The sequence below is a fragment of the Coffea arabica genome, chromosome 4c (assembly GCF_036785885.1).
Source record: "Coffea arabica cultivar ET-39 chromosome 4c, Coffea Arabica ET-39 HiFi, whole genome shotgun sequence".
NCBI lineage: Eukaryota > Viridiplantae > Streptophyta > Magnoliopsida > Gentianales > Rubiaceae > Coffea > Coffea arabica.
This window is the reverse complement of record NC_092316.1, coordinates 10,930,087-10,995,631: the sequence shown is the minus strand read 5'-3', so window position 1 is coordinate 10,995,631 and position 65,545 is coordinate 10,930,087. Positions and strand designations below refer to the sequence as shown.

The 65,545-nt window shown below is 36.4% G+C and overlaps 3 protein-coding genes, 2 long non-coding RNA genes and 2 pseudogenes across 5 annotated transcripts; 3 read left to right on the top strand and 4 right to left on the bottom strand.

Annotated features, from left to right (window-relative positions):
- Nucleotides 1–2,288: 2,288 nt before the first annotated feature.
- On the top strand, nucleotides 2,289–3,216 carry LOC140004672 (B3 domain-containing protein At1g05920-like). Its single transcript, XM_072044804.1, has 2 exons — nucleotides 2,289–2,373; nucleotides 2,720–3,216. Exons 1-2 carry the CDS (start codon nucleotides 2,289–2,291, stop codon nucleotides 3,214–3,216), a joined length of 582 nt encoding a protein of 193 aa, XP_071900905.1.
- An 8,823-nt stretch (nucleotides 3,217–12,039) lies between these two features.
- Nucleotides 12,040–12,630, top strand: LOC140004671 (cytochrome P450 81Q32-like; annotated as a pseudogene).
- A 12,271-nt stretch (nucleotides 12,631–24,901) lies between these two features.
- On the bottom strand, nucleotides 24,902–26,398 carry LOC113738950 (uncharacterized). Its single transcript, XM_027266211.2, has one exon. The coding sequence runs from the start codon at nucleotides 26,396–26,398 to the stop codon at nucleotides 24,902–24,904; it is 1,497 nt and encodes a 498-aa protein (XP_027122012.2).
- A 5,717-nt stretch (nucleotides 26,399–32,115) lies between these two features.
- LOC140004918 (uncharacterized) lies at nucleotides 32,116–33,204 on the bottom strand. The gene is made up of 2 exons (XR_011812733.1): nucleotides 32,806–33,204; nucleotides 32,116–32,470 (listed from the first exon to the last, which is right to left on the bottom strand). It is a non-coding gene; the product is annotated as an uncharacterized lncRNA (long non-coding RNA).
- Nucleotides 33,205–35,364: 2,160 nt separating this feature from the next.
- On the bottom strand, nucleotides 35,365–38,842 carry LOC140005274 (uncharacterized). Its single transcript, XR_011813072.1, has 3 exons — nucleotides 37,441–38,842; nucleotides 35,924–36,083; nucleotides 35,365–35,839 (listed from the first exon to the last, which is right to left on the bottom strand). It is a non-coding gene; the product is annotated as an uncharacterized lncRNA (long non-coding RNA).
- Nucleotides 38,843–50,946: 12,104 nt separating this feature from the next.
- LOC113740117 (plant intracellular Ras-group-related LRR protein 9-like) lies at nucleotides 50,947–54,490 on the top strand. Its single transcript, XM_027267635.2, has 3 exons — nucleotides 50,947–51,871; nucleotides 53,396–53,562; nucleotides 53,643–54,490. The coding sequence occupies exons 1-3, from the start codon at nucleotides 51,128–51,130 to the stop codon at nucleotides 54,289–54,291; spliced, it is 1,560 nt and encodes a 519-aa protein (XP_027123436.1). The 5' UTR covers nucleotides 50,947–51,127; the 3' UTR covers nucleotides 54,292–54,490.
- Nucleotides 54,491–64,872: 10,382 nt separating this feature from the next.
- LOC113738949 (uncharacterized) overlaps nucleotides 64,873–65,545 on the bottom strand; it is a 1,052-nt pseudogene continuing 379 nt past the window's right edge.

The window sequence follows — 65,545 nt, the reverse complement described above, 5'->3', positions numbered from 1 at the left end:
TATAGTCCAGACCACAAAACTCACTTACACCACTTATCCATAGTACTAGAGACCTTAAGAAGACACTTCCTATATGCAAAGATGTCAAAATGTTCATTTGGTCAGAATCAAGTGGAGTATCTGGGACATCTAATTACTAGTGAAGGGGTGAAAACTGATCCATCCAAGGTAGAAGCTATGCTGTCCTGGCCAACCCCTACCTGCTTGAAGGGCCTCAGAGGATTCTTGGGCTTAACAGGTTACTACAGGAGGTTTGTTAAGGGGTACGGAGAGGTGGCCAAACCTCTCACTGAGTTGCTTAAGAAGGATCAGTTTGCATGGGGTACTGCTGCAGAATCTGCATTTCAGCAGTTGAAAATGGCCATGAGCAGGACACTAGTGTTAGCTTTACCTGATTTTTCAAAGCCATTTCTGTTGGAAACTGATGCTAGTCAGTTAGCCATTGGGGCAGTTCTGATGCAACAAGGGAGACCTATAGCCTACTACAGTCAAGTGTTGGGACAGAAAAATCAGACCAGATCCACTTATGAGAAGGAGCTGCTATCACTCATCACTGCAGTTCAAAAATGGAAACATTATTTGATGGGAAACCATTTCATCATAAAGACTGACCATGAGAGCCTCAAATACTTGCTGGACCAGAAAATAAACACTTCCCTTCAGCAGAAGTGGTTGATTAAACTGATGGGAATGGATTATGAGATTCAGTACAAAAGGGGTAAAGACAACGTGGTTGCAGATGCATTGTCAAGGAGAGGTGAGCAGGGAGATCCAGCAGAAGCATTTGTGCATTCTCTTACTACCATTAAACCTCAATGGTTGACAAGGGTGGCTGAGAGCTACATTGGGGATGAAATAGCTAAAGACGCACTGATGAAGTTGGCTGTGGGAGCTGATGCACTGCCTGACTACTCTTATCACCAGGGGATTTTGAGGTTTAAAGGTAGGATATGGATAGGGGCAGGCTCCGGGTTAAGACAAAAATTGATCTCCTGCTTCCATGATTCTTGCCTTGGGGGGCACTCTGGGAATCATGGTACTTATCAGAGGATCAAGAGCTATGTGTATTGGTCCGGAATGAAGAGGGAAGTGGAACAGTATGTACAGGGGTGTGATATTTGTAAAAGGAGTAAGAGTGAAAATTGCTCTTATCCAGGACTGCTGCAGCCATTAGCTATACCTGAGCAAGCTTGGCAACAAATTTCTATGGACTTCATAGAGGGGCTACCTAAGTCTTTTGGCTGCAATGTCATCTATGTAGTGGTGGATAGGTTTACTAAATATGCTCACTTCATTCCTATGACCTCTCATTACACTGCTAAAAGTGTAGCAGAGGCCTTCTTTGATCAAATTTTCAGGTTGCATGGCTTACCAACCCACATTGTCTCTGACAGGGACAGGGCTTTTACTAGTCTATTCTGGCAGGAACTTTTTAAGGTGCTGGGCACAGAGCTCAACTTTTCTTCTGCTTACCACCCTCAATCTGATGGACAGACTGAGAGGGTTAACAGATGTGTGGAGAGCTATTTGAGAAGCGTGTGCATGGATCAACCAGGGAAATGGCTACCTGCAGCTGAATGGTGGTACAACACCAACTATCACAGCAGTCTGCAAATGACACCCTTTCAGGCCTTGTATGGTTACAAACCTATTCAGCTGAATCTGAGGCCTGATACCACGTTAGTGGCTGCAGTGGAAGATTGGGCACAGGAGAGATTGGGGTGGAATTCCTTGCTCAGGGAGAACCTGCTAAAGGCTCAGAATAGAATGAAACAGTTGGCTGATAAAGGGAGGAGTGACAGGGAATTTGAAGTGGGCGAGTGGGCTTATCTGAAGCTCCAACCTTACAAACAAACTTCTGTAGCCGTGAGAAGGAATTTAAAACTAACTGCCAAGTACTACGGACCCTATCAGGTGGAACAGAAGGTAGGTACTGTAGCCTATAAATTGCAGCTACCTGCAGGGTCTAACATCCATCCTGTTTTTCATGTCTCACTGCTCAAGAAATCACCTAAGGAGGCTCCAGTCAGTACTACATTGCCTACCTTGAATGCAGATAGTGAGTTCGAGGTAATGCCCTCAACAGTATTGGACAGGAGAACAATTTATAGGAAGGGTCAGGGAATAGATCAGGTGTTGGTGCAATGGGAGAACATGGAACCTGAGGAAGCCACTTGGGAAGACCTGTCGTTCATTCATGCCCAATTCCCTGCTTTTACAATCAGTCAATCCTAGAGACTAGGATTATTTTTAGGGGGAGGTATTGTTATGGCCCGTATCCTACCAAGATGAGTCAGCAAAGGAATGAGCAGAGGAAATGTGAACACAAGGGAAGGATCACGTGGCTGAGCATTATTACAACAGAATTAGAAAGTTAGTTATTTGGCGGGAAAGTTAGTTAGTCAATTGCAGATTGTTTTCTTGAGCTGAAGGCTCTAATCTGTATAAATAATGCGTCTGTCTACTAGGGAGGTTATAAAATTTGTAATCCAGATTTTCCCTCTCAATACGAACTCAATCTTTCTCTTTCTCTGCCCTTTCTTCTCTTCCCCCATTTCCCCCTTTCTGATCACTTCTCTTTTTCTCCTTCTATCTCTTATCCCTAATTCAAATCTGTCTAAGCCACTACACAGTTACACCCAATCCCTGTGGATTCGACCCTACTTACCACTATCTACAGAAATTAACTTTAGTTGAGCAGGTTTTTATTATTGCACAGGTCCGACACCTGTCAGCAAGAGAGCCAGAGAAAAAGGTGGAGTATTTGATGAAAAAGACAAGGCGATTTTGGTGATACAAAAGGCTCTCACAGCAAGTGATATTAACAACCAACAAAATCGATTCTCCATTCCTGAAAAGAAGATGAATAAAAGCTTTCTCAGTGCTGATGAAGAAGCGTTCCTTGATTCTAAATTAGATGGGAAACATTACTACAATCGTATCATGGTAGATATAATTGAGCCGTTGGGTATAGTGAAAGTTGTGACTTTTTCAAGGTGGAAGATGCCGAAGCCAGGAGGCAAAACTAGTGTCTCATATGTAATAAATGGAGACTGGAAAGATATTGTGCCCAACAATGGGCTTGAAGCTAGCAAAGTTGTGCAATTGTGGGCAGTTCGGATCAATGAAGGGCTATGTTTTGCTTTTGTTATACTTGATTGGGGAATACACAAAAATTTTATCACCCTTAGGATGAAGAAATTCACTAATCTTTAATCATCTTCTGCGTTACTGCTACTTTTATGATTTATATAATTCTTCATTTTTTTTCCAAAATTGATTGTTATATAGACTGTAAAACTCATGATGCATTGGGTTAACCTTGCTTTTGATATCCATAAACAAGACTAGCTATTGGGCTGATTGTTCCAGTTGAAGAAATAAAGTAGCTATATTTTTTTTTTTTTTGGTTGAGACACAGCCGTATCATATATCCTGTACTTGCATTGTATCGTTAAAAAAAAAAAAAAAAACTCAAGCTATTAAATATGTTTACCTTAACAAGAAAACTTAAGGCTCTAATTTTGGGCTAATTATTCTATCACATAAGACCATCAATATTGAATATATATCCTATTGCAGGATTCCCAAGTTAGTATTCCTCTTTAACAAACAGTCACTAAAAAGTTTTTTAACGTAATGTTACAACGTCGCATCGTTTGATTGTGACAATGGAAATTTTCTATTCTCATAAAGGTAATTAGAGGGATGCCCAGCTGAGAAAATAGGAGCATAGTTGAGGTCAATTGCTAATTTTTTATAAAAGGGAAAATAACTAGTTTCGTCCCTCATATTCCACAAAAATATTCTTTCCATCTCTCATTTTTAAAACTAAGCAAATTCATCCTTAACATTTAAAAATCGAAACTATTAGATCCCTAAAATCAACTTTCAATCTAAATTCAACCACCCAACAATCCGATTACAAATTTCGGGAGTATAATTCATAGATCACCAGGTTAACTTAACTTGATATTCATGTGAAATTTAATGAACTCAAAAAGGAAAAATAAAAAATTATTGCATAAAAAAAAGGATTACACTTTCCTACATCATCATTGTGTACGTACACTAACGAGTCTAGATATCTACCATATCATTTTAATTTAAATTCAAACACTAAATTTTGTATATATGATATGCATATAGACTCGCAAGTGTATATACTAATGGTGCATAAAAAGATTTATTAGAAAAAGAAACCCTACAATTCCAACACAAAGAACGATCTTTTATTTTATAATTTTTTTCACTTTTGGCCTAATGAATGTCATGTGAATATGATGGATTTGATCGGATGATCTATCAATTCTATGTTTGAAATTTATTACTGCACGGTTTGATTCAAATTGAAATTTGGGTTCAAAGATGTAATAGTTTCAATTTTTAAATGTCAGGGATGAATTTGATTCGTTTTAAAAGTGAGGTATGAAGAGAATATTTTTGCAAAATGTGAGAGATGAAACATACCATTTTTCAGTAAAAAAACAACAAAATTGTTAGCTCAGTTGCTAAGTTTAGCCTGACAAAAATTCCTAAACCAACGTGTTCTGCTATTACTTGTACTCATTTTTTAATCATATGCCGAAAATAACTCTAACTAAGAATTCAAAAACTTCCAAAAAGTCCACAAATTGATCCCACTCCTATTTGTACAATACTTAAAGTTTCTAAAACCAGTCTTCTAGTCCCATAAGAATTGTATAACCTATACAAGTACATGTCAAGTAGTCTCCAAATATTTCAATCGAATTGTATAATCTATATAAGTACATGTCAATTAGTCTCCAAATATTTCAATCCGTCGCAAGATTACCTCTCAATATTGTTCATCAGTCTTGATCAGCCACGAAATATGCTTTTGGTAATACAAAAAGCTCTCACAGCGAGTGATGTTCATAACCAACAAAGTCGATTCTCAATTCCAGCAAACAGGATGGCTAACAAGTTTCTCAGTGCTGATGAAGAAGCTTTCCTTGATCGTAAACCAGATGATGAGAGACATTACAATCGTATGATTGTAGATATAACCGAGCCGTCGGTGAAGTGAAACATGTAAAATTATCAAAGTGGAGGGTGCGCAAGGAAACAGGCAAACTCAGTCTGTTTTACGTTCTGACTGGAGGTTGGAGTTCCATTGGGGCCAACAATCAGCTTGAAGCAGGCAGAGTTGTGCAATTGTGGGCAGATCGGATCAGCGAAAAGCTACGTTTTGACTTTGTTATTCTTAATTAATTGATTAAGGAATTCGGGTGGTGTAATCATCTTGAGGTCATTGAACAATTATTGTCTTGATTTGAGGTTTAAATTGCTTGATCAACTACTGCTACTTTTATGGATAAAATTAATGCTACTTTAATTATATTATCTTCATTGAGGTTTAAATTGCTCGATGGATACAATTAATGCTACTTTCTATTTCCTACCAAAGTAATTTTAAGTAGAGCAATTTTAGGTAGAGTTTGTATCTGGAATTCAGTTATTGGCTTCATTTTATTTTCTGCTATTCATGGACATGGATAATTCTTGGATGTGATTGCTACTTTCTAGAGTTTCCGTAGAAAAATATTCTATAACACGATTGGATTTAATTTGATGTATGTAAGATAAAAAGATGGTTGGAAAATGTGATCACAAAAAAACATAAAAATTTTTCTTTGAAAAAATTCAACCCAAGCAAGGAAAGATGCTTTCTCGTACAGAGGTCAAGAAAAGAAGCTGAGAAGGAATACCAATTGGAGCCATAGAATGACTGCCATATTTCGGCTGTAACTATACAAACATGTGTGACTTAACAGTGGAACACACTTCAACCCCTGCGTTCATAGGGAAAATGCACTTTTCATCCCCATTGATTAGAAATTGGACCAATTTGGTCCCTATTTTTTGAGAGAAAACACATTTCAAAAGTTTTTTTTTACTAGTTTAGCATAATTGACATTTAATCACCCAATTTGGGATGAATTTGACATTTAGTCACTCAATTAAAACACACAAGAGGCATGCATTGTTAGTAAAGGAATTAGGGGAGATAAAATTAATTTATCAATTGTCCATGCCATAATGTTTACCATCCATGCCATAATCTTAACCATACCATAATCTTGTGGGTAATATATATACATACATATATATATATATATATATATATATATATATTATACTTCTATGGCAAGGGACTGTGGAATTTCCTATCAGCCAAGGGCATGACATGGGTCTCTCACTGTTGAAGTTTCTTTCCCATCCTGCGTTGACCATCTTTACCATACCCTTGACTTTCTTTCTACAGTTACAGTTCCTTGCTAGAATCTATAATCTTTACCATACCATAATCTTTACCATCCATGCAAGTCTTAATGTCTTCCAAATAATTTCCTTAATCATTCAATGGCTCCCAAACATAATTTTATTTCAGTTACAAATTCTTCAAATTTTTTACTTTTTCTCTCTACTAATTAGCATTTATTTTAGATTAACTTTTAGAATAATAATTGTAAACTTATCCATTTATTGTTCATGCTAATTTATCACTTCTCTAATTGCTTCTAATTTAATAATTTCATTTCTTTGAAATAAGTTTAACTGATCATATTCTTTAAAGTTTCTAATGATTCATTGCTTTAACGAAATAGATCATAATTTGCAATAAACAAATCTTCTTCCCAAATAAAATTAATCCCTGAAACATGGTAAATTTCAAACTAATTTGTCTAAATTTTCAAATGAAAAATTGCAAGGTGTCACATTAAGGCCCTGTTTGATAATTCAGTTCTGCACTTAAATTTAATGGATTTAGATCTTAATACATTCAGCATTTGATAACCAAAAATTAAACATCTGAATTAATTAAGTGGCACTGAAATTCCTTGGGAAAACTTACTTCGAAAATTAAGTGATAAGTTATTATCTTATCATTGAATGTAATATGCACTCAAATGTATTAAAATACTTAACAATTTAATAACTTAATAGATTCATATTTCAGATTTCAGACTTCAGTTTTCACATTTCAGTTTTATCAAATGCACCCTAACTCCTAGGGACATAAGGAATTCCCGTGCCACCCACAATTACCATTGCTCTCTTAAGAAACAGTCTATTTGTTTTTCTCCTGACACTGGTTAAATGTAACCAAAACATAGAATGAAATGGGCCTGCACAATGGAGTACAATATTGTTTTGTGCCAAATCATCCTTTTGGCTTTAGATTTTCTAATCACCAAATGGGAAAAAAATGCCTTCATTTGATGGTTAATTCTAATTAATAAAAAAATATTTTATCTAACAAATGTCTCAAAAGTACTAGTTAAGAAGGGTGTCAAGTGTTAATTTAATTTTTGGAAAAATGAAATTAAATTCTACATCTTCAAAGAGTGACAATAAATAGGAATGGCGGGTGTCCTTTAGAGGAAAATAAAAAACTTTAAAAATAGTTGTTTCCACGGTAGCAGATGGAAAATGAGTACTGCAATAAGGAGGATATTTAGTTTGCTTTTTTGAATTGACAGCTAGAATATTCGATTGCCATAGAAGTAATAATTACTAAATTTTATTACTACCATAAAAGCCAATAGAAGTAATAATTACTAAATTTTATTACTACCATAGAAGCCAATAGAAGTAATAATTACTAAATTTTATTACTACCATAAAAAGCACATAACATTTACTTCCAAAATCTTTCACTTAATTCCACTATAAAAAAGGGAGACCCTCTAGACATCTCTAGCTCATAAATCAGTTGAAATTACTTTTCTTCCAGACGATAAGGTATATATATCAATTGAGTTTGATGATGGCAAAGTCATTGATATTTTTCATGCTTATGGTTAGCTTCGTTTACTTTGCCCCAGGTTTGGTAAAGATTATATAGATTTTAGCAAAGATGTCAGTGTCATCTTTATCGATATCCCATATTGTTTGGATTTGGCCGGAAAAAACAGAAGAACCGGTTTAGTCAAAGCCTTTTTTTTTTTTTTTTTAAAGATCAAATACTTTTAATATTATATTTTGACCCCTAAGTTATTAAAAATTATTAATATACCTCAAATATTTCATACTTTATAAATGTTATTCTAAAATTTGATGTTATTTTTAATCAAGTCCATAATTTTAATTCTAAACTTGTTAATGTTCATTAAATAATATAAATCGCTATTTGATCGTTCTAATTTCTTTGTATTTTCTTATTAAATATATTTAAAACATCAAATATATATATGAATATACCTTTCTTAATATTAACGTGCTTTTAGGTATTTTACATAAAATATTTTCATTTTAAATAATTTTTAGTTATGACGTCATCCGGTTCAACTCCGATCGAACCTGATTGAATGCACTGACCCCTGACCCCTGAACTCGATCGAGTCGATACCTGATTAGAGTCTGAAAACATAGGTAAAAACTGGTCAAAATGTAAAAGGGGTACTTTAGTCATTATGAGGGGATTTGCTCTGGCAAGAAAATTTCTGCTCTGACAATGTCATCCGCCCTCTCTAAAACTCATTTTCTTGTCCTTCTTTCTTAAAATTCCTTCCATCAAGATCTCCTCCAACTCTTTCATGGGAAAGAGTCAAAGAGACTAGACAAATCTGGCCTTTTCCCAAAGAGGCCCTTTCTCTAGTTTTTTTTTTTTTTTTGTAGCTTAAATAAATTTTCTTCTTGGATTTTTTTAATGAGAGATTTTTCTTTTCTAATAAATAAATCTTGCGAAGCCAAATGCGAGAGTTTTCTCTAGCAAATAACGATAGTTCGATCTTTGGGGGGGTTTGGTAAAAATACATTGGGGAATTTATCATTGGAACACTGAGTTATGCCAGTGTCCTGTTGGATTTTGGTATGTGGTGGTGGTGTGGGTAGGATAGTGGTCTTTTCCAGTTGAGCTGATTCATCCCTTTCTAGATTTTTCTCTTACGCCATCAATTGAATCAAAGCATTGAGTTTTTGATCAACTCCTGAAAATCATTGCTTTCATTTCTTTAGTATTGATCTCCATTTCTCCTCGCAGTTGTTATTGAATTTCCTGTTGATTCTGTTGAAGAGAACTAATGGAATTTAGTGCCACCTGCAGACGAACTTCCTATTTCTTCATTTGATCTTTCAAATTCTTGAAACGGGTGCCTTCTGCCATGCGACAAACTATTTGTACAATACAAGGTTCGTCCAGACTGATACCAATTGTCAGGAATTCGAGTGAGATTTCCTGATAGAAGCTACTACAATTTACATAATTTGCATATTAGTCCTTGAATCCTGACATTATGTTCGTTGAAATTAGGAGCATGATTCGAACTTAAGTCGATTAAAAATATATTCAAAATTTGTAAGTATATATATATATATATATATATATATATATTACTTGATCTCAATCTGAATGCAGCTTGATAAATTTTCGTCTAAGTTTGTTTTGATAAATGGATTGAAACACTTGATTCAACTAGACTAGTTTAATCTACTGTAAATGTTGAGCGATTGACAAGCGAGGTCAATTTGAGAAAAATGAACCGTATGATCGAGTTGAAAATTGTCATGTTTTTGCATGGACACAATACAAATTAAAAATACTAATTGGTGGCCGGCTACTTGTCCCATAACTTAAATTTGGCCCAAGTAATTCCAAGTTTTTTGGATGCATATCTATGATTATTTGTCTCTTTATATTGATGCCGAAAATTCTATATCTTTTATCTGATTAGAAGAATTGATTTTCTTATATGTCTTATTTCACGAATAATTTATTACAATATATTAAAATTAATGAGTTTATCAATGTAACAATTCAATTCAAACTAAGCAAAGTTACCACGTGTAAATAAAAAAAAATATTTACATCAAGTGTGCGATTGCAATCAATTACTCAACTTGTGCTCCACTGGGTATAACTTCATAATTCAACCTCAGCAAATAAGGAGCAGAGATTCATGATACTCATTAAAAGAATCAATTTTATTTTGCAAAGGCCAGTTTATGTATAACCATAGATAAAAATAATAGCTAGCACGCTTTCCTCTTTCACCAAAAGTAAAAGTACAACATTGCTGACGATAAGAGGTTTTCAAAAAATTTATCCAATTCCATCACAGTATGCAGTGCAAAAGTAAAATTTCCCAATGACAATATAGAGAAATCGATATAGACAAACACAAACAATATCAAACAAAGTGAAAAAGCTAGATTGTAGTTTAGCATATTCACAATGATAATATATGAAAATGTTAAAATAAACTGTCTTCTGTAAAAAAAAATGGAAAAAAAGATGGAAACAAAACTAAAAAGTAACAACATGATCACTCAAAATTAACACAAAATCCAATTGGACAATTGATAAATGAATTTTATCTCCCCTAACTCCTTTACTTAAATGCATGCCTCTTGTGTGCTTTAATTGAGTGATTAAATGTCAAATTCATCCCAAATTGGGTGATTAAATGTCAATTGTGCTAAACTAGTTAATATATTAAAATTTTGGGAAAAATGAACTTTTCATCCCCAATGTTTAAGGTTTTCACTAAGTTCGTCCTAAAGTTTCATACAAAACACATTTTATCCTCATAATTTTGTAATTTTGACCAATTTTGTCCCTAGAACAGATTTCATCCTCATAATTTTATAATTCCTACAAATTAAGGACAATTAAAGGATTGTTAACCAATTTAGAGATAATATCATCACATGTCCCATAATAATTGTATTATTAATACTTAATTCATTTATTGATTAAATTATAGAAATAACAACAAGTGTTTTTTGGATAGGAGACTATCTCTTTTTTTTTTCCTTTAAATTGTGATATGATATATTTGAGACTAAATAAATAGATTGATAGATAAATAGATGATTGAAAAACATGCATATGATACAACAAAACAAAATTTTGCAAATAAATGACAATGGAAACCATTCATTCTTTTGCATTAATATTTTTTTCCAATTAGTTGTAATGGGCTTGTTTGACATTTTTCTTCAATTGGCTATAGTGGTATTGTTTCTTTCCCACTGACTTCATTTTCTTTGGATTTTCTTGTTCGATTGTGATTAAGAAGAAAGTAATGGTGGCTAAAAATTTCTTAGTCTTTTTTTGTACTAAAATGAGAAAGTGAATTAAGAAAAGATTTTTTAGCTTTTTGTTGATCCTTTTTTTTTTACTAATGGGCATGCCATGATCAAGTGATGCTATCCCATTCAAATTGCTTGACAATCTACCAATTGTCCTCAATTAGCCAAATTTAGGAAATTATGAGGATGAAATGTGTTTGCGTAAAACTTGAAGGATGAAATTAATTACAATTATAAAATTACAAGCATGAAATGTATTTTGCATGAAACTTTAGGGATGAAATTGGTTAACACCTTAAACATTAGGAAGAATTGTAATTTTGGTCCCCAATCTATAGTGTATGGCGGAATTATCCCCAATCTATTTCGGAAATCAACTTTGGTCCCCAATCTATTCATTTTTGCGCTAAAGTGGACAATTGACGGAATCTCTTCAATTTCAATCAGAACTAAGTCACGTGAGATCACGTGCCAGCACCTAAAACCTCTTTTTCAATTTTTTAATTTCTGAAACACGTTTTTTAATGTTTTTAGCTTTCTCTTGCCTTTTGTCTTATTAAACAAAGACATGAAAGGGGTAATCTCACAATCCAAATTACTCCTCCTGTTGGCCGCCACCTTCAAATCCCCAGAACCCACAACACGAGTAAGAAGCTCAGCTTGGCCTCCAAGTCCAAGTCTCGCTCTTGCCTCCATTAGGAGATAATCTGCAATCAACGCCAGAAATGGACCCAGTTCAACTCTCCTGCACAAACAACTAGAACAGCAGCAGCAGCAGCAGCAGTACTACTTCATAAGCAAGCAAGCAAGCAGTCGAGAGAGAAGAGCGGATGATAATAATTGGAAATCAAAGGGATTATACGAACCAAATTATCAAAGGGATTATACTAGTAAGTATATTCTTTCCCTATTAGCCATTCTTCACCGTTGAACTGGAATGAGCATTCAATTGAACCACTAGTATATTATTGGTAGGTCATGCTTACGGCTGGAACAGACACTCCATCGATGACTATAGAATGAGCCTTGCCTCTTTGGCTCAACCATCCCGAGGTGCTAGAGAAAGCTCGAGCTAAATTGGATGCTCAAGTAGGAACTAATCGATGGGTCGACGAATATGATCTATCCAATCTTTCTTATCTTCATAACATTATTTCAGAAATACTTCGGTTGTACCCAACAACACCAATGCTAGTGCCACATGAGTCGTCCGATGACTGTAAAATTGGGGGATACAATATTCCACGAGGCACAATTTTGATAGTTAATGCATGGGCAGTTCACAGGGCCCCAAACGTTTGGGATGATCCAATAAGCTTCAAGCTAGAGAGATTTAAAGGCTTGCAGGTTCAGCCATCAAAGCTGATTCCATTTGGGATGGGAAGGAGATCTTGCCCTGGTTCTGGCCTAGCACAGCGGGTGGTGGGTTTGGCCTTGGGATCTCTAATTTAGAGTTTTAATTGGAAAAGAATTGGCGAGGAGGGGATTGATCTGGCTGAAGGGACAGGAGTGTCCATGCCAAAAGCCAAGCCACTAGAAAAAATGTGTTTTAGAAATAAAAAAAATTGAAAAAAGGGTTTTAGGTGCCGGCACGTGATCTCACGTGACTTAGTTCCGATTGAAATTGAAGAGATTCCGTCAATTGTCCACTTTAGCGCAAAATTGGATAGATTGGGGACCAAAATTGATTTTCGCAATAGATTGGGGATAATTCCGCGCATACACTATAGATTGGGGACCAAAATTACAATTCTCCCTAAACATTAGGAATGAAAAGTGCATTTTGCCTTAAAACTTTCGAAATGTGTTTTCTCTCAAACAATAGGGACCAAACTGATCCAACCTCTAACCAATGGGGATGAAAAGTGCATCTTTCCCTATGAATACAAGGTTCAAGTGTGTTCCACCATTAAGTTTAGGGGTGGCAATTTTCGACACGACCTGAAAACACGACACGAACCTAACACGAAATTAATGGGTTTGGGTTGAGGTTTTGGGAATTCGGGTCAGAATCGGGTTGGACCCGATGAACCCGAAAAGAAAACAGGTCGATTTCGGGTCAACTCGTGGTGACCTGATATGACCCGATATGACCCGTTTACGAATTAAAAATAATTTAATAAATATAAAAATAATTTTATCTAACTAACCTAAGTAATTCTTTTTTTCAAAGGCATTAATTACTTAATCATAAATGAATTTATTTAATTTGTGTGAAGTTGAAATTATTATATTTGGACAAATAATATATTATATTATTTTTTACTTTTATACTATTTTAATTTATTTTATATTTTGTTTGGGATAAAACACTTTTACGGTGTTTAATTTATTTTAGATTTGGTTTGGAATTACTTATTTAAATTTTTATTACTTGATTATGTAATTAGTTTTGTGAGAAATTGATTTTATTAGAAATTACAGTGATAAATTAATAAATTAAAATTAAGTTTCGGGTCATTTCGGGTCGACCCGCCAACCCGTCAACCTGAAATTTTCGGGTTCGGGTCAGCATACCTGACCCGTCACGGGTTGACGGGTCGGGTTCGGGTCAACAGATTTTCTGGCGGGTTGACCCGAATCCGACCCACCAACCTGATTTGGACCCGAATTGCCACCCCTAATTAAGTTACACATATTTGTATAGTTACAGCCGAAATATGGCAGTCATTCTAGAGCTTCTAATTGGTATTCCATCTCAGCTTCTTTTCTTGACCTCTGTACGAGAAAGCCCGTACTTTCTTAAATTGGGAAAAATTCTCTTTTTGTTTCTAAACTTTTAACTAGAGACTCATTTCATCCTCAAACTTTTTGACAAAACACATTTAGTACATGAATTAATAATTTTTGGCCACATTTAGTCCCAAAATGATAAATTGCTCAATTTGAATGGAAAAGGTCACGTGATACACATGTGGCCGTTAACAAAAAGTAAAATATCGGTCTAAACCAATGAAACAAAACCCACAATTTTACTCTCTCTTACCTTTGTCGTTTTCCTTCTCCAAATTTCCCCCTTTCACACTGATTTCCAATTTCGATCCTTAAACCCAAGCTTCCAGATCTACAATCTACCAAGAAATGGAGTAGAGTTAATGAAGTAATCCACCGTATCAAGCAACAAAGTTTCATCTTCAATTGGTACTTGCCCTAAAATTTCCCAAATTGAGCAATTTACTATTTTTGGGCTAAATGTGGCTAAAAATTGTTAATTCATGTACTAAATGTGTTCTGTCGAAAAGTTTGAGGATGAAATGGGTCTTTAACCAAAAGTTTAGGAACAAAAAGTGGATTTTTCCCATAAAAAATTGGACAGAAATCATCCAATTTAACGGTTATACATGTAATGTCAATATTGTCCCTATATAAATGAACTCTCTATAGTTTGTCAAATATTCAAATTAACTCCCTCCAGTTTAAAAATTACATTATAACTTCCTATGATTTTGATTAAATTGAAAATTGAATGGAAAGTATCTTATGTAGAATAGGGGCAATATTGATATTTCACACACAACCGTTAGATTTGATGTTTTCTCTCCAATTTTCAATTTAATCGAAACTACAGGGAGTTATAATGTAACTTTCCAAATCAGAGGGAGTTAAATTGAATATTTGTTAAATCACTGGGAATTTTTTGGCATTTTACCCTTAAAAAAAATAAAAGAGAAGACTGAGCTGGAGGAACTATAAGGTAATCAAGTGAAGCTTGGAACTGGATAGATGAACTTGACTAGAGATTTAATTTGATATTATGGTAAACTTAGGTTATTCTTTGGCAATTTCATATAAATTATATTGTATTACTAAAAACTTGATTTCAACAAGGATTTTAGGATTTTTAAAATATGCAAATTTTATGATTTAAGTTTTTTGAACCCTGGCGAAAACTAGTCAAGTGGCTAGTCCTCCTACTTTTAATTGGACTGGGTTGGGTCGTTACAGTTAAAACAAAGGATCTATTTGAAATATAAGCTGCTGTCAATGATTCTAATTTTCAAAAACCAAAATTATTAGAATCTCAAAAGCAGGGTTTGGCTAACAAGGGTTTAATGGGCATTCATAAAGAGGGATTTCATGTATTAATTCTCTAAAAATTTGTAGTTAATTCGAGAAAGTGTTCTAAATGCAGTTGTGTATGTGATTGTGTGTATTGGTATAATAATTTTGGTATTAGCACGTGCCCATTGGGTATTCGTTAAAAGAACTTAAAAAAAAAACAACCTAAAAGATTGAAAGTAAAAGAAATTGAAAACATCAGATAATATATTTTCTAAAATCAAGAAACTAAAAACAGGTTCAAAAGATTAGTTGAGAAGAGTCCCCTATGCTAAAGTTTTCTACATGCAAATATTAGAATCTCTATCTGGCTTAATCACGTATTGCCCTCTTGTAATTAGAATCAGGTGGCAAATTAGCCCCACCCCCTGTGTATTCATAAACTTACAAATTGCTCCTATAAAATACTAAGAAAATATATGTTTCTACCAAAAGACAATTATGCCCTCTTTATGAGACATTGTTAGTCAATCCTTTCTCTTCTTTTTTTCTTCTTCATCTTTTTTCCTATTATATATAGATTTTTTTTTTACTTCATCGACCATGATATATAAATTTTAAGAATAATGTACCAATGAATTTCTTTCTGTGGTTTAACGTATTTTGCTATTTTCTTGTAAACACTTTCTTTTGATGGGTAAATGTATTTGTCATTATTTAGTTACATAAAATATTTAACTATCACAAATTATTATATGAAATGAAAGTGTATATTTAACAAAAAATCTGAAATAGTTTCTATTTTTCTTTAACAAATTCTTTTTGTGTGTTAATTACTGAAAAAATTTTGATGATGCACTAGTATGCATTAATTATTAATAAGATGTTTATGATGCACTAAGTGTTAATATAAATAGAAATTATATAAAGCACTATTACTAAATATACACCTTTTAGTTTCTTATACTGATTTATGATAATTAAATATTCAACAAAAAAATAACTATATATGACTAAGTGTTTCTGATGGTGTCAAGATCAATACTAGAACGGATCTTTTTATGTTTCTGATGGTGTTTCTGAACTTGGTAATTTTTCAGTTATGTACAATATACAATTGAAAAGAAAAACAAGGATTAGGGATTCTACATTTCATCATATCTTTCCATTTTTCTACTCCTATTTTTTTATTGGTTATATATTATTGTAAATTTTTTAGACCTTTTGCTTTTTTGATCATGTTATCGCGTAACTTTAGTATATTACTTAGGGTTTGGTTGGGGCGCAAATGGAGATAGTTTCAAATGTCAATTTTTTGGCAAGAACAAAACTAATTTGAGAAAGTATCTAAATATAGGGGATAGGAGATAATTGATTGTGAGCGTGCACATTCATATGATAAATTACGTGTAATTTAGGTTTCTTAATGAATCCTGCAAAGGCACTTGTTAGAAAAATCCTATTATTACTCATAGGAATCAATTTATCTTGTCTAACTAATCATTCCTTTAAAAAAAAACTCCAGTAATTATTTTTTTTCTCTGTTTCAAATAATTTCATTACAACTAATTATACGTCAATGCCAAGTCCATTTAACTTTTGATTTTGACAAGTTATCTATTAACTTACCTTTTAAACTTCCTTAAAAAATTTAAAAGATTGCCTCTCAAGTTAGTTTCCTTTTTTTCCAATTTTTATTTTTGAGATATTAAAAAATTAACCTATCCATTATTTATTATAAACTTTTTTTTGCAAGTAAATTAAAATTTAAATGCAATTACAGTATATGCTTGTCACCTTTAGATTGTAAAGATTATCAATATTTTCTTCTTCTCGCCCTCCCCTATTAATCTATCCCTATCAAACATTTCCCCTGTCCATTCTCCAATTTATAAAATTGAAAAAACTATATACCATATCTCTACTTCTCTCATATGATATTCTACCACCACCAGGTAAATATTTTGATCAAAATTGGACCATGGGTTAAGGTTTATTGAAAGCTAATTATTAATTTGAGCATGAGTCAACTATTTTTATTGTGTTTAGTTTTAATGTTTGTACTTTAAATTTTATAAAGTTTATCAATTTAGTTCCTTTTTATGAATATTTGTTCTAAACATACTTTCCAAAATTGGAAAATTTTCAATGCAAAAGCACAAGTAAACAACTAGATATTACAAATCCTTCAATCTAACTTATCTTAGTGTACCTGACTAATTTTAATTTTATATATTAGATATTGCATATCATTTTTACAATTTGACTTATTTTAACTTTTAGATCTAGGATACATCTTTTCTCCAATGGTAGGTTCTAGTAGTTACTCACTAAAAATTATTTATTTACTTATTTAAATAAATATTTGGGTTTTCAAAATTTGTGTTGCTGTATCCAATGGTACAGTTCAAAATGATCCCATGCAAATGCATAGGAAAAAAACTAGTTTGAGAAGAATATGTACCTAGCATTCACTTAGAATGTAGTGTGCAAAATTGAAAAGCGGATGAAAAACCAAAAACTTAAGGATTAGTTTAAGGATTAGTTAAAACTGTTTTCTATACGTACTATGGAAACAAAACATTACACTTACACAAGAGATACAAAGCTAGCCCTTTGCTGACTTGCAAATTTTATGTATCTTACTTCATAGTAAACCTAGTTCACGTGTATATATTATTAGGTTTGGATGCATGATAATAAATTCAAAATCTAAAATTGTATATATGTGATGTATTTAATCATGATAATATACATACTATCAGTGTAATTAATTTAAAATTTAAAGAATAAAGTGGTTAGTAGACTGTAAATTATTGTAATTATAAAATTTTGGTCGTTCATCTATTCTTTTTTAAATTGCCCCTCAACAATAAAAAAGTCAAATTTAGATATTTCTGTTCATTTTAACCGTTTGAATTGACATAATGAAGCTCCCGTGACATGCATGCAAGGTCATTTTTATTCTATCAATAATATTAGTGACGTTATTGAAAGCGTCTAAGCAAAGTTTTGGGCATCTATTTGTACATTATAGCAAATGGGGAAATATAACATAACTAAAAAATAATAATAAAGGAATCAATTGCACTTTTTGTAAACTTTTTTTGGGCCTCGTAGACTTCTTGTGTTTCTTCATTTATTTGTCTACGCACGCTCACCATGCACCAGGTATCATTTACTTACCAAATCTTGTGACATTCAATCTTTTTGACTTGATTTTTTTCTGTTGATCATAATTTTGGCTTCACATTTGGCAGAAAGAAATTAGCCCAAAAAGGGCAAAAAACGAGCAGGAATTAAAAAAAAAAAGCCATTGCCTACATCTCTTTTTACTCACATCAAAGCTTAAATATGATAAAAAAAATCATAGCAGAATAATCAGCTCAAAATGGAGAGACACAAGGGAAGCATTAGCATGTATGTGCACTAACTAGAAATCACAAGCAAAATACCCACCAAAGAACCATTTCATCAACTTTGGACTTGGCCCTTTTGATTCATTTCATTTGAGTTGTTTTGTTCTAAATTATTGTTGCAATTTTGGTCAACTAAATGATAGGGTTATTTTGGTATAAAAAATGCTTGATTTTGAGTCCATTTTGCACATGTTATGGAGTGATATTAGCACAATGACTCAGTTGTAATTTTTTTTGAGAGTAAATCTTATATATACTAACAGTGTATATACACCATTATCATTGGATTCATGATACATGTGCAAAAGTTGAATTTTCAATTTAAATTTTACATAATTGTCATTCATTTAAAATTGATAGTATATACATTGTTAGTATATGAATGGTTAATTTTTTTTTAAAATAAATCTTGTATACACTAACAGTGTTAGCGCTATCATCATTGGATTCATGATATATGCAATGTAAAAGTTGAATTTCAAATTTAAATTTTGTATAATTGTCATTTATCAAGGCTGACAGTGTATACATAAATAGCTCAAACAGAAGAAAACTTTAAAAGCTCAAGTGTTTTATTGTTGAGGGGGTAATTTCTGACTAAAATATAGATATAGGGTAAAACTTTTACAATGAAAATAGTTGAGAGGCCCCAACCTAATTTACCCAAGTTTGAAACATTTCTTAACTGCCCTTTAAACTCGAACCAATCCGAAATGCTTTACGTGGATCCAAATACGGCATCGCCCACCCTATTCTTGCTTCATTCTCCGACCCACCCGCCTCTATAGCTAGCTACTGGCGCCTCATGTTCGTTACATTTCTAACTGAATCACAATTAGATTAACTAACGGCGTCGTCTCATTTCCTCCCGTTTAAGATTTTGGCGGGAATTGAAAATTGGGATGAATTGACCGAATCACAAATATGTCTTCTAGCAGCAGCAATTTGAAGGTGAAATTTGAATTTTTCTAGTTTTTTTTTGGTTGTTCATATGAATTTAAATTCTAGCTAAGCATTTTGTTCCTTAATTTCACTGTAACTGTTATTTGATATCCTATAATTATCACTGAAGGAGCATCTTGCTTTATACTTGTATTAACTTTTTCATTGGCAATTTTCCTATTTTTTGTGATTATTTACGGTTTTTAAGAAGGAGATTTATGCATCTTATTTTGGTAATGAAGTATTGCAAAGGATGCAATTGTTACTGGTACTCATTTTATTGGGAAGATGTTTGAGCATAAGTCTGGATTTTGCTTAGAAATAATGCTGCTGGTGAAGGTTTGTTAATTGTTAGTGCGATAGATGGATCAAATTGGATGTGACACGACGATGTATCTTGCGTGAACTTTGGGGAAGTAGTAATGTTCTGCTTTTTGTTGTGATACAGGTGATCTGAGAAGTGGAAGGCAGCAAAGGACCTCTAGCGACAGCTAATGCCGTGTTAAAAAAAATGCTCCCTAGGCGATGGCTCAGCCAGTTGGTGAAATGATAGATCATGGGAATGATGAATCTCGAGAAGGTAATGTGATATAGTATTGCATTTCTCTTATTAATATTATAGTCAAAGACTAAGATGTAATTGTACTGATGCATCTTATGCTTGTGTGGAGTATTTAGCTGGGTGAATGAAATGAATGAGGTGATTTCTTCTTGGCCGAGTTAGCATGTCATTTATTTGAGCTTTTTGAGTGGGTTGGGGTAGGGGAAGGATGCACCATGATGATGGGATTGTGCAATTTAATACGATCAGAAGTCCATCTCAAGGTTGGTTTGTTTTGTGGCTAGGGCTGAAATTCTGGTTTGCTTACAGTCATACACACAATCTATGGTGCCATTGCATCGAAAAGCTCTTTGATCAGGTGAAAAAGCCTCAAAATGTGAGTGTTCTTACCCATTATCTTCTAGACTATCAAGTATACCTGAAACACTTTTTAAAGGTGTCTGTTGTGTTGAAAATTTGGAAGTTGATAAGATTGAATTAAATTAAGAAAGGCCTCACATGGGGTACCTCCTGTGGCTTCTTTTTCTAGGTGAAGAATTTGTATGCATTGGCTTAATGCTTCTGCCTTCTAAAGAAGCTGAGCTATCTAGTTTAGCCGTTGAAATTGAGGACATATCATTCTGGATGACTGGTTGAAATGAGTCTCATGATTTTTCTTCACAGCTGTATTATGGTGTTTCAGATATTTTTGCGGGAAAATTTTCGAATTTGATGCAAGCTGTGGTCCCGCTCTGTTAAGTCCTTATTTATTTTCTTAATTGTCAGGTGAATAAATTTCTCGCCATTGCTTTTTTTATGATTATTCCATCTTTCATTGATCAAGTCTCTTACTTTGACAGTAGTTTGGGCTCCTATTCTCATTGACTTGAATCAGCAAGTATTTATTAGATGTCCACTTAGTCTTGGTAAATAGTTCTTGCATGTTTTAGCAAAATTGAATGAGAATGTGCTAAAAGATGTGTGGTCTGTTGAAAGTTAAAACTGAACAATGGCTATTGTCTCATTCATCACTGGGTGACAAGAATATGATTGTATTGCACATTTTGAACAGAAAATGATGGTCGGGTATCTCTCTTTTATGTGCCTTATCTTAAGCTTAGTCTTTCTCTTTTATGGTATTTTTCCAGATTCTTGGCCCTAAGCTGGTTTTCTTTTACTTGCATCAAACATGGGCGACTCTGATTCTTGAAGACATGACTTGTGCATGATGCAGAAGTTAATCTTTTCAATTATTTTGTTTTAAGGGATTTTATGAAATACCTTTCTTCGCAGTTCATTTTATTGCATCAGTATACACAAACAGCTAAAGTTTCGCAATTTCTGGAATTATGTATGGACATAAGCCAACAGATCAATTTTCCTTTTGACGTTATGTGGTGTTGTTATTAGTCTGATTCCACCAAAATTAATGGCCTTGTTCATGTGTATTTTTTTTCTATTTTTAAGGAATAAATGAGAAGAAGAAGAACCAAAGGAAATGGTTCAATTCAAATGCGAACAACTGTCTTTGCCATTTTTTTGGATTCCACTGATTTAGTTTTAAAAAATAGAATAATGAGATCGCATTTAACGAATGCGAACTTGTTTTACACAATAGAAGAACACACACCCAATCAGTCGTTCAAAATTATAGCTGCAACTGTTTCCCCAAATTAAACCCTAGCTCTCCATTCTTCCAATCCACCAAATCTTTCCAGGTTCATCCAGCAATTTCTTCACAAAAGAACAATCCACTCTCTTCACATCCACTCCGGTTACTCTGTTTCTCTTCCTTGATGTTGTTCTTTTCCCTTCAAAGTAGAATGTTGTGTGAGAAAATGGGATAAAAAGGATTGAGTGGAATTCTGCTCAGGTTTTGTTATTGGATTTAATCTCTACTGTCTTGACTGTAGATCCGACCCAACTTATCTCTGGAAATTTCGGCTTCTTTGTTTCCCTAATTCTGTGAGGTAACTTTTCTCTCTCTCTCTCTCTCTCTTTTCGTTTTTTCAAGTCCAATGTCTATTCTTATCATGCATGCTTTGAGATGATGAAGAAATCTGATTATGATTTAGTAATTAGTAGCTATGTCAATTGGTATCAACTTTTTGAAGCGAATGATAATGGAATTTGAACTTTTTTTCTGTTAAGGTTTTTTGGCATCCCTATACGAAGTTGTCATAGTATGTGCCATTCTAGGCACTAGTTTGGCAACAATTGAAAATTGCAGGTCCTGCAGATGCAGATTCAAGTTGAGTATTCCGAGATTTATTTATTTTTTGGCCTATGTCACAAGATGTTTGAAAATCTGAAATGGGAAGACATAATGGACTAGATTACTTTCTGTTGTTTATAGATCACTGGTCCATGCAAGCTAGAGAGACCCATTTGATTTGATCACATCATTTTACACGGGTATAATGGTGAAAGCTTTTGAGGATGCTTTTCATCTAGCAGAATGGTAAAGCCTTCTAGCTATGTTATTCACCCACTCAAGCCTTTGAATATATCAAACTCAGGGCTGGTCTGCATTTTTTGAGCTACCAATAAGCACGAAATTCATATAATTGCTGGTCTTATAGTTGCACAGCAAAGTCAAGTTGTAGTATGCCTAGGGTCAGGTAGAGTAGTATGCCTGTATTTATTTATTTTGTATATATGGCTAATTTGTTGCAAAAGCAATTCAGGGACTATAGTAGCATCACTCAAAGTCACAGACATGTCTAAAACTCTCCATACATGTCCAAACTTTTAAGTATACCTACAAATCAGTAAGTGAAAATACCTACAAATCAGGGAGAACGCAACAAACGAGCAATGGGTTGAGAAAATAGGTAGCTAGTTACAGTCTGTAATACCTGCAAGATCTCATGGTCTATCAAGGTTAGACTAGCAGTGGGCTGAAACAATGAATTATGGTGCTGTGTTGTACGTTGAGGAGGAAATTGCCCAGTTCCTCATGAGTTGTTGAATGCTTCTCGTTCATGCTTCACACTAATTTTTCTTGGTACTCATTGGATTATGCTGTAACTAATATTTCTTGGTATTCATTGGCTTATGTGATTGTTGTGGTTTAATCCAAATGGGTTATGGCCTCATTTGATGTCTTTGGAATGATGAATACTTTTCCATCAAGGGTCTGTTCAGTTAGATGTAAAATACGTTCATTAGGATATAATTGTTACAATTTATGCGTTTGCACTCTGTCACTAGATTTTGGATGACCCGTACTTTCAGCATCCAGTTTCTAACATATAAATTGGTGAAATAACATATAAATTCTGCTGGCAAGATTTTGCATTGATTTCTGATTGATTCCATGATTGAATGCAGGGTTCGATCACCTATGTTGTTAAGACCCATATTACCTTCTGGCTGTGAATCCAATGTTGGCCATTGCGGAGCCATTGGTACCAGAGATCCTGTGAACTTGGGTGGTTATGATGTGGAACCTGCTTTGTTTTTAGCTCTTTGTGCTGTTGGCTTGCTTTGTCGTAATTACACATTTCCTGCATAACCCTTTCACAATTGATTATCCACTTAAATAGCATAATATGACTATTGTTTTCCTTCTGCAGTACTTCCTGAGGCAGCCTTTCACTCTGCATCAGGTAGGGAAAAAGTTGCTACTGTGAACTACCTGGAGGAAATCTCGTGCAGTTAACAAGTACATATCTAAAAATACATTTCATGCTGGCTGTTGTTCATTGGGGTGCATCCATATCATAGAGGTTTGAAGCTAATAGATATGCTCGTCAACACCTTAGGGTGGTGGAGTTGATTGGATTTCATAGCTGTGCAGATGAACTTAATCTTACCATCCGCTTGCTTCAAATTGCTGCGAACCTCTTCAGATTACTTTCTTACCATCCGCTTGCTTCAGGTCCTGGGGTAACCTGAAGGGGACTGAACCACCACCGGACCAGACGGGTATGGATTTTTTAAGCAAGGTCACATTTAATTGTGGCAAATTGGTGGGAAGCAAGGTTTGAACCCTTGCCACCCACCCCACCAAGTCTTAATGCATTGGTGGTGGCCAAGATTGCTGTGAACCTCAGAAGAATGGTTTTACAGTCTCATTCTGAAGAATTGAAAGAATATCATTTGTCCAGGAAGCTTGTTGCAAGATGTTTGAAAAACTTTACCTCCAGTAGTTGAGCTGGTGGTTTGCTGAATCATGACTTTTTCAGTCACAAACTAGGGAACCAAAATCACTTGTTATATTAATAATGCTGAAACGTTGGAACTGTATTGCTTTCAACTATGCAAAGTTCTATTTACTGCTTGACTGTAATATGTTTGCCTGATGATGAGATGAAACAGAGACTTTTGGAGTTTACATTGCTTAGCAATGCTTGAATGGATTGTCATCGATTCCTCGTATGATAGTACAGGAAACAAGTAAGTTGGAATCTGATAGAACGAATGATGTATTTCTTGATTTCTTTGTTGCTACCTATAAAGGATGAACCTATTATGGCACTTGAATTTTAATGGACGACGAAAGACAAGAATAATCCACATTGTTCAGGTTCGCAGCACTTGATGAAAATAAATAAATAAATAAATAAAAAATAAAAATAAAAAACTACATTAGACTTTTGCATTTTGAAATTTTTTTGATGTTACTTCAATCATGTAACAATGACTGAGAGAAGTTGCATGGTATAAAACTTGCATGTAGGTGGCCTCGTATTTGTAGAATTGGAAATTTCTCAGGAAGCCTCACACATCACATTAGGTCTCAATTAAACTAGTTGAATATCTAAAAAGATCATTGAGAAAGCTATTCAAGATCATTGGTTTAAAACAAAAAAAAAAAAAAAAAAAAAAATTCGGGTTAAAAGTCAGCATTCCACCTAGTAAATAGCAGCTTCATGGTTCTTGAAATTGCTCTGCATCATCAGTTTGGGGTTGATTGGTGACGAACTGGACGACATTATGGTGTAGGAAGCCAGTAAGTTTGGGATTGATTGGTGAAGAAGTGGATGACCTTATGGCCTAGGAAGAAGCCAGAAAGGTGGTCTCTTACGTCCAAAAAAATCTTGATAGATAAATTCCAAACTCCATCCTCCAAGTTGAAGATGCTGCTATCTAGACCCTCGTACCAAGTACCATCATAAACTTGATGCCAATTATCATCAGTAAAATAAACCGAATTCTTCTTGCAGCATGAGAAATCCCGCGTGGAAAGTAACGTTGATTGGTTTCCACCCACAAATATCACCCCGTCGCCTAAGTTTCCTAAAGGAATCCATTCTTGCCTATCCAAATTCAGCGTGTAGACATAAATCATCTCCGTCCAATATGGATGAGTCTCAATGGCGCCATCATCGTAGTCAGGCTCAAAGGGAATGTCAATGTTCAGGACACCATTATCATCGTAGTAACCGGGAATGACCATGCTATCATCAGGTTCAACATGCTGACCAATGCCACCAAGTTGAACAACATTTTGACCAATGCCATCAAGTTCAACATATTGACCAATGCACCTCTTTGCAAGCAAAATCTCATGCTTTGAAGGTATAATATATAGTGTGTTAAATACCTTGTATTCACAATCCGGTTCCGGTGGTTGGATGCTATGGGGTGGTAGAGCCGGAGTGATTCTCATCTTTTTGATGGGAGTGCTGCCGCTGCTGAAATCCCACATGTCAACAGAACCTTTGTTTGATACAGCAAATATGCAATCTTTATAACAATTCAAATCCTGATATACTCCTCCTTCATCATCAAAACAAGGAAAATTCTTCCATTCAGCCTCTCCACACATAAGATAAGCAACAAGAGTTGGGAAACATCCATAAATTACTGCAATTCCATACTTTTCACTACTACTTATGAGGGGGTCAGAATAATCGTCATCGTCGGTAGCTCCAAAAACAATTGCTTTCTTAATCCAGTGGTAGCATGACTTGCTGCAGGTTGGAAAAGAAGGCAGATGGATTTTGAGGTCCAGGTGGGGATTATACACGAGTAACCTTCCTTCATCATTCTTGTTACATCTAATATTTGCTAAAAAGAGCAGCCATCCTCCATTAAATGATCCAACACAGTGGAATTCACGTGGAATAACATTAGGTTTAACTTGTTCGTATGACTTGTCATGCAGGCTAAAGAAGTAATCTGTTTTGTCTTCTGTCCGAGACCAATAGTTGATAGATTCCTCGTCAGGATCATCAGGTAGAAAGAGCAAGGGTGAACGAGGTAGAAAGAGAGAGGGTGAGAATCGCAACCTCTTCATCAAGCGAGATTTGATGTGAGCTTTTGCTACTGAACGCCAACAACTGCATACGGATCGTAGGTGGAGTATGTCAACAACCGGCAAGAGATCGAAGATTAATTCCCAAACATCATCATTCAAACAACACCAATGTTTCCCGACATGCCTCATCCCTTGGGTTGAGGAAGAGCTAGAATATTCAATTGTCATCATTGGAGAAATCGATCGAGCGGTAAACAAAACCACCCTATTAATTTCTTCTTTCAAACAAAAACCAAACTCAGGCTAAACAAAATTCCTTTAGGAAAAAACAGAAAAAGAATTTCGGCTGATTTTTCTACACAACAACAATATAGTACCAACTGATCATGACTGTGATGGACAAAAGGAAAAAAAAAACAGAGTGCCAACTTTGTCGATGGCTAGAGCCAACTTCAGCTTTTATAATTTTCATAACCGACACAAGCATAGCGGGGTAGGATCGATACCATGGCAACAAACTTACCAAATCATAGCAGGGATCGGATGCACCAACAGGATTGGTTTTCGTTTCTACGTCTTGCAGCGTTAGGAAAGCCTATATTGTCATATATTGTAGAATGTACGCTAAATAAGTAGTAAGGGAGGAGGGGAAGGACGGAGGACGTGTAAATGATAGCGTAAGAAAATATAAACCAAGCTAATTAGTATTTAGTTAAATTATTGGCCATGTGCTGTTAGTTTATTGATTAGTATTGTTAGTTAAGATGAGGATGGTAATGTGGAATAAAATTTCAGGTCACATTGGTCTCGGACTCTTGGCAGAATTATTAGTAGTAGTAAACGTATCCAATTTGATTCCAATTTTGAAAAAAACAAGTAAAGACTCCAATTTAAAGTATAATACTTTAGTTAGCCATACTAATAGAGGACAAAATAGCAGAACAGTCACAAGTGGGTGCAAACTCTATATCTACATGAATTTGAGAAAGGGTCTAGAATGGTTAAGTCAAAATGCTTCCAACTTCTCATTCTTTTTTTAAATAGAAATTTGAATTTTTATAATTGTTATATATCCTTTCACGCCTTTTGAATTTAAAAAGTAAAAAGTGGCTCCACTTATATAAGAATTTGGTTTGAAGGCTATTAATGTGAAGGTAAATAAAAAGGAAACATCACCAAACATATTAAAAGTAAAAAAGTACCCTTCAACTTAGTAATTCTAATTAAAAAGACAAATTATATAGAAAACAAAAAGGAAATAATATTCATTGGTCATAGATTTCAAAAATCAAGAATGGTACCATTCACAAAACCTAAATTATATAATCACTAAATAAAAAACGAAGTACTACTAGCCTTCCAATATGAAAATATATAGAACATTTGATCCTAAATTGTATCTACCTAATTTGTATATATCTGATCCAAATTCATATTATTTTTATATTATAAATTTTGATATATGGGCATAAATTTTAATCTATGTTATAAATTTAGTATAAAATTTTTTTAGCCTTTTTCATATACTTTATCCTATACTACAATATATAAATCTATATTATTATTTTAAATAAAAATATAAATCCACGCATAGTACTGATCAAACTGCTAGTTAACTAAATTTAGAGATACAGAATGCTCCTGCCTAATCTAACGTCAGTAACTTGAATGAAGTGCTTTTTGTTTGTTTGGTAGTGGAAAGATGTAGCAAAAGCGAAAAGAAAATAAAAATTGAAAGATTCAGCAATCAATCTTGCGTTTTGTATTTACTTTGCTTTCGCAGGATTAGGACTCTAAAGCAAAAATCAAGGCAGATTTTTTATCCTGCTCCCATTGGCATCCAACGTAACGTCATAAGGCATACCTTTTGGTTCCTATCCAAGAAAAAAGAGTACAAGGCATCAGCACGGCATTTTATTTTGGTTTCCGTGCAGGAATTTTATTAAAAAATCAAACTTTACTCTCTGCTGTGTTGTGTTTAGAAATCACTCCTGTCAGAGCCACATTTGTTGGATTTTTTTGACAATATTCTAAGGAATTAACTCACCAGCTAAAGCTCTCTCTCTCTCTCTCTCTCTCTCCAATACCTGGAATCATACGTCAACCAATGACTCTTTCCAACACTCTGCCCATATAAGCATATCTCCTTCTAGTTCTTATGCATCGAATTTCAGGGTTATGAACATCAGTTATGGTTTGTCATTTCCTTTATTTGTCATTTTGTTAAATGTCAACCAATTGGCAACTATAAAACGTTGTTAAAGGCAATGATGGAGCTAGGATTTTTTTCCTGGGAGGCCAAAATTTTTCCCAACAAAATTATCTTAATATGTTATTTTCAAGATAATTTTCATCTATTTAAATATATAACATCTAAAACATCAAATGTTAAATCCAATTATAAAGGTATGTGTATTTATAAACATGTAGCATAGCCATAACGAAAATCAAGACAAGAAATAACATTTGATTAAATATTTTATAGCATCATAAATCACCCAAGTTGCACATTACACATAATAAAAGACATAGTAAAAATTCTTCTTCACTTAATATAGAAAGAATCTGAAATGCAAGCTCAGAGGTAATGAGTTCCTTTCCATGCTGACCAAAACTCTGGAAAACAAGTAACTAGTGTGAATACCCGTGCTACGCACGGTTATAATATTATTGAAAAAATAAAAATAAAATGGTGAATAAATAAAGGTAAAAAAACTGTATCAACAAAATTAAAATGTAATATCTGTTTAACAATGTTTGAAATATAATAGAATGTGTATATCATTCAAGAACTGTTTTTTTTTCGGAAGATTGATCCTGAAAAAAAAATAAAAATTTATATTAAAAAAGGGGATAATATATTTCTATAAATGAATGTAATTGAATATTGTAAAAATGAAATACTTACAACTACTGAGCATTCGATTTGATAATCTTATTTGAAGGTACCAACATTTTTAATATTGTGGTCTCTTTTGATTCATCCTGACGCTCAGTCATTGTAGGTATATATCATCGACTTGGGACTCGCTAAGAAGTATTTGGACTCGTCTACTCACCAACACTTTCCATATAGGCGAGCTCTCTGGATTTGTATCCGTGGTTAATGATGCTCCAATTCAAAGGGTTTTGGTATTAGTTGGGTAAAGTGATTGACTTGTTTCGTATATAACCCAAATATTAGCACAAATATCATATTTAAAGATTCTAAATCGTTGTCCTCTTTTGCCTTTTCTTTGATTGTCAGAGGGGACCATCCGCCAGCCCAGAAAATAAAAGGAGAAAAAATAAAGAAAGTAAAAGACCAAATCACCTTGAAAGCAAAGCAAAACATGACAAAAAGGAGGGGGAGAGGGACTGACTTGAAAAATTAAGCCGGCAAAAATATACTTCTAGTTCTCCGCAAGAAGGTTGATTTCCGCTGAAGTCTCTGCGCATAATCTCTTCCATAACTGCTCACAAAAGAAACAAAATCAATACATTTACAAAATCAATAGAGAACCAAAAACAAATAAGAAACTGAGAGAGAGGGTGAGGGAATTAACTTGATAAGTTAATTAAGTCGATCAGTAAAAAGGGTTGGAAAAAAATTATAGACATATTATATTATTGAAAATAATAAAAAATAATAAAAAATATTACAGTATTGGGAATAATATTTGAAATTACAATGAAAATGCCAATATTTAAAGAATACACAGTACCGAAATTTTTTATTTGATGTGAATGACGTTTTAATCGATGTAGCCTGGATTTTGTCCTTCGAATTTGATTTGAGATTTCTCTTTCGTCAGCGCAAACTTGTTGTAGCTTTTCCAACTAGTGTGCGGAATCGTTGCGGTGTATGTTTCGTTTTTTAAGCAAATGTTTCCTCTGCACTATTGCGAGTTTGAAATTTAGTTGTTGTTGAAATGCTTGTAGGCGGACATATTCCATGGTGAAATTACGTTAAAAACTAAGATTGACACCACAAGAAAAATGAAAGAGATAATAGATTCTTATTTTGGTTAACCAAAAAATACGAATGAGCATGCAAGAAAATTGAAGGAGGATGCGATGTTTGGAGGAGTTTTAATTGGGGTGGTTAAATTGGAGGACTCTTAATTGGAGTGAACTCTTAATTAGGGTGGAAAACGTGGGAGGAAATGTGGGGGAAAACGTGGGATGATGATTAGAGGATTTGTAGGAGTGGTTGTAGGATTAGTTAAGAGATAGTTAGAGTGGACTCTTAATTAAAGTGGGAAACGTGGGATGATGATTAGAGGATTTGTAAGAGTGGTTGTAGGATGAGTTAAGAGATAGTAGGAATATTTTAAATTTAAATTTGATTGGTGATAAGGTGGGTTATAACCCACTACTTTTTATGTATTAAAATAAATACAAAAATCTAGAAAAAAGAATGAAAAGTTTAGAAACCATTGAGAGGGTTTCTGCTAAAAATCCCTTCTTGAATATATATAGATATAGATTATCTGTCAAAAACAGCAACAATGGCAAATCTGAGAATTTCTAAACACTAAGGGTCCGTTTGGTTGGACTCTAGGAAAATATTTTCCATCGAAGTTATTTTCCTGGAAAATCACTTCCTTCTCCATAATTTTCCAGTGTTTGGTTATTAAGTGAAAATATTTTTCAAATTCCTTTTTTCATAATTTTCCGATGTTTGGTTTGTCAATGAAAATATTTTCTGATATATTTGTTGATATGTTGCAAATATTTTTCTACTCTCAAAACATTCATTTCATTACAAACTAATTTCTATCCATTATAATCATATTATAAAATATCTATTCATATTATACCATGAATTCTTAAATGGAATTATTAATGGAATCTTGGATTTATTCATAATTTGTTAATTCTTGATGCCGACCAATGGATCTTTCGATTAGCAAAGTCCAAGGTCAAGCATATGAGTATTTGACAGATAATAGCAAACTCGGTTAGAAAATTCATAGCCCACCCTCCCCCTCCCAAAAACCAAAACACTGAACACCAAGACACAAAGCACATGCAGAAAACAGAGGATTTGTGGGTATAGAGCCAGTTGCTGTTACTTCTCAGCTCAAGGTTCTCATGTTTCCATGGCCTGCTTATGGCCATATATCTCCCAGCCTAGAACTAGCCAAGAGACTAACGAATAAAGGATTTTCCATGTAAACCTGTGTCAGAGCCTGTTAAGATGCAACCCCCTCCCAAAACAGCAATGCATGCGACTATTGCAGATCTTAGATTGAACCTCATATTGCCACACCATATCTGTTAAAGGCCATAAGCAAAAATTGTCCAATAACTTCTTCCTAAAGAAAACAAAATTCAGTTACATGCACTTCAGATTGCATACTAAACCCATGTACCATGGAATAAGCAACTTCTCTTATAATCTGATGACCAGCAAGTGGAAACCAGATTGTAGCAAAATTCTTAATAGTCTTAGCTTTTTACTACAATACAAAATCACAAGAAGCATTAGAAGCCTATTTCCAGACCAACCGCATCAAGGCACACATTCAAAAGACAAAAGAGGTGCCACAAACATCAGTTGAGCTGGCTATCCGAATGTTACAAATAAGTAAATAAAAGTCAAAAGTAATTGTGAATTCTATCCTAGCAGATAAATATTGGAATCTAACAAAGCTCAATTCACTTCATGTTCAAGAGTAGTTACGCAATTGTACCACCATTTGACAGTGACAACATCTCTGCTGGCCAAAATGCATGTCCTAATCTTTGCAGACCTAAATGACCCTTACTACTCAAAAACTTAGAAAAACATGTATGCCAAAAATCACCAACCTCAAACTGAATTGAAACTGTTATGTCTGCTGCGGATTGATGATCCTGTGTTTCTAAGAGCTTCTTGTCAACACTGTAAGAGTTTCTAAGAGCTTCAAGTCATTCATCCAAAGTGAAAAATGAAAATAATCACAATCAGGGTTGTAAAATTTCTGCAATCTTTCAATGATCAGGTAGATTTATTCATATATATGCAGGCAGAATGCCGAGAGCTCTACATAGATAAATCATTCATATAGAGCCCAAGACAACCTTACATGGCATCCAATGAACCAGCATTATCATAAAACAAAACAAAACTAAAAAAGAAACTACAACCACTATCTAGATTATCTACTTTGTCTTCTTTGCATGTAATCTACATACATAGCATGTGCAATTGCGTCTCTTTTCCTTGCCCATTCTCTATATCTCGGCCATCATCCAGCCCCTCCACTAATGGAAGGCCATCAGTAACACGAGCAATCATAGTTAATTTCACCATTTTTCTTCTGGAACTCTATCCTACAAGACAAATGGCCTACAAACGTTATTTCTGTAAAACTTTAACAACAATGCCAGAATAGCCCTCTTCTCAAGAATTTTTTTAAAATTAAGATAAAATAACATTAAATAAGAACAATGGCAAAGCGATCCTTTGAATTGAATCAGTCGATTTGAAGCAGAAAACAAAATCCAGCGGCGAGGAATGTTAATTTTCAGTTTATACAACGATAACTAGTTTTATTTCACTTCAGACAGATCATAACAGCATTAAAACCAAAAAGATGCAGGGCTGAGTCGAAGAAAAAATATTTATTAAAAAAAGGAAATACAAAAGGATTGTCAGCATCCATTACCTGAGCCTGAATTATGTGAGTCGATCAGGTTCTTTTCATACGCATACGCGGCTCCGCAATGGGTAGACGTAAACGTATGTGGAAGGTATGTAGATTTCGATCCTCAATTCGAATTGGCAACAATTGTAATCGGTTACAGTTACAAAATTCCGATGATCCGAGCTAGGGCTTGCTGGAATGACGCGAAATTTGGGAGATCCGATAGTGATTAGGGGATACGCCTGCGACAAGTTTTCCAGAGAGAGGGAGAAGGCCAGATTAGATACGCCTGGATGATTGCTTGTGAGTATATACATTATGTCGTGGTAGCCGCCGACATAGTGTCGCTGGAAGAGGTGATCGCCACCGAGGACTGACGCCGGAGGAAGCGGGAATGGGGTTCTTCGGGAATGAAAGGAATAAAAATGAGAGAGAGAGAGAGAGACGCCGGAGTAGTTTTTTTCCCTTGCGAGGCTGTGAAAAGAAGCCGAGGAAAATAACTTCATACTGTTAGATCAGGAAGTTATTTTCCCCCGATGGGTGTAACTTATTTTCTGTCAGAAATTATTTTTTCAAATTAATTGACAACAAAACAACCGAAAATATAGAAAATATTTTCCTGGAAAAGATTTTCCTTCCAAACAAACAGACCCTAAATGTCAAATATGATACACTCTATCTACTCATAAGTCAACGTAAAGAAAAAAAAGTATTGTTTTTTCAACTTTTCCTCTTCTTCTTCCTTTTTATTTTTGCTTTAATTGTTCCCTTTCTCTATTTCCTCTAAGCAAGGATGGTTTGCCTGTCATTGTTATAATACTTCTTTCTTATCATGACAAAATTTAGAGAAAGAAAAAAAGAAATAAGTAATGAGCTTGTAGATCTACATTGGGAAAATGTTACCTAATTCTGCAAATTAAAACGAAACCAGTCAAAATATATATTTGGAGAAAAATCTTACAAGGACTACTCTGAACTTGGACTTGCCATCATAATCTTTCCTTTTACTACAATAAGTAACCACAGTCATCTCCGCATTGTACCCCTTGTTCTTACTGGGAATTGTCTCAACCTACTCAAGGGATGACAAAATAATCAGGAAACAATATTTATACAAGCAATTAATTTTTAATACATAACAAATAACAAAAAAAAATCCAATTAGATATAATTTGAAATCGAATTGTAATCAACATATCTTTAACTCTTTCTTCAACATTTCACAGAAGCAAATACTTGAAAATAATGCCGACCAACTCTAAATTATACACCCTAGAATTTCAAGAAAAGAAGATTCGAATAATGACTTGTACACAAAGGGATCTTGGGATGCAGAAAATGAGGAAGAGAAGAGGAAAAGAAAATCCCCTGGGGATAAGAAAATACAACCAGCCAAGATAGAAAAAAAAATCACCAAAGGACCAGCTCTTAAACCCTAGAATTTCAAGATATTCTGGAACACCGAAACAAAACATCACCAAAAAAAAAAAAAAAAAACTTCGCACAAAAACACCGAAATATTCCCTGATATTGATATTCCACCTAGGGAAAAAATAGAGAAAAAAAATTTCAAAATAAAAGTGAAGGGTGAGGGTCTGGAGATATAGGGAGGAAAGGTAGTGAGAGATGCCTATAATGGCAAGGATTTTGCAGCGGAATTGAATGTTTTCCCAATGGCTGAGAGAGGATCCAGAAAGGATGACTTTAAAATGGAGGGAGGTGGAAGGGGAATCCCAGAGCTCATGGGAGAAGGGGAACCTATGATGTTGGGTGCATAGTTGTCAAAATCGCGATCCGGATCATAGGATCGTAGGATCATACGATCCAGATAATCAAAATCGATCCGGATCGTATTCAGAGTCGCAAATCATATTAATCTATGCAGGATCGCGTAGGATCAGTAGGATCGTATAGGATCGTAGGATCGTACGATCCTACAATTTTTTGTAAATTTGTGAAATACGAGGCTCCATTTTGCAAGTAAATGAAAATATTTGTGGTATATTTGTAATTTATCAAAGAATTGCAGCCTTTAATTGCAATTAGGAGCTTTTGGTAGGATCTTACGATCCTACGATCCGATTCTGTGAAACTAAAATCGATTCTACGTAGAATCTCGATTTTACAAACCTTGGTTGGGTGTAGAAGGAGTCGATTGAGGAGAGGGAGAAGGTGTGGCAGTGGAGGAGAAACGATAAAAAAAAGAAACGGCAAGGAAGACAAATGCAATGGGTGATGAGGGATGCAATGGTTGGAAGGGGATCCGGCAAGGCTGAACTTGAAGCGGAGGGAGGCAGAGGGGAAATCCCAGGGCTGGTTGGAGAAAGCGGACCTGTGATGCTGGGTAGAGAAGGAGCCGATAGAGGAGAGACTGTGTGCCGGCGGAGGAGGAGCAAACAGAGAGTCTGCGGATATATCTAACCCTAGAGAAAAGGAGAGAGAAATAGAGAGAGAAAAGAATACAGAAAACAGAATAGAGAGGAGAGAAGAGAAAACGGAATGTAGAAGAAAGAATTGACCTGCGCAATGCGCCAAACAAACAACAAAAAATGACAGTCACGTGAGGATGACAAAATCACGTGCAGAACAACCAAACCTTTGGCTCTTTTATTACTTATGTAGACAAGTGTTTTTGGTTCCCTAGTTTGTGACTGAAAAAGTCATGATTCAGCAAACCACCAGCTCAACTACTGGAGGTAAAGTTTTTCAAACTTCTTGCAACAAGCTTCCTGGACAAATGATATTCTTTCAATTCTTCAGAATGAAACTGTAAAACAATTCTTCTGAGGTTCACAGCAATCTGAAGCAAGCGGGTGGCAACGTTAAGTTCATCTGCGCAGCCATGAAATCCAATCAACTCCACCACCCTAAGGTGTTGATGAGCATATCTATTAGCTTCAGACCTCTATGATATGGATGCACCCCAACAAGCGACAGCCAGCATGAAATATATTTTTAGACATGTACTTGTTAACTGCAAGAGATTTCCTCCAGGTAGTTCACAATAGCAACTTTTCCCTACCTGATGCAGAGTGAAAGGCTGCCTCGGGAAGTACTGCAGAAGGAAAAGAATAGTAATATTATGCTATTTAAGTGGATAATCAATTGTGAAAGGGTTATGTAGAAAATGTGTAATTACCACAAAGCAAGCCAACGGCACAAAGAGCTAAAAACAAAGCATGTTCCACACCATAACCACCCAAGTTCACAGGATCTCTGATACCAATGGCTCCGCAATTGCCAACATTGGATTCACAGCCAGAAGGTAATATGGGTCTAACAACATAGGTGATCTAACCCTACATTCAATCATGGAAAAAATCAGAAATCAATGCAAAATCTTGCCAGCAGAATTTATATGTTATTTGACCAATTTGTATGTTAGAAACTGGATGCTGAAAGTACGAGTCATCCAAAATCTAGTGGCCGAGTGCAAACGCATAAATTGTAACAATTATACCCTAATGAAAATATTTTACATCTAACCAAACAGACCCTTAATGGAAAAGTTATTCATCATTCCAAAGACGTCAAATGAGCCCATAACCCCATTTAGATTAAACCACAACAATCACATAAGCCAATGAATACCAACAAATATTAGTTACAGCATAATCCAATGAGTACCAAGAAAAATTAGTGTGAAGCATGAACGAGAAACATTCAACAACTCATGAGAAAGTGGGGCAATTTCCTCCTCAACATACAACACAGCACCATAATTCATTGTTTCAGCCCACTGCTAGTCTAACCTTGATAGACCATGAGATCTTGCAGGTATTAGAGACTCTAACTAGCTACCTATTTTCTTGACCCATTGCTAGTTTGCTGCGTTCTCCCTGATTTGTAGGTATTTTCACTTACTGATTTGTTGGTATATTTAAAATTTTGGACATGTATGGAGAGTTTTAGACATTTCTGTGACTTTGAGTGATGCTACTATAGTCCCTGAATTGCTTTTGTAACAAAATTAGCCATATATACAAAATAAATAAATACAGGCATACTACTCTACCTGACCCTAGGCATACTAAAACTTGACTTTGGTGTGCAACTATAAGACGAGCATTTATATGAATTTCATGCTCATTGGTAGCTCAAAAAATGCAGACCAGTCCTGAGTTTGATATATTCAAAGGCTTGAGTGGGTGAATAACATAGATAGAAGGCTTTTACCATTTTGCTAGATAAAAAGCATCCTCAAAACCTTTCACCATTATACCCATGTAAAATGATGTGAACGATTCAAATGGGTCTCTCTAGCTTGCATGGACCAGTGACCTATAAACAACAGAAAGTAATCTAGTCCATTATGTCTTCCCATTTCAGATTTTCAAACATCTTGTGATATAGGCCAAAAAAAAATCCCGGAATACTCAACTTGAATCTGCATCTGCAGGACCTGCAACAGTTTCAATTGTTGCCAAACTAGTGCCTAGAATGGTACATACTATGACGACTTCGTATAGAGATGCCAAAAAACCTTAACAGAAAAAAAGTTCAAATTCAATTATCATTCGCTTCAAAAAGTTGATACCAATTGACATAGCTACTAATTAATAAATCATAATCAGTTTTCTTCATCATCTCAAAGCATGCATGATAAGAATAGACATTGGACTCGAAAAAACGAAAAAAGAGATAGAGAAAAGTTACCTCACAGAATTAGGGAAACGGAGAAGCCGAAATTTCCAGAGATAAGTTGGGTCGGATCTCAAGTCAAGACGGTAGAGATTAAACCCGATAACAAAACCTGAGCAGAATTCCACTCAATCCTTTTTATCCCATTTTCTCACATAACATTCTACTTTGAAGGGAGAAGAACAGCATCAATGAAGAGAAACAGAATAACGGGAGTGGATGTGCAGAGAGTGGATTGTTCTTTTGTGAAGATATTGCTGGATGAACCTGGAAAGATTTGGTGGATTTGGGAGAATTGAGAGCTAGGGTTTGATTTGGGGAAACAGTTGCAGCTCTAATTTTGAACGACTGATTGGGTGTGTGCACAAGAAGTTCGCATTCGTTAAATGCGATCTCATTATTCTATTTTTTAAAACTAAATCAGTGGAATCCAAAAAAATGGCAAAGGCAGTTGTTCGCATTTGAATTGAACCATTTCCTTTGGTACTTCTTCCTCTCATTTCTTTCTTAAAAATAGAACAAAAATACACATGAACAAGGCCATTAATTTTGGTGGAATCAGACTAAGAACAACACCACATAAAGTCGAAAGGAAAATTGATTTGTTGGCTTATGTCCATACATAATTCCAGAAATTGCGGAACTTTGGCTGTTTGGGTATACTGGTGCAATAAGATGAACTGCGAAAAAGGGTATTTCATAAAGTCCCTTAAAACAAAATAATTGAAAACATTAACTTCTGCATCATGCACAAGTCACGTCTTCAAGAATTAGAGTCGCCCATGTCTGATGCAAGTAAAAGAAAACCAGCTTAGGGCCAAGAATCTGGAAAAATACCATAAAAGAGAAAGACTAAGCTTAAGATAAGGCACATAAAAGAGAGATACCCGACCATCATTTTCTGTTCAAAATGTGCAATACAATCATATTCTTGTCACCCAGTGATGAATGAGACAATAGCCATTGTTCAGTTTTAACTTTCAACAGACCACACATCTTTTAGCACATTCTCATTCAATTTTGCTAAAACATGCAAGAACTATTTACCAAGACTAAGTGGACATCTAATAAATACTTGCTGATTCAAGTCAATGAGAATAGGAGCCCAAACTACTGTCAAAGTAAGAGACTTGATCAATGAAAGATGGAATAATCATAAAAAAAGCAATGGCGAGAAATTTATTCACCTGACAATTAAGAAAATAAATAAGGACTTAACAGAGCGGGACCACAGCTTGCATCAAATTCGAAAATTTTCCCGCAAAAATATCTGAAACACCATAATACAGCTGTGAAGAAAAATCATGAGACTCATTTCAACCAGTCATCCAGAATGATATGTCCTCAATTTCAACGGCTAAACTAGATAGCTCAGCTTCTTTAGAAGGCAGAAGCATTAAGCCAATGCATACAAATTCTTCACCTAGAAGAAGAAGCCACAGGAGGTACCTCATGTGAGGCCTTTCTTAATTTAATTCAATCTTATCAACTTCCAAATTTTCAACACAACAGACACCTTTAAAAAGTGTTTCGGGTATACTAGATAGTCTAGAAGATAATAGGTAAGAACACTCACATTTTGAGGCTTTTCACCTGATCAAAGAGCTTTTCCATGCAATGGCACCATAGATTGTGTATATGACTGTAAGCAAACCACAATTCCAGTCCTAGCCACAAAACAAACCATCCTCGAGATGGACTTCTGATCGAATTAAATTGCACAATCCCATCATCATGTTGCATCCTTCCCCTACCTCAACTAGCTCAAAAAGCTCAAATAAATGACATACTAACTCGGCCAAGAACAAATCACCTCATTCATTTCATTCACCCAACTAAATACTCCACGCAAGCATAAGATGCATCAGTACAATTACATCTTAGTCTTTGACTATAATATTAATAAGAGAAATGCAATACTATATTTCAGAGAAATTCAAACATCACAGGTTCTATGGTGGAGCACTAGATGGAATGACTGATGTAGATAAAATTGAAACCATGAGGACTTTAAGAACCATCTGTCCCTAATTAACTATGCACAAATAGCTAAACAAGAAAAATCTAAGCATAAAACCAAGCCGTCCAGTGCCTGCATTGATTAAAAAAGATGCTGTCCAGTGCTGTCCAGTGCCTGCATGATCTTCTTTATCAAAAAAGATGCTTAGCTAGTTTGGATCTAGGTTGAGGGTCGGACGAGGAGGAGGAGGAATGATTGATGGGGTGTAGGCAATTCCATCTTTAATGAATGGAACTCCCGGGATGTTTACTCGCAACTGATCAGAATTTTTTGTCTTCCACAGTCGTATTCCAACTTTCAGCAGCAGACGATCATTCTCCATATGGATGAATCTGCAATAGCCAGGGAAATATCGTGGGATGTGAGGTCTAGGATTGATTGCATTCATCCAAAACTGATCTTCTTCTTCTGGCACCCAAAACGAAATGTCATCGATGTCAAGACCAGGGCTAACATTGATTAAATGCCTCCAAACCTGATTTTTTTCTCGCACCCATAATGATATCCTATCTATTTCAAAGCAAATCAGAGAAAGATCGCCATTCAAGGAATCCAACCTTGCCACAGATACATTATCCACTGGAAGCTCCAATCTTTCATTATCTACACTATTTTCAGGGTTTATCTTGAGTATTCTAGGCTTAGTCCTATCATCAAACTGCATAAACCAGTAGAGAAAGCCATTGGAGAAGGCTCCAGAATCCACAGGATTTCCTTCACCTAATAGAGGTGAGTAATCAAGATTTAGCCACTCCCAAGTTCTTGTAGTAAAAAAGCAGAGATATGATCCCATAGAGAGGACTGCCACTCTGAAATCATTTACACCATTTCGTGTTGACCCCCAAAATGCATACGAAACATTTCTCTTCTTTCCTATCAATCTCCCCCTTATCAAAATTGGGCATCGCAGGCAACTTTTCACACTTATTCAAGGTAGGATCGACTAGGATTATATCACCAAGAAATTTCCATCGTTGTGTCAGGACCAGGCATATTATGCCCAAGATGGAACTGCCAATTATCTTCGGTTCTTGAGTAGATACTCCACTAATTGTTACATCCTGTCCTTCCCCCCTCCTAGTCTCCCTAGAAACTTGAATCTCTCTCATTATCTTGAGCCTTTTTTCCTGTTCATAAGAATCATAACATAACATCAATTTTTTCTGAGACATTCTCATTCGCATGTGATGGAACCACGTTGAAGAAATGATGATGTTCCAAGACTTTGAGACTATACAGCACCTCCCTATGTCCTTCATATCGGCTCTACACAGAATTTCAGCTACAAGATTCTCATGGTTACCAACAAACTCCCTACTAGAATTATATCCACTCAACCTTGTTTCAAGAAGTAAGGATCTCCAAGCTGCTGTCACGTTATCCCAATCCTCCATAGGATGAGCAAATTCAGCCATGATTGTTCAATTCAAGAAGTGTTCAAGAAGTGAATTGGAAAAAAATTTCAACAAAGAAATTCAATAAAGAGAAGAATGCAGTATTTGCTGCTTATTCGTCTCATTGCTGCTTATTTTTCTTGAGTTTTGAGGCAGAGGCAGACTGAATGGAAAGAATGAAGAAGAATGATGATGAAAGATTTTTGAATATGTCTGTATATATATACTAACTTGAAAATTAATGGTTAAAACGGCTAAATTTGAACCAATACAAAAAGGGTCTCCTTGTTTCTTGTTTCTTCGGGTGAGTTTAGGTTAGTTGGGGCATTTTGATAGTACCATTTATTCTACAAAGAATGTAACTCAATCGCTTCCTTCCACTGTGCTGTTGCTACCAGGTAGTTACAGAGCATGGATTGGTTTGTTGTTGAAACAAGAAATAGCTTATTCAGTGGACAATGTATACTTTATTCTCCTGGTTAAGTTAAATAATGGTGCTGCCTTAAATTTGGTATCTTTCACTCTTGCGATTTTCCATCTTTTCCTCATTTAAATTTTGCGTTCTTGCCCAAGTGTAGATTTTTGTTTATTCATGGTGCATCTTCATGTGCTGCGCTTTCTTTAACTTGGTGAATGACAGTATTCTCAATCAATGAATTACTGTATCGTGAATGTATCAACTGTAGCAGTATGCATGAACATTCGATAAGATTTAAATCCTCCATTTTGTAGTTTCTAGTTGCTATTCTGTTATGCATGCATGGTGTATAATCTTTATATGAGTTGTTCAAGTATTTTGTGGTTGGTTCACATATTCTGGTACTAATTAGTGTCATTAAACTAGAATTTCCCGAAATTTTAGCCTATTTTATGATTGCAGAAGAGCCTTTGTGATTGTCTCTCATTGATAAAGCTCATGCGTTTGTTAGATTGCCCTCATTTTAGTTGTTGAAGGCCTTTCACATGGTTGAATTCCCGATTCAGCATTGAAGATGTCTTTGTGATTATTAGGAACTCTGATGGTTTATTACATTGTATTTCTCTAAGGCCTCAAAAGTTGTAGCATTGTCTATAATTTTTATCCGGTTGTAGATACGTTTTGTACATTGTTTGCATGTCTAGGTTCATGTGTTTTCTTACTCTGATATTTGCTATTGATATTCTGGTGTATATTCATATAGGTAAACGAATACTTTATAGGTTTCATGCACTGGTTTCATTAGTGACAAGTCAAAGGTATTGCCTTCTAAAACTAATTACCAGTATTGTGGAGCAAAGAAATTTCACTGTGAACTTTTATTAATATTGGAGGACTATATTCGTTATTTGCCCAATGAGGCAACTAAATGAACAAGTCCGATGAGCTAGGGACTTTCCAAAGGGTTGTTGCCCCTCTCTATTTTCATGCCTATGATTTCAACAAATTTTTTTTTTAAAAAAGAAAGAAATTAACAACCTTTCATAGCCTTTCGCAGAAATCAGAAACTGGAAACGTTACCAAATGAGACCTATTTGGATTGGATGTTATTTTTGAAAAATCTGTTGAAATAGCAGGGCTTGTTTAATCACAAACTTAATTCTTTGTTGCTGTTGCTACTCTGCTGTATAATCATAATTATTGATGCCTTTTTGCTTTTGGGCATTGAGGCTTGTGTATATTTCCAGGCAGTGACGATGAAAATCTTTTCTTAAGTTATCGATGGCGAAATGCATGGAGGTAAATTGGAGCCAGTACTTTGGCTGGGCAACCCAGATGGCATGTGGGATAAGATGGGACTCGTTCACATATGTAACTGGCAATGTCTCCCTTCTTTTCGTCTTCTTTTTTAATAGATCCGAGCCTGATTGATCATTGCATGTATCTTCCCCATATCTTTTAATTACTCGAATTTTTTTGTTTCAGTCTTGTGGTATGTTGATTTTATTGGTGGATGAATTCCATTGGAAACAATACATTGATAGACCTGGGAACATCAATTTAATTACGCCAAGAGAAGCCGAGGAATTTTTTGCAGCAATTATCTGTTATGAAAATACATCAGCAGACGACGTGAGATTCACTATTTCATATGTAGTGTCAACTATATTCCACTAATAACAACACTAGAGGCGCCTCAACTATGCAAGGAACAGCCTGAACCCCTAGAAGCTTAGTTGAATACATAGTGACAAATCTTTTTAATACATAATAAATAAAAATATAGGAAAATTTTGAGTATCAAAACAATTAAAATTTATTGTAAAAAGAAATTTCATTTATGAAGTTAGCCCCCTATTTATTGTGATTTGGACAAAGATTTTTTTTAACCAATATTATGTGTACGTAATGATACCAAAAAAGAAGAGAAAACAAATCCATTATGAGTGCATTGTTGGTTTAATAGCACTTTAATAATAAAAAAAAGTTCAAAAAGCCACCAAGACCTATCACAATCTTCAACATCAATAAAACATACAAATTTGCATTTTTTTCTTTTTCAGAGAAAAAACGAGTTAATCCATCCATTTAAATCATGCCTAATAGCATTACAATAGGTGAGAATATTATACCACCAAATAGCTCCAGAATATAAATAGTAATTTTAGATAAAAATATGAACTGCCATATTTTCAAATCTACATATACAAAATCAAAACCAACAATTTGTTTGATTGTAAAAATATTTTCTTAATCAAAATTAAATTTTCTAATAATATATTGTTGAGTGACACATAGGCTGAAAGGCTCATTCTGACTTCCACCACCAACTGCAATCATTTCAACTAGTTATATCGACAAAATATTATCAACTCCTTCAGCCAAAAAATAATGATATATCTAGTTCCACACCTAGCAATCACTTCAAACACTAATTACATTATCTATCATTAGGGACAACTAGGAGGCACAAACCACGCGTTGCATGATAGAAAAATATCATGCATGTCCAGTTAGGCATAAATATTTAAACTTGTAGTATGGCTTTATATCTATTGAAGTAATTGTATAAATAATAGGAGCAAATAGAAGTAATAAAGTTCTAATGCTAAAAAAAATAATAATAAGCATTAGAATGAAAGCTATGCACAAATCTTTGTTTTGGTATTTATTTTGATTAGTGATCAATGATATTGGGAGCACAACAAAAATTTTCTTGTTCAAGGCCATAGCAAGAATACAACCGTATGAGATAAACACAAAAATAAGGAAAGATCAGGGAGGGAACCCAAAAATATAAAATGGAAAGGGATAAAAAAGGCTACAAGGTAAAACATTAAAAAAAAAAAAGCACTTCCAAGGAAACACATTTAGAAGCAATAAAACTATCTCAAGACAAAAAACACACCAAAGAATATGGATAGGAAACGCAACCACGACCATCACTGAAAGGCTACACATTTAGAGATGCTAAAGAGATATACCATTGTGAACACTGCCTCTATTAGACTCTAAGTTCATATTTCCAGGCATATAACTTGTAAAGGAAGCCACTTGGTAATCATTCGAATTCTTACAACAATCTCACTTTCTTCTACCTATTATAGGAATGTGCCATGTGTCAAAGTGAAGGGGAACCACTCGTCAACTATTAGAATTGCTGCAATAACTTCACTTTCTTCTTATATAATAGGTAGATATGATCTCATACTTATCCCATGGACTTTTGTGAGTGAATTGAAGTAGGGCTCCATAGTTTTACAAGATAATTTTATGATTATAATAAGATCAAATTAATTAAGATTACCACATGAGTGTTGCTGGTTAATTAGACTATCTATCGCATGTGCATGGTTGTTAAGGATAGGATTGTCTACTTTTTCTTTCTTTATTTTCTATATCTTGGGAATGCTTACAAAAGCTTTCTTTTTATTTAGCCCAAAAAAAAAATCTAATACTCTTGTACAATGTGCGAGCAAAGTCCAAACTATTCAACCTAGTTAGAAGGCCTTCAGAAGTCAACTTGCAAGCAACAAACAAGAACACATAGATCGGATCACTGGATAGTGCCTTCTTCCTCGAGGGTGACTCCGATGCTTAAGTCAGTAAAGGGTTGATACAGTGGTTGGAGTGGAAAGACATTTTAGAGATTGTTCTTGTTACCTGATGGCCGTAAAAGAGGGCTATTTATAGGTGGAGAATGGTATGGATCTTGGGATGTTGAGCCAGCTATGGCAACCATCCTACAACCATATGGTGGCGGGGACATTTTATGTCTGATATCTTTCACATCAATTAACTTTGTATGGTCACATGACAAAGAGAAGAGTCATGAGTTAGGCTTCCTGAGCTACAAAAATGGCTATTTATCAAGAAGAGACCGCATCAGGAAGAAATGGCCGATATGATTATTCTTAGATCTCTCAATCAGCCCCCATAGTTCGAGAAGTCCAATATTCAGGATAATTGGTTGTTTCAGGGCAAATGGATTGACTATAGAGAGAAGATGATAGGACATTTGAAAGACATCGTGGATCAATTTCCCAGATGCATTTAATGCTCTTCACGAGATACAAGGCATCTTTCAAAATTTGAAAATCGATAAGCATCAAGAACCGCCTTTTCGTTTCCCCTTCCATTATAAATAGGGCCTTAAGCCTTTGCAAGGATCTCAACAGATCAAAAGGGAAGGGATCTTGCCAAATCCAGCAGTGGTTTCAAAAACTAATGGGAAGTGGGGGCAATCGAGATCTGGGAGTGTTTGGAAAATGCTTCCACAAGTTAGGGGACTGGGGGATCTAGCTGCTCAAAACCTCCATAACTTCGATTTTGAATCAATACCAAAGTTAATCAAATACAACACCAAGAAAGATCTACAAAAGTTATTGGATTGGTATCCCATCCTGATGGGAATAGGGGGATGAGCTCTTAAAGCCATGTTCAGGGCTTGCCAACCTCCCCAGTGATTAACTCCAAGCGGGATTGTAGATCCTGATTTCCTCATTTTTTTTGAGCTAATTTAATTTACTGAGGGGTTTAGGTGGCACAGCTCACCCCCAATGTTAGAATCCTCATAGACTTCGAGTTGCCACGTAAACATTTGATAATAACTCCAACAGTAGACGTCTTTCACAGGTTCTACACTTTGAAGAAGAAAGGTTATGAGGATGGTTGGTTCTACGTCGGAGCCTGTCAATATGCAAGAGCCTTGGTGGTAGATTCTCTTACCTTTATTAAAGAGCGGAAACATAGTTTCTTCTTTGTACCCACCTTCTACTTCCTTGCGGGTTTCTAGTGGAGGCTTTCTGATGCTCTTGCTGGCCAATAATCAACATGAAGTAGGGCCGAGTTGTGTAGTTATAGGTAGGTCAGATCAGTGGAAAGCTATGTTTCGACTTTGTTATTCTTAATTTATTGATTAAGGGAATTCAGGTGTTGTAGGACAAATAAATTTATCATCCTAAGGTCATTGAACAATTATTATCTTGATTTGAGGTTTAAGTTGCTCCATGTATTACTGCTACTTTTATGGCTAAAATTAATGCTACTTTTTTTTCCCTAGCAAAGTAATTTTAGGTAGAGTTTGTATCTGGAATTTGGAACTTGGTTATTAGCTTAATTTTATTTTTTGCTATTTATGGACACAAGTAATTCTTGGTTAAAAATTTTAGTCTGGCATGCAATTTAAAAAGTAGGTGCTTTCTCATATAGTTTGTGATGGAATTGGGTAAATTTTTTGAAAGCCCCTTAGCATCAACATATTGTTTCTAATTTTGGTGGAAATTATTTTTTGTGGTATGGTTCTGCATAAACGGGTCTTTGAAAATTAAAATTGATTTTTTTCCTCTGAGTATCATGTACTCCATACTCTTCTTCATTATTTGCTAAGATTGAAGTTACGCTCGATCGAGCACAAGTTGAATAATTGATTGCATTGGTAGACTTGATGTAATAATGTTTAAATAATTGAAAAGAAAAAATAAATTTAAATTATTCTTTTTCATCCATATGTGGTAACTTTGCTTAGTTTTAATTGAATTGTTACATTAGTAAACTCATTTATTTTGATAGATCATAAAAAATTATTTGTGTAAAAAATATATTATTAAAGAATGTAACATGTTGTGTATATATTTGTGTATATATTTGGGCAATAATTGTGTGGAAGTAGGAGTTATTTTTGGTAATTATCCTTGTGAATATACAATTAGGAGATGATTGAGGTAGGAGAATATATTTAAGAGATAATTAAGGTAGGAGAATATATTTAGAAGACAATTGAGGCAGGATAGACATACTTTGGCTTGTATATATTTTTGGACTTGGGGCCTTAGCAATACACAAAAAATTATCTCCCAAAAGATTTTTTTCATGGTACCAGAGCAATGGACGACAATCCAAAGAAAAAGAATGTTGAAGGAAAGAAACTTGTCTCACCATACATCTTGACCTCAAATGACAATCTTGGGAATGTTATCACCTAGATACAATTGAAAGGGGACAACGACGATGAATGGGTATAAGTGATGCAAATTGCGTTGAGAGCCAAGAAAAAATATGGCTTTACCGATGGACCAGCGAAACAACCTGATGATGATTCTCCTGATCTGGAGCATTGGTGGATTGTGAATTCAATAGTGGTTTCATGGATTCTCAACATGATAGAGCTAACTTTGCGATCCACCATAACTCACATAGAGATCGCAAAGGATGTATGGGAAGACATCCGAGAAAGGTTTTTTGTTGCTAATAGACCTCAAGTTCAATAGATCAAAGGGGAACTTGTAGAGTAGAAACAGCGAGGACTTCCAATTGTGACCTATTGTGGAAGGTTGAAGCAATTTTGGGAAGAACTTGCAAACTATGATCAAATTCTTTCATGTCAATATGGAAGATGCAAGTGCAATCTCTCAGTCCAATTTGACAAGAAGCACGAGGAAGAAAAACTCCATCAATTCTTGATGGGTTCGAACGACACGATGTATAGAACGATTGGTTCCAACATTCTAAGCACTGAATTGCTACCCAGTATGAGCAAGGCGTACTCGTTGATATGTCAAGAAGAGTGTGTCTAAAGCATGTCAAGAGAAAAGGAGGGACATGGAGAGTCCATAAGCTTTGCCATTCAAACCAACACAGGAGGCAGAAGACCTAGAACCGAGACAAAGGATAAGCCTGCATTATGTTCATACTGTAATCGTGATAGAAATGATGTTGAAAATTGTTTTCAACTCATCGGATATCCTAATTGGTGAGGTGATTGGCCTAAGGGGATTACACTCGAGTTAGGACGTGGATGTAGGAACCAGAATTCAGGACGTGGAAGTGGGGGTGGGGGTGCACCTAGAGCTAACTCTGCTCAGATGGTTAGTCAGCCCTCCTCATCAGTAGAGGTTGTAGAAGGGGAATATACGATATATAGGTTGATAAGTAGCAAACAATGGGCAGCTTTCCTAAGTTTGCTGAACTTTTGCAAATCAGGTACCAGTAAGAAGTTGTCTGGTAAGAATTATTTAAACTGGATAATTGATTCAGGCGCCTCTCACCATATGACTGGAAGTTTAGAATATATCAGTGGGGTTGCAGTGGGGTTGTACCAATGGCCTTAAAAGAAGGGTCAGTTTGTTTGGGAGAACACATGAAATCAAGAATGTACTTTACGTCCCAAACTTGAATTGTAATTTAATTTCAATGTCACAGTTGCTTGATAAATTGAATTGTTTTATCTTATTTACTAAAAAATTATGTGTTATACAGGACCCCACTTCGAGGATGGTGATTGGAGCGGGTGAATGATGCAAAGGGCTTTATTACCACAAGTCTATGGCAGAAATCAAGGCATGCAATGCAAATCGTTTGGATACCATTGACATGTGGTACAGGAGAATAGGACACCCATCTACAAAAAATAGTAGGATTATTTTCTGATGTTAGTTTTGGTAGTAATAGTTTAGTCAAGGGAAAGCCGTGTAATATTTGTTTAAGGGCTAAACAGACTAGAGAAGTATTCTATTTTAGTAACAATAAAGCAAATGAAATTTTTGAGATGATTCATTGTAATTTATGGGTATCTTATCGAACTATTACTTCTTGTGGTGCTTCATATTTTTTAATAATTATTGATAATTTTTCAAGAACTGTGTGGATTTATTTGTTGGTTGTTAAATCTGAAGTGGAACGCATACTTCACAATTTCTTTGCTATGATCAAACGACGATGTGAAAATTGTTAGAGGTGATAATGGCATGGAATTAATTATTTTACTGAGAATAGGATGATCCATCAGACTTCATGCATGGAAACACCTCAGCAGAATGGGCGGGTTGAGAGGAAACATCGTCATATTCTGAATGTGGCTAGAGCACTGTGATTCCAAGCAAGTCTTCCCATTGAATTTTGAATAGAATGTGTGTTAACTGTTGGATATTTGATAAATCGGACTCCATCCAAACTCTTTGGGAATAAGATGCCTTATGAATGTTTATTTAGGAAACCACCCAATTGCAAACATATCCGTATTTTTGGGTGTCTATGTTATGCTCGGCACATGAATTGAGAAAGTTATAAATTTGCAAGCAGGAGTTGGCGTTGCTTATTTATGGGACATCCTTTTGGTAAGAAGGGATGAAGATTGTATGACCTTGAAACTGGTGAATACTTTGTTTAGCGAGATGTGGTGTTTTCAGAGAATGAGTTCCCATATGCCGTTGCTGGTGCACCTAATGCACTGCAAGGTGTTTTGGGGCTAAGTCCTTTTGAAACCATTAATAGTGCCAAAGATGAAGTGGATGATGAAAAGGAAGACATTTTGATTGAAGATGTTGCAAGTGAAGCGGTGAAAATCACAAATAGGGTTCATAGTGAAAAGAATAACGAAGAAAGGAGGGCACCGCAAGTGAAGAGATAGGGTTGGTTGATGAGCAACTTGGGCGGGGTCATCAAATAAAGCACTCATCTAGTCGTCTGAAAGATTATGTGACATATCATCTGCATGTTCACCTAAACCAATTCCATCCTCAGGTACTCCTTATCGTATAGCACATTATGTGAATTGTGATAAGTTTTCTCTATGTCGCCGATCTTTCTTAGTAGCAATGACAACTAGTAGAGAGCCAAATTTCTATGATGAAGCAGTGAAGGACTCTTGGTTGGGACAAGCTATGGCAAGTGAAATCACAGTGTTTGAGAAAAATGGGACATGGATTGTGGAAGATCTGCCATCGGGAAAGAAAGCTATCAATAGCAAATGGGTATACAAAATCAAGTATAACTCTGACTGAACTATCGAACGGTACAAGGCACATTTGGTGATTCTTAGTAATAATCAAGTAGAGGGAATTGACTACAATGAGACATTTGCTCCTGTCGCAAAAATGGTAACAATTCGAACCTTCTTGTCCGTGGCAGCAACGAAGGAATAGGAAATCCACCAGATAGACATTCACCATACATTTTTTGCATGGGGATTTACCAGAGGAAGTGTATATTAGGGTTTTAGTGTTAGGGTTTAGGGATTAGGATTGTAGGGTTAGGGTTTTATAAAAAAAAAGAAAGAAAGAATAGCCGCACATCAGATGTGTGGCGATTCCTTTTAAATAAAATATACAAACTTTGCCACTCATTTGACGAGCAGCAAAGCCTTTTGGAAAAAAAAAAAAAATTCGCTCGTTTAACATCGTTGGTAGAAAAAAATGAAATTTAAAATAATTTTTTTTTATGAAGCCTCTCTTCCTATTTGCGGCGACTCTTAAAGTAAAAGTCACCCCCAACTACTACACGTGACATCCACCAGTTTTCATGCCTAAGAAATACACATAAAGGAATTGTTCGCGGCCATTTACTAATAATTGAGGGATTGGAGTGATTTGGGACCGGGCTAATACCTCCATGGTACAAATTGTCAGAATTAGGGCTTGTGGGTGCACATCGAAAATTGATGAAAATATGAAGGGTCCAAAGTGGAATTAGACCCTAAACTCAATACAATACGTGGAGTTTTGGACAACAATCAAATGCATTGAGTAAACCAAGGTCATGTTTGCCGGCCCCTAGACAAAGTCAGACTCCATGCAGCTTCCATTTGGATTAATAACCAAGAAAACAACTGAGCAAATAATTTTTTAATAGTCAAAATTTTGAATTCATCAGCCATATCCACGCCAGAACGAAATCGGATCAAGCGATATCCACTCTCCCCGGGCCCATGTAACACCCATTATAAAAAAAAGCCTATATAAACAATTAAAAACAGAAAAGAAATCAGAAGCCGTTATCTCCCAATCGATCACTTCAATAATTATTTTCTCTCTGTCCAAAATCCAGTTAAATTGAGATCTCAGCTGAAAAATTTTCCCCGAAAAGAAAACGATAATGGATCCAAGCCCTAAGAATTTCCCAATTCTCTCTTACGTTATGGAGAAATTCCCCAGTATGAAACGCGCCACGGCAACATCCACCGCCGGCGACGACAAGTATGATGTGGAACAACCAGCTCCGCCGCTGCCGGCTTCGGAGGCTTCACAGAAGCCGTATTTCGAGCTGACGGAACAAATGCCTCACTTGACTGACCCTAAACTCATTTCCGAGATGCGATTGGCGGTTTCCGACGTCGCGCAGACTCGTTCGATGCTTCAAGCTCTAGGCGAGCGGCCGGATCATGAGTCGGTGGATACGGCGAAGGCCAAGCTGGCGGAGATTGAGATGAATTTGGCCATGCAGTTGGAGGAGATTGCGCTGTCGCCACGGGGGGAGGAGTCGCCGAAGGATGTTGAGGAAAGGAAGGCGTTGGAGAGGGAGAAGCAGATTTATAAGTCGGTTTTGTCGTTGGATGAGATGCATGAGGCGTATGAGAAGCTGTTGACTGAGGCGGAGGAGAGGTTGCAGAAGATTTATGACGCTGCCGTGGCTGGTGGTGATGTGGCTGATATAGAGGAGAAGGAGGAGGTCGTTGAGGAGGAAGTGAATGAAGACGTGGTGACGATTTTGAAGGCGGCTGAAGGGAATGAACCTGTTGAGAGGGTGAATTTATCTGGCAAAAGGCTGAAGTTCCTGCCGGAGGCATTTGGGAGGATTAAATCACTGGTTGTACTTGATTTGTCCAATAATCAACTTGAGGTAATCTCACTCCCAAAAGAAAATTGAAAAATCTTTCGCTAATTGTGCTTTGGAACTTAACGTAATTATAAGATTGTGTTTAGTTGTGAATGTTGGTTGATGTGATTATGCATCCATCTTTTGATTTGTACTAGCAGCTGGTTATGTGACTTTATTGGTTTGGGAAACTGATGGAAGTAATTTGAGAGTTTTGCTATGGATAAGGTGTGTTTGGACCTAGTAAGAGATGTACTTTTTTTTTAAAAAAACTTTTTGTGAATGAAGACTAGAAGATCTCTTTGTACATGAATGAGAATTATACGAGTCACCCTCATGCGTAGTTGCTACTGGATTCTGTCAGGCTTTTGATATGAATGATATAATCCCTAGTATTTGACTCTGCTTGTTGTAGGTACTCCTTGAAAAGGAACCTCAGGAAAATTTGCTAATATCACTGCTGGGTGGTCTAAAGGCTTTCCGATCTGTATCAATTGATTATGAATGTCCTAAAAATCAAGGGGATGACATGGGTCTTTCATTGTCAAATCTTTCTCATTCTGCAATTGATCATTTTTTCATTAATCTTTAGTCGTTGAAATTTCTGTTCCAACAGATGCTAACTCTCTTCCATTTGCTATAAGTGTTGCCATAATTTTCTGGTTTCTGATATGTGATAGACGCTCAATAATTGATTATAGACGTTAGGTGATCTGCTTTAAAATGCATCCATCTGCTGTCTGTTATAAATTAAGACACATAGGTTCTTCATTCTCTTGTCGCCTTTGTTTGCAGTCCCTTGTCACCTCATTTATGGCAGCGAAGGTAGAAAATGCACTATCTGTAAAAGTGTAGGCCACATAAAGATGAATGGTGAGCAAAAAGTAAAATCAATTGTATAATGATTGAACTTGTTGGCATCAATGAGTTTTGATGAAGCTGGCTGAAGTTTCATTTGAGTTTTCTCTTTAAGCTAGTTAATCTCCCTTTCTCCTTTCTGATTAAGCTTGTCCTGATAGCCTATTCAACGATCTCCTTCTATTTATGGTTGCAAAACCTTTTTTTTTCCCCCTAAGCCTCACTGTTTTCAATCAATTGTAAAATACATTTATATGCAGGACATGTTCACTTTGGTAACAAGTTCACTGAGATACTCATCATTTCTTCCGCGTCCTTCTTTTTCGGCATTATTCTAAGGTTAACTTTTGAGGTCAATCAGTGGACTTGTTTACTCTGATGCTGATACAGTTGATATGGTGGTTTTGTTCGATATTCTCTGTATGGCTACTCTGTTAACATTGTCAGGATTTTTGTATATCTGTTCTTGGTTCTCTTTATTTCTATCTCACATTTTTTCTTTCACTGATGCCAAGGAGATTCTGTTAAAATTGAATGCTAAGGTTGATAATTAGGTTGGGCGAGAATATATGTTTTATGCTTGTGTTGTTCAGAAATTATTAGTTTGGTCAGTTTAGGTTTTGTTGTTGGCTAATATTGTATTGAAAAGCATTTGGCTTCTCACACGGTCTTCTTGCATTATGGAAACAGGCAATTCCTGATTCTATTGCTGGATTAGAAAGTCTTGAGGAGCTTAATGTGTCTTCAAACCTTTTGGAGGCTCTTCCAGATTCAATTGGCTTGCTGTTCAAGTTGAAAATCTTGGATGTCTCTGGAAATAAGCTTACTGCATTGCCTGACAGCATTTGTCATTGCCGGTAATTAAGTTGGCAAAAAACCAGCTAGTCAACCCAACTTACCTGAGAATTGAGTTACTGATTTTTCACCTTGTTTGCAGGTCATTGGTGGAACTGAATGCAGGGTTTAACAAACTGTCTTACTTGCCAACTAACATTGGGTATGAACTAGTGAATCTAAGAAGACTTTCTGTTCCACTCAACAAACTCCGCCATTTCCCAAGTTCTATTGGTGAAATGAAGTCCTTGTGCTTTCTGGATGCACACTTTAATGAGCTCCAAGGCCTAACGCCGTCAATTGGGAGACTGACAAACCTCGAGATTCTCAATCTCGGCAGTAATTTCAGTGACCTGAAGGAACTTCCTCAGACTATTGGTGATATGTCCAGTCTCAAAGAGCTTGATCTTAGCAACAATCAGATCCATGAACTGCCTGATACATTTGGACGGCTTGACAATCTGATGAAGCTAAATGTAGAGCAGAATCCTCTTGTAGAGCCTCCAAAGGAGATTGTAGATGAAGGCGTTGAAGCTGTCAGGGCCTATATGGTTAAAAGACGACTTGACAGACTCCTAGCGGAAGAGCAAAGGAGCATGTTTGAGGAAAACACCGAGGCAAATTCCAGCATATTAACACGAAGTGCCTCCTGGTTGACTAGGATGGTTTCAAATGTTACTGGGAACCTTTCAGGGTATCTGGGTGCCGCTGGTAACTCGAATGCAGATCCATATCTCAATCAGCCACGATGATTGCATCTTGCATCTGTCCTGTAAAAAGTCCGTGCCCTGTTTTCCTTTTAGCTGAAGGACTAATTTGATGAAGCGATTTCTTGTCTGATCCCCTCTTTAGTTTTATACGCTCAGGTTTTGCATAATTCTGTTCATTTACGCTACCCTTTTCTAGACATGACTCTATTGATTGGAGATGTTGATGAAGTTTTGTCAGGAATTCATGATGTTCCACGCTTCGCTTGCTCTTTAGAAGCTTTTAATAGTTTAGTGATACACAAGCTGAATGGCATGTCTCAAACTCGGCATATGGTGCTTTTGGCAAACTTGAAGTTTTGAATTCCTCGTCTGCAGAGCAGTTGGGGAAATGCTTAATTGTTCTCAATGGAGTTACTTTCATTGCTTGGTTTTGCTATAGACTCTATATATGTTTGGTCGGAGAAGCAAGAATGGTAGTGTGAGTTTGTTAGTTCTGCTATCTCTGTGTCTTAAAAATAAGAAATGATGATAATAACAATCCAAAATAATACAATCATTATTGTTGTTGACGAGTATTCTTTGGTGCTGCTAGTGTGAATATGCCATTATAATTTTTGCAATAAATGATCCAAAGTGGGACGGTAGAGTTTATATAAAATAGCTGTGGCGGAAAAAAAAAAATAGTTAATGATTAAGGTGGAATGAAAGTTTTTTATTAGGCTTTTGACCAATAATATAACTTTTTTTTCTAAGCATTGGAACAAATGTAAGTTGATGTGTTATTTTATCTCTTGATTAGTGTGGACTAAATTGTGCATCCAAATGTTGTGAGGGACAAATATTTGCAGCAATTATAAATATCATTTTTTATGAAAATTCTTTGGCAGCCTTATCCTGATTATTCATTTAATTTTTTAACCAAGTTACCTTCGTAGCTCTCCATGAATATTTTTTTTTCTTTTTTTTGTTTCCTGTAACACAGATGTTGTGAGTTGGCTTCACTAGCATATGTGCTAGAAAAAAATAACCTTCTTTTTGTATTATTATTTTCCCAATTCATATTTCACACAAATACAAAGTAGTGTCCTAACTTAATTCAATTGCCAATTCTAATCGTTGAAGAAGACAGAAAATTTTAAACCGGCAGCAACAAATTTTTTTTTTTTTCAGAAATTCCTAAAATTGTACTATTATGTACAAAAAATATAAAAAATTGGTAAACCGGCCAATATATTTTTGAGAAAACGAAAACTAAAAAATTTATAAACTGACAATTGGATTTCTTTTTTAATGCCTCAAAGCGATCTCCCTTGGGAACCCGAAAACTTTTAGAAACTATGGGAGTCCTACTCCTAAAAGGTAAACTGGCAAAACGAATTTCCTTTTTTTTTTTAATGCCTTAAAGCTATCTTTTATAAGAATCCGACAACTTTTAGAAGCTAGGAATTCCTATCCTATAACAACACTAGAGTTTCTAAAACCAGTGTCTTCTAATCCCAGTACAATTATAACAACGTATAACAACTGACTAGGAGAATTAGTATGCGTTGTTTTTCCAACATCAAAACTCAGAAGATTATACTCAAGTTTCTACATTGTTTGATCAATCTTGATCAACCACGAACAATGTTGTTGATTGACTGCTTAGCAAAACTTGCAACAGGAGAAAAAATCAAACTAGATGAAGAAGAGAGAAAGAAAGCAGCCGCTGATAAGCTTCATCAAGATTCTCTAGTGCCCGAGACGGAGCAGTGCCCAGGCTACATCAGAGATATGTGCAGACGTAAGAGAACCCCCAGAGACGTCGTCTGTGTCATAAGGAATACTCCAGAGGGGCGTTTTGAGGAATATCCCAAGGAGAAATTGAACAATGGTACTGATTTTGATGATGGCCAGCCGCCCCTTCGTGATGAGAATTGGAGGAGAGAAAGATTGTTGAAGAAACCAGTGGTTTATGATGGTAATGTGAAAGTCAATACGCAAGTAGTGGAAAAAACCATCGAGTATGAGGGTACTAGTAATAGGGTTTCAAAAAGAGAGAGAGTCGTGGTGATGCAAAGGACAGTAGAGGTCCTCAATCTCTGACTTAGGAATTACAAAAACTGGCGGAGAAGTAATCCGAAAGCCAAGAGAACTTTATTGACTTGAATAAAGAAGGAAAGATTACAGAAGAAATGGAAAGTGCCGATATAACAAATTTCCCAGATTTTGTCTGTCTTCTACTGGTGCCCATCTTCGCCTTTTATAAGTGCTAAGACGGTGAGCTTATAACCGGCTAACAAACTTATGACATCTGCTGATGTCATAAGAATCTTACAAATCAGTACTAACTAACTGTAACAACTTTCAGTAACTAACTGCAACAAAACCCAGCTGTGGCCCTCCATGCAAACCCCATGCACGCACATGCAGCCCCTAAACTTACGTAACCCCGTTCACGTGTATCAATACCCGCCTCTCAAAACAATCCTTGTCCTCAAGGATTGAAATGAGGGAACTGTAGCCGCAAGTCCTGCAAGTACTCCCAAGTTGCATCTTCGGGAAAGCTGTTACTCCATTGAACCAGCACCTGTGTAGCCGCAACTCGCCCACGCTTGACCAGACGTCTGTCAAGAACAGCTATGGGCTCTGCCAACATCTGTCCTTGGTGTGTAATTCCTGCGGGAATCTGAGCTTGAGTGCCCCCTGTGCCAACCTTCTTTTTGAGCAAGGAGATATGGAATGTGTCATGGATACGGGCATGCGAAGGTAAAGCTAACTTGTAGGCCACTGCTCCTATCCTTGCCAACACCTGAAATGGACCAAAGTAGCGAGGTGACAGCTTCTGACAGTGGTGAGAACGTAGGGAATGCTGTCTGTAAGGCTGAAGTTTCACATAAACCCAGTCACCAACCGCAAGTTCCCTCTCCGACCTATGCTTATCAGCTAACTGCTTCATTCGATGTTGAGCCTTGGACAGATTATGTCTCAAGGAGTGAATGACCTTCTCCCTAGCTTGTAAGCTCCTATCCACGGAAGCACATGCTGTGGCCTCAGGTAGGTATGGAATGTGAAGAGGGGCCGGCTGCCCATAGACAATTTCATATGGAGTGAACTTAGCAGAAGAATGGAAATTTGTGTTATACCAGTACTCTGCCATTGGCAACCACGAACTCCATTCTCTGGGATGGTCACCCGTCATACATCTTAAATAGTTCTCCAGACATCTGTTGACTACCTCTGTCTGACCGTCGCTCTGAGGGTGATAAGAAGAAGACATGTTCAACTGAACCTGCTGCAACCTGAAAATTTCTCGCCAGAAGGAGCTTAGAAAGATGGGGTCTCGATCACTAACAATGGTCTGGGGAAGACCATGCAACCTGTAAACCTGGTCCATGAAGAGCTGTGCAATGGAGATGGCTGTGTAAGGATGAGCTACGGCCATGAAGTGGGCATATTTACTGAGCCTATCGACCACCACGAAAATCACCTTCTTGCCATGTGAGAGAGGTAAGCCTTCGATAAAATCCATAGAGATGTCAGACCAGATCCTCTGAGGTATGGGTAGAGGTTGTAATAAGCCCGGATAAGCTACATTATCTGGTTTATTTCTTTGGCAGATGTCGCATGCTGCTACAAAATGAGCCACATCCTTGAACATGAATGGCCAGTACAAGATCTGCTTAAGCCTCCTGTACGTTACCTCAATTCCAGAATGCCCCCCTTGTGAGCTCGAATGCCACAAGGTAATCAATCTGCCCCTTAAAGACGGGTCATTGCCAACCACCAGTTTTCCCTTCCTCTTTAACACTCCCTGGTGCCACGAGTAGTTGCTCGAGCACGGACCATTATTGGCTAACCTCTGGATCAAGTCCTGAACTACTGCATCCTGTTGCCAACTCTGCTGTATGTCCCTGATCAAGGACGTTGTGATAGTGACCATGGTACATAGAGAACTGCCCTCCTGAGGTTGCCTGGATAATGCATCTGCCACAACGTTGTCACTCCCCTTCTTATATTGTATTTCATAGTCATACCCCATCAGCTTGGCTATCCATTTCTGTTGCAGTGGTGTATGTACCCTTTGTTCAATAATGTACTTCAAGCTCTGATGGTCCGTTTTAATGACGAAATGCCTTCCCACCAAGTAAGCTCTCCACTTCAAAATGGCAGTGACTATGGCTAACATTTCCTTTTCGTATACTGATAGAGCTTGATGCTTGGACCCCAATGACTTGCTGAAGAAAGCTAGCGGTTTCCTTTTTTGCATTAACACCGCCCCAATCCCATTCCCAGATGCATCTGTCTCCACGATGAATTCCTGGCTAAAATCTGGCAGAGCTAGGACAGGGGGGCTACTCATAACTTCCTGCAACTTCTTAAAAGCTTGAGTAGCTCCATCGTGCCACTGAAACTGATTCTTTTTAAGCAAGTCAGTTAAAGGCTTTGTAATTTTACCATAATCTCGTATGAACCTCCTATAATACCCAGTGAGACCCAGAAATCCTCTCAATTCCTTGACTGTCTGCGGCAGTGGCCAACTCCGAATGGCATCAGTTTTCTTGGGATCAGCTTGGACGCCTTCTGCATTGATAATATGCCCCAAATAGTCAATTTGCTGCTGAGCAAAAGCACATTTACTTCTTTTTACCTTCAGTTCATGACTTCTCAGTAGTTCAAACACCACACTCAGATGCTGCAGGTGCTCCTCCCAACCGCCACTGTATACCAAAATGTCATCAAAGAAAACCAAAATAAACTTCCGCAAGAATGGCCTAAAAATGTCATTCATTAGACCTTGAAATGTTGAAGGAGCATTAGTTAGCCCAAAGGGCATAACTAGAAACTCATAGTGGCCATCGTGAGTTCTAAAGGCTGTCTTCTCCACATCTTCAGTTTTCATTCTAATCTGGTGATAACCAGACCTCAAATCTAATTTGGTGAAGAACTTAGCTCCAAAAAGTTCATCCAACAACTCTTCTATTAAAGGAATGGGAAATTTATTCTTTATTGTGGCATTGTTTAGCTGCCTATAGTCAACACACATTCGCCAGGACCCATCCTTCTTTTTCACCAAAACTACTGGTGAAGAGAATGGACTAGAGCTAGCTCTGATGAGCCCACACACAAGCATTTCAGCGATCAATTTTTCAATTTCTCCCTTCTGGAAGGCCGGATACCTATAAGGTCTTACATTGATAGGTTCCGTACCTTCTTTTAAAACAATTCTATGATCATGCAATCTTTCAGGAGGTAAGCCATTTGGTTCTTGAAACAAATCATCATATTCATTTAACAAAGAATCCAGACCCAACGATTGACTAACCTGCTCACCACTGGTTCCTACAGCAATACTAGAAAGAGGTAATGGTTCTGGCTCCGGCTCTTGGATCATCCTGATTAGGCAGATTTGAGCTCCTGCAATTTGTTCAGGCTTTTGGAGTAGCCTCTGCATTTTTCTCTGTTTCACCAACTGTAGCCCATGTTGCTTCATTCCCCTCAAGACCACCTTGTGGCCATCCGACAAGAACTCCATCCTGAGATCCCTAAAGTTCCATTTCACGTCCCCAATGGTGGTTAACCACTGCATTCCCAATACTACTTCGCATCCACCCACAGGTAGTACCAACAAGTCGGCCTTAAACTCTTGCCCCTGCATTTTCCAGGTGAAGCCTGAACAGAGTTCACGAGTAGTCAACTTGTTTCCGTCTGCTACTTCTACAATTAGGGGGTCAACCTGCCGTGTACTTAATCCCAGCTTTTGTGCAACCTTGGGGTGGATAAAATTATGTGAGCTACCACAGTCTATGAAAATGTTCACAGACTGCCTTCCCACATGCCCAGTGACCCTCATTGTCCTGAAATTAGGAACAGTCATGTTAGTCATGGCATTGAGGGAAATATGAGCTAACTGTCCCTCATCGACCGTACCCCCTTCCTCATCTGTTTCCGTCTCATCCTTATCTGATTCATCATCCCAAACCTCCAGTCGGTGGAATTGCTTACTCCCGCACCTATGCCCAGCAGTAAACCTCTCATCGCACCAGAAACAAAGTCCTCGTGCCCTTTTTTCATCCATTTCTGCCCTACTCAATTTCCTGAAAGGCCTCCTAACAACTAGCTCCTTTTGTCTTTCATTGCTAGGGAGTGCTGGAAACGTAGGCAGGGGCAGCACTGCCTTAGAGTCCGTCTTCCATTTAGGCTTAAGAGCATTCACATGGATTGGTGTGGTACCAGTGCGATCATAATAATTCGTGAAAGGTTTGGGTGTCACCTTTCCATTCGATTGTACTGATATCTTTGCTTCTTCGATCTTGGCCAGAATTCTGGCATGTTGCACACTTTTAGGCATGAACATCCGTACAGTCAACTGGATTTCGGGCTTCAACCCGCTCAGAAAACAACTTGTAGCGTAATCTTCTGGGAGGTCCACTCTGTTGAGTAGTTCTTCAAACAGATCGTGGTAGTCTTGTACTGTCCCAGACTGCTTCAAGCTCTTCAATTCGCCCATTGGATCGTCGTACAGGGAATCGCCAAACCTTGAGGACAGCTCCCTTACGTATTCTTCCCACACAGGGGGTTCACGAGTAAGCCTAGATTTCATGAAAATTTGGTGCCATTGAAGAGCCTTACCTTCCAAATTCATGGCCGCTATTTTGACCTTGACTGAGCCAGGAGTGCCATCCACTTCAAAAAACTGCTCGCTCTTGTACAACCATCCTCGGAAGTCCTCCCCGTTGAATTTCGGGAAGTCAATACGTGACAGTCGCGAAGGAACTTGATATCCTCCCCTGCTACTTGTTGGAGTATCCGAATGGTGAGGAGAGCTGTTCCCCTCGCCCTGAGCCTTCTGTGTGTGAAGCTCGATCACCAAATTCCGCAGAGCCGCCATTTCCCTCTCAAATTGCTCCTGCTGCTCCTTCAGCAAAGCTCTGACTTGTTCCTCCATTTTCCTGACATCCTGAGACCTAGTGCCCTCTGCCATCGATGATTGGAGCTGGCGTAACCCAGCTCTGATACCACTGATGCAAAGGACAGTAGAGGTCCTCAATCTCTGACTTAGGAATTACAAAAACTGGCGGAGAAGTAATCCGAAAGCCAAGAGAACTTTATTGACTTGAATAAAGAAGGAAAGATTACAGAAGAAATGGAAAGTGCCGATATAACAAATTTCCCAGATTTTGTCTGTCTTCTACTGGTGCCCATCTTCGCCTTTTATAAGTGCTAAGACGGTGAGCTTATAACCGGCTAACAAACTTATGACATCTGCTGATGTCATAAGAATCTTACAAATCAGTACTAACTAACTGTAACAACTTTCAGTAACTAACTGCAACAAAACCCAGCTGTGGCCCTCCATGCAAACCCCATGCACGCACATGCAGCCCCTAAACTTACGTAACCCCGTTCACGTGTATCACGTGGTGAAAACCCTGGAGAATAGGGATGAAGAATCCGATGATGATGAACACTATGAAGGCCAAAAATTCATCAAGAAGCGCAAGGAGGGTACTGGTAACGGGATTTTGATAACAGAAAGAATCTTGACGGAGGGTTTTGACGAGGGATTCAGAAACAAGAATGAGTTGATCAAGAAAGTTGTTTGTAAAAAGAATGGGGCTCCAATAAGAGAAGGGTTCTCGAAGGAATATGTGGAAAGTAGCGATGAAGAAACTGATGATGATGAACTTTACCAGCGGGGAAAAGGCGTCAAGAATTACAAGGAGAATTGTAATGGTACTAGTAATGGGGTTTTCGTTGGAAAAACAAACAAGAAAAAAGAGGAAGGTTTTGATCAGCAGCGATTCAAGACGAAGAGTGTTAAGAGCAAGAAACATGTTTATGAGGGTCCAACTGATGATGATGAACTTTACCAGCGGGGAAAAGGCTTCAAGAATTACAAGGAGAATTGTAATGGTACTAGTAATGGGATTTTCGTTGGAAAAACAAACAAGAAAAAAGAGGAAGGTTTTGATCAGCAGCGATTCAAGACGAAGAGTGTTAAGAGCAAGAAACATGTTTATGAGGGTCCAAATCCTGCACCTGGTTTGCCAGAGAAAGTCAAGGAACAAATTTGCGAGAGAGCCAGAGAAAAAGGTAGAGTATTTGATGAAAACAATGAGATAATTTTGGTGATACAAAAGGCTCTCACAGTAAGTGATGTCGCCAAGCAACAAAATCGTATCACCATTCCTGTAAACAAGATGAAGCATGGCTTTCTCAAAGCTTATGAAGAGGCTTTCCTTGAAATATCAGATGGGAAACATCACAATCGTATAATTGTAGATATGATCGAGCCATCGGGTACAGTGAAAACTGCGCCCTTATCAAAGTGGAAGATGGCGAAGCAAAGAGGCAAGCCTAGTATTTCGTACGTAGTGAATGGAGACTGGAAAGATATTGTGAGCAACAATGGGCTTGAAGCTGGCCAAGTTGTGCAATTGTGGGCGGCTCGGATCGGTGAAAAGCTTTGTTTAGCCTTGGTTATACTTGATTGAGGGACTGCAGAAAGTGCTCGTGATTTATACGTAGTTTATCACCCTGATGATGAAGAAATTCACTTTCATATGTTGTCATGTTTAGATTTCTTATGTACTTTTGCTTTCTTCTTCTTATTTTTTATGTACTTTTGCTTTCTTATTTCTTATGTACTTTATACGTAGTTTATCACCCTGATGATGAAGAAATTCACTTTCATATGTTGTCATGTTTAGATTTCGTATGTACTTTTGCTTTCTTCTTCTTATTATTATTTTTTTTTGCCAAACTGGTTTTGATTATGATTCAGTGCTTCTGATGCATTGGCTTAGTCTACTAAGAATAAATGTATTTTGGCTTGCAAATAAAAGCTATAGACGTTTTCACAGATAGAAGTGAAGAAATAAAGAAGCTAGCTAATTCGACTGCTCATAAGAAAGATTTTCATAAGTAGCTAATTCAGGTGTTCCTAAGAAAGACCTCGAAGAAGGTTTTGATCGGTGGCAAAAAAAGAGTGAGCAAAGATTGGGAGTTAAGGTCAGTGGTATCTTGCTGTCTAATAGAAACCAGAATTGGAGCGAGTAGCCTCTTGCCTAAGGTCAAAGATGGAGAGGGGAATAACAATTGCCAAAGTCATTAAACAAGGATTTCCTTATGTCAATTGTGAAGCTTAAACTGACAAAAAATTCCTAAACCAGAAAGAAAAATTTTAGAATTGTATTCTTTTTTTGATGATATGGCAGAAAGTAATTACACGTAGAATTCAACGCTTCCACAGAGCCCAGAAATCTTACTCCATATGTACAATCCTAAAGTCTGTAAAGCCCTGATGATGAAGATATTCTTTCATATGTTGTCATGTTTAAATTTCTCATGTACTTTTGCTATGTTCATGATATAAACTTTTCTTCGTCTTTTTTTTTTTTTTTTGCCAAACTGATTTTGATTATGACTAAGGGTCCGTTTGATTCAATATAAAATATTTTCAACAGAAAATGTCTTCCATGAAAAATTTTATCGAGGAAAATAATTACCTTCTCCATGTTTTTTCCGATGTTTGGGAGGAGATGGAGACTACAAATCTTTAGTGAGCTATTGCACAAGTGGTGGGTTTTGTTCTGAATCTTAAGGCTGGTGGGGGAGCTTGAATAGATAGTCTTACGACTTACGAGGCGGACATGGAAAATAACTTCAATTCATTTATATGGGAAGTCATTTTACACTATCTGATGTAAAATATTTTCGGGTAGGAAAAATTTTCCCAAAGCGATAAGCCAACCAAACAATAGAAAATCTGGAAAACATTTTCTGGAAAATATTTTCCTTCCAAACAAACAGACCCTAGGTGTAAAACTTGTGATGCATTGGCTTAATCTACTACGAATAAATCTAGGTGTTTCCATGGATACAAGTGAAGAAATATAGAAACCAGCTTCTATAATAAGCACTGGCCAGAAAGTGGTTTAATCCAAGTGTTTCCACGGATAGAAGTGAAGAAATCTAGAAGCTAGCTTATATAGTAAACACTCTCCAAAAAGTGGTTTAACTTACCATGATTAATTTAAAATCTTCAACGCTTTTTAGAGATTATCTTTGTGATTTTCATAAGTAGCTAATTCAACTGCTCATAAGAAATTTTAGAGGCTAAAACCGCGCGCATGGGAAGATAATCAATTGCAAGAGAAGGAAAACCTCATGAAAATCAGAAAGTAAGAGCATATGATTGCAACATGTTAGTGTTCGCTTAGTATGCCATTTTCCAACCTTTTACATTCCTTTGCTGAGTTTTTTTCTTTTTTTGGTAAGTGAAAGGTCTTCCTTTGCTGAGTTTTTTTTTTTTCCTTGCTTCTCCTACCATTAGCATCCTGTAGCAAACCAAAACACGAATAGTTTGTTTGGATTTCATTTTTCTGAACTTTTTTAAAAAAATTATTATAGCAATTTAATTAAAAAGGTAATTGAAAATGTGTCCACGAAAAATATAACAATTTTTCTTTGAAAACTTGCAAACCAAACACACCCGAAAATTCCATTGAAAACTATAGAAACATTTCCCCAACTGCTCTGCCAGGCAAAACTAACGATGGAAGCAGACAAGACATTGCTTCGCCAAATTTCGGCTAAAAGGAAAGCTAGGCATAGTTTCGGGACAGATGCAAGATACAATTACCGTGGCTGGTTGAGATACGGATCTGCATTCGAGTTTCCGGTGGCCCCCCCATATCCTGAAAGGTTCCCAGAAACATTTGCGACCATCCTAGTCAACCAGGAGGCACTTCGTGTTAATGTGCTGGAATTTGCCTCAGTGTTTTCCTCAAACATGCTCCTTTGCTCTTCCGCTAGGAGTCTCTCAAGTCGTCTTTTTACCATATAGGCCCTGATAGCTTCAACGCCTTCATCTACAATCTCCTTTGGAGGCTCTACAAGAGGATTCTGCTCTACATATAGCTTCGTCTGATTGTCAAGCCGTCCAAATGTATCAGGCAGTTCATGATTTGATTGTTGCTAAGATCAAGCTCTTTGACATTGGATGGATCATCAATAGTCTGAGGAAGTTCCTTCAGGTCACTGAAATTACTGCTGAGATTGAGAATCTCAACGTTTGTCAGTCTCCCAATTGACGGAGTTAGGCTATGGAGCTCATTAGAGTGTGCATCCAGAAAGCGCAAGGACTTCATTTCACCAATGGAACTTGGGAAATGATGGAGTTTGTTAAGTGGAACAGAAAGACTTCTTAGATTCGCTAACTCATATCCAATGTTATTTGGCAAGTAAGATAGTTTGTTAAAGCCTGCATTCAGTTCTGCCAGTGACCTGCAAACAGGATAAAAATCAGTAA

Bases quoted from the DNA above. Each gene is read 5' to 3' on its own strand.
- LOC140004672 (XM_072044804.1), top strand. From the start codon at position 2,289: ATGAGTCAGCAAAGGAATGAGCAGAGGAAATGTGAACACAAGGGAAGG. The intron at 2,374-2,719 runs GTTAGTTATTTG...ATTATTGCACAG, and splicing joins TATTACAACAGAATTAGAAA to GTCCGACACCTGTCAGCAAG.
- LOC113738950 (XM_027266211.2), bottom strand. From the start codon at position 26,398: ATGACAATTGAATATTCTAGCTCTTCCTCAACCCAAGGGATGAGGCAT.
- LOC113740117 (XM_027267635.2), top strand. From the start codon at position 51,128: ATGGATCCAAGCCCTAAGAATTTCCCAATTCTCTCTTACGTTATGGAG. The intron at 51,872-53,395 runs GTAATCTCACTC...TTATGGAAACAG, and splicing joins TGTCCAATAATCAACTTGAG to GCAATTCCTGATTCTATTGC. The intron at 53,563-53,642 runs GTAATTAAGTTG...CCTTGTTTGCAG, and splicing joins GACAGCATTTGTCATTGCCG to GTCATTGGTGGAACTGAATG.